Source organism: Megascapheus bottae, chromosome 5, assembly GCF_031878675.1.
Source record: "Megascapheus bottae isolate mThoBot1 chromosome 5, mThoBot2.hap1, whole genome shotgun sequence".
In the NCBI taxonomy this organism is placed as follows: Eukaryota; Metazoa; Chordata; class Mammalia; order Rodentia; family Geomyidae; genus Megascapheus; species Megascapheus bottae.
This window is the reverse complement of record NC_143513.1, coordinates 58330443-58402531: the sequence shown is the minus strand read 5'-3', so window position 1 is coordinate 58402531 and position 72089 is coordinate 58330443. Positions and strand designations below refer to the sequence as shown.

Genomic DNA, 72089 nt, shown 5'->3' with positions numbered 1-72089 from the left:
GTATGCACGAAGACCTGGGTTCGATTCCTCAGTACCACATAATTAGAAAAAAGCCAGAAGTGGTACTGAGACTCAAGTGGTAGAGTTCTAGCCTTGAGAAAGTCCTAGGACAGTGCTCAGGCCCTGAGCTCAAGCCCAGATTTTCAAAAAAAAAAAAAAAGGGGGGGGGAGTGGGCAGGAGTTTGACCTAGTGGTAGAGTGCTTGCCTAGCATGCAGGAAGACCCGAGTTCGATTCCTAGGTACCACATACATAGAAAAAAAGCCACAAGTAGTGCTGAGACCAAAGTGGTAGAGCTCTAGCCTTACAATGACTGTGCTCAGGCCCTGAGCTCAAGCCCAAGACTGGCAAAACAACAACCACAGTCACAAACTGTAGCTAGCCAGATGCAGGTGGCTCATGCCTATTACCCCAGCTACTCAGGAGGCTGAGATCTGAGGATCATGGTTCTGAGCCAGCCTGGGAAATAATGTCCATTAGACTCAACTCCAATTAACCACCAGAAGACCAGAAGTGGCGCTGTGGCTCAAATGGTAGAGTACTAGCTTTGGGATGAAGAGCTCAGGGACAGCTCCCAGGTCCAAACCTCATGACCAAAACAAACAAAACCCAAACAAACAAAAAACCAAAAAAAAAAAAAAAAACAACAAAAATCAAAATCAACTATAGCTAAATAATCAAATTTCATGTTGAAAGAAATTATTGCTGAAAACCATGATTTACTAGATGGAGGTTTTTAAAGCTATTTATTTTCAGCTGTGTACCTATCCTCAAAAATACACAAAGATGTAAGATCTATGAATGAAATTCTGAAATGCACATTAGAATACTATCACTAGAGTGCCGTCATGCATTATCACTATTCTGATTCCTATGGATTCTAAATTTTAATTAGATAAAAAGGATGCAAAAATTTAGTCTGAAAGAGATAAATAGAAGGGAGATAAGACAAATAATATTAAAAAATGATGAAGGAATAATAAGTAAAAAAAGATAGGATAAACAAACAGAGACACAAAAAGGTTTTCTGGAGTAGTAATACAAACCATACTACTCAGATTGAATTTGGCAAGATATATCTCTGGAGATGGACACGCCTCTTCCTCAAACTCAAAGCAAACATTCTGTTCCACACAGATGGCCTATTCTGATTACTGCTCCTTTGGAATTATTTTGAAAAAGTCCATGTTCAAAGTTCATTGAACCCGGAGTTAATCAAATCCCTAATATTAAAGTTCATAATTCCTAATTATTATAGGGTCTATAGAGCTAGGAAACCAATGGATCTTTTGAGAATATAGACATGAGGGAACACATAAAAAGAGGAATTGAAAAAAATGTAGTAATAAAATACTGTGGTAAAAAACAGGAAACTTATGAGGACACCAGAGATAATAATAAAGAATGAAATCACAAAGAATCCCACAAAGAAAAGTTCCATTTAGACAAAAGAACATGAATATAATCCAAAAAAGTTTACAATTTTAAAAGTCTTCTTTCTGAAAGATTGTTTATAGGCAGTTACATTGTTTTTAGACTGAATTCAAGTGTATTTTGATGATGATGATGATGATGGTAAAGATGTTGTTGCTGGTACTGGGATTTAAATTCAGGATACTCATCAAGCTCTAGCACAGCTTTTTCACTCAAGGCTAGCACTTTACCACTTGAGCAATACTTCCAGTTCTAACTTTACACTGGTTAATTGGAAATACAAGTCTTTTGGATTTAATTGCACACCTTGGCTTTGAACCTCAATAATCAGCTCTCAAAGCTCCTGAGTAGCTAGGATACAGGTATGAGCATATATATCTACTGCTCCAATTCAACAGCTGATTGAAATGTATTAACTGTTGAAACTACAAAAATGGAATTCACTTTTGTGTGTGTGTTTGTCAGTTATGGGGCTTGAACTCTGGGCCTGAGGGCTGTCCCTGAAGTCTTCAGTTCAGGTCTAGTGCCTTATCCCTTGAGCCACAGCACCACCTCCAGTTTTCTGGTGGTTAATTGGAGATAAATGTCACATGGACTTAGGTGCCTGGACTGGCTTTGTACTAGGATCCTCGGATCTCAGCTTCCTGAGTAGCTAGGATTACAGGAGTAAGCCACCGGCACCCAGCTTTGAATTCTCTTTTTTAAAAGGTAAAATGCTTTAGTTAAAGTGGTGTATTTGGGTCAAAACAAAACATAAAATCTAATGAAAATGTTTTGCTCCATCATGAACATGAGACAAGTTGTACTATAGTTAGTACTCTCAAATTTCTAATGGCAAAAAAAAAATGCATTCATACCTGGGTTTGCTGATAGTGTATATTTCTAATATGTGTTAGCTCCTGGGAATGATGCTTAGCACCATATCAAAAAGAAAAAAAATAAAACAACAAAAACATGTATTCAATGAACAATAATAGGATACTATTTTTTTCTGAGTATATTCTTCATGTACTATAAGTCACTCATTAGTCATCAGTTAGTGTTTATCAGAAGATTCAAAATATCCTGCACATCCTGTGTCCTCTACTCAAAAACTTCCTTCTTTGATTGTAGTATTATGTGGTGTCTAGTGACATTATGATACTTAGGAAGAGGTTTCCTGAAATAGTTCTGGGATGAATAAAATAATGTTATCAGAACATGGCTGATTTTTTCATAATGATATAAAATCACACACACACTACACCAATACACTTTTTTATAATGAATTTCAGCCCTCTCACCTCCCTAACTTCATCATGCTTCATTGCTTACATCTTTACTTGTTACCAACATCATGTGTTTGTTCATTCCATTTCTACATTATCCTTTTTCCACTGAGCCCCTTAAAAAAACTCTTTTATTGGGCTACCCTAGATAAGTAATCTTCAATTTTTCATATATATTTTTTTTGGAATTAATAGAAGGATTACATTATATTCACCAGATAGAGGGTGCATTACTTCTCATATGTTGATACCCTTTCTCATGTGTTGGTCCCATTTCCCTCCCCCTACCCCACCCCTCACCTTGTTTTCCCCCCTTCTCTATCTGATTTCAAATAACCAAATATGCATATATCCAATATATCAGATAACAAGGTAAAATACTGTAACAATATGAGGGCCAGCAAAAGAAATGAGAGATAAACATAGCACATTAAGTCATCTTCAATTTTTTCATCATTCCATCTAGAACATACTTGAATCACATCCTAGCCTTTCCCAGAACAAAAGTATGAATGTCACCAGTAACCTCCATATGTCCATTGGTTCATCAGTCACTTCTCAATTATCTTATCAGGCTCCTCAGTTGCACATGATACTTGACCACTTCCTCCATTTGAAGACACTTTCTGGCCCTCTTTTGGTTCCTTTTTGCTCATTTCCCTTAGTTCTTCTTTATTTGTGGATTTCCACGTAATTAACTGGCTCAATTTTTGGAATACACTCCATTTGATCTACTTTATAGATAGCAGTTCTTAACTCTGTATTCAGTCACATAAGAATTATATGGGGAACTTCCAAAGAATGCTGATTCCCTTGATACATTACATTCCAGATGAATCATAACCTCACAGTAAAGCCTCACAGTTACACTTTCATCCAAACTCCACTTTCACTGAAGCTATGACTTCAAGTACCCAGATACATGGGTAGAGAACCCCATAAAAAATAAAAGACCCCAGTCACTACATATTATTTAGCCTGACAGTATCATAAACGTATCTCAGAAGGTAGAATTCTCCTCTCAACCCTAGCCTCTCCTACTGTACCAGATATTTCAAATCATCATTTATACCAAATACCCAAACGTAATCTTCCCAGCCTTACCACTTCTGTCTTGATCCAATCTCATCAGTTCCCATCTGAATCATTTCAGTGCTGATGTATGTATCTATGATAGTAGAACTAAGGATACTTGCTTTGGTAGAATCACTAACGTTGAGCTGTTCTTGTTCTGATACACTCCTGTATCAGCAATGCTTCAGGGAGGAAAGGAGGCTTTTGCCTGGCCTTTGGGTACTGAGTTTATGATGTCACAAACATATCTGAAGATATACTGACAAAGGGCAAAATAAATAAATAAATAAATAAATAAACCAAGTTCATTGGTTAAAAAAAAAAAGCCAAGGAAAGACAAAAGGAGTGATGACATCTAGTAACAGGTATAATAAGTGCTTTAACATTATAGTTATGTAGTGGCTCAAATTTACCTTGGGAACATTGCTCCTTCTTGTTTTATCACCTGGAAAATTCTTATTGATACATCCTTTTATCAACTGTGCTCAGATACTACAAGATTGGCTCACTAATTTTTTTCTTTCTTTTTTATTGTGATTAATAGAAGGGTTACATTATATTCAACGGTTAGAAGGCACATTAGTTAACAATCATTGCTATCCCTTCTCATGTTTATGTCCCCATGGCTCACTAAATTTTAAGCATTGATGTCTTGATTTTCTTACAATCAAAAGATGGACTTTACTAAGTTCCTTTCAAAACATTTTCATTTTTGAGATGTATACATATTTGTGCCCAAAGAAGTCATTTACACAGGCCGGGAGTTTGGCCTAGTGGTTAAAGTGCTTGCCTAGCATGCATGAAGACCCGGGTTCGATTCCTCGGTACCACATACATAGAAAAAAGCCGGAAGTGGTGCTGAGGCTCAAGTGGTAGAGCTCTAGCCTTGAGAAAGTCCAAGGACAGTGCTCAGGCCCTGTGCTCAAGCCCAGGACTGGCAAAAAAAAAAAAAAAAAAAAAAAAAAAAGAAGTCATTTACACAAAATAAGTGTCCTTTGAAAAGACTTCCTTGTTTAGTCTCAGAGCATGCTAATGAGCTAGGCATGTAGGCAAGTCCAGAAGAAAACAATTCTATTCTTCTCCATTTTATTAAATGTTGCAACTCATGAGAGAATATAAGGCTTGAAACAAAAATAGTGTTGATGTAATTTTAATCGTTATTCATTAACACAGTGTTGGTCGCTGAATTCCTAGCAGCTGTTTGCCATGTCTTGTTTCCCCTCATCTATCCTGCCTTTCCTGTAGTCTACTCTCGGTGCAAAAAAACAAAAAACAAAAAAAACAAAAAAACAAAAAAAAACAGGTGATACTTTTAAATAAATTAGAAAATGTGATCTGTATACTACAAGTTTCAAGTTTCCTATCTTTTTTTGTGTGTGTGGGTCATGGAGCTTGAACTCTGTATGTGTGCTGTCCCTGAGCTCTTCAGCCCAATGCTACTTGCTCTACCCTTGAGCCAAGTCCTACTTCCCATTTTCTAGAGGTTAATTGGAGATAAGAGTGTCAGTTCCTTTTGTGTTCCAGCGGGCTTTGAATCTTGATCCTCAGATCTCAGCCTGTTGAGTGGCTAGGACTACAAGTGTGAGCCACCAACTGGCCCTGGTTTCCTATCTTAAAAGTTAAAAACTAATGGCTTATTAGGTCTTCTATTACCTGTTTAAGTCTCAGAAACGTTTAATTTTTAGAATAAGAATAAGAATATACTGTCCTGTTAGTTACTTCTAGTTAACAGAAGTAGTAACAGAATGTTGAGATATTGGTATCTTTCTTAATAAAAACTTCTTAGGAAAAAAATCTTTTACCAGATTCTCAAACAGCCCCATGAAACAAAAAATGACCAGAATCACTGTACATAGGACTATCCCAATTAATCACACTTCTACTTATTATAAGTTAGGTTTTGACCTTTTCAGATCTTCTATTATTAGTCAGCCATACAACAGAAACAAACCACAGCTATTGAGCTGAACAATTCCTCAAGTATATATTCAGTTCTCTTTAACAATGTGGGTACATTCTCTTAACTCATTCAGCATATTACACTCAAGATCTAAGTCTAAAGAAACTAGACTGGATTGTCAAAAACAAAACAAAACAAAAAAAACAGGTATCACAATTACTATCTTGTATTTCTAAACTTTTCTTTTTTCCCAGGACATTTTTCATTCAAACATGAACACACGCCAATATTTGCCATCTTGAAACAAAACATTCTAAACCAAACAAAAAAAGTTTAATTGACCTGCCTTTCTGTCCAGGAGTCCAACTTTCCTAGAAATGTTCTAGTAAATATGTTTGCTCACATTTGATAGTTAACATCTCTCTGGCTTTTCTAGAAAAATAAAAATGGCCTTAAAATAATATCACTAAATAATATCCCCACTCCACAGAATTATTTCAGAACTCATCTTACTTTGTAGTCAACAATATCTGCTGCATTTGTTTATTTTATTTTTTTATTGTCGGGATAATGTATAGAATGGTTACAATTACATTCAAGTAGTAGGTGTACTACTTCTCACACATTGATACCCCCCTCATGTTTTTGTCCCCGTTTCCCTTTCCCCACCCTTCAATCATCTTGTTCCCCCCACTTTCCCTTCACTATTTCAAAAAAACAAATAAATGAATACAATATATAGTGGTGCATTTTGTTATACTCTTCTTCCATTCCTGGCACCAGTGTTTCCAGTTCATTTCATCTTTCTTACTGTTTCGTCTCAGCAATATAATCTGCTTTTCTAGGCACTTCGAACTTTTGACTAGTGTACCTGGTCAGTGGCCTTTGTCTGACTTACTTCCTATCTGATATCATCTCTGGAAAAGTCTGAACTTTCCATGGGCTTCTCTCAGACATGCAAGTTGAGCCACACTCACATCTCACCAAATTGGCTGGCCTCCAGTGATTCCTGAGTCACTTGGTTCCTAGCTATTTGACCCTTTTTTCCTCTGAAATCTGTTTAAGAAAACCAGCTCCATTGTTTCAAATAGCTTCTCTATAAGAACAAGTTATCAATAAATATGGTGTGCTTCGTCCTAAACCTTTTCTCAGAACCTAACTGTTACTTCCAAGTGCACTTTGGATCTCTGTAATTGTGTACTATGATTTCAAATTGGCAGGCTGTTAAAACAAACATTAACAATTACTTGCCAGCTACAAATTTGGCTATTTCTCTTGGCATTCTAACTTCTAGTTAGAATAACTGAACTAAAAAATTAATGACAGTCCTTATGTACCTGTTATTCTAGTTCTTACCTAAAATAATTTCTGCGCCAGGACCTTTCTAGAACTCCTAAAGACAAGACAACCTTTAGAGTTTCCACTGCTCATGGCAAATCCCTTTGGGTTGAACACAAACTTTGCATCCTCACTACTGTGCCTACTACACACTGGTGTTTGATCTGGTGAAACAGAATCTCTACCATGAAAACCCTTTCAGTTTTCTGTTAGCAACTACAATAAAACTCTTAGTGTGTTTCAGAGTTGCAAGTTTTTCCAATTCTTTCCATTTCATTTGTTTCTTCACCTAAGCACCCAGCCCTACAATGCTTCCTTGCCAATTTCTCTGTATATTCATTGTTTTGTTTCCTCCCCACCCATCTACTAAGTGAATGATAAGTTACTTTAAATTACTAGCTCAGTGGCCTGAAACAACCTGGCTACAAAATCCCACACAAAAAATTCAAGAGTTGGAATATACACATATTGACAGTTTCTCTCTCTTCTTTCAAATGAACAAAGAACTAGGTGCTTGGGAGTGTATTTTGAATATTTCTGTGATTTCAATGTTAAATTATATACATTTCAGAACCTTGTACAGTCTTTTCTTGGTTCTTAATCAAATGGATAGGTATCAGAGAGAACATTACATAATTTATTTTCCCAAACTTGAGAAAGTGAACTTAAGTGCTCACTTATGGCCCTGCATAAATACTTGTAAATAATTCTGATCAATGCTTCAAATTTACAATAACTGATTATTGGATACAAAAATAAGCAATAACTTATGTGAAGAATATGTTATCTTTTATCTCCTTTGCTCATGTCAATTTCTTCTTTATTTCTTTTTTTTTGTGTGTGTGTGGGTCATGGGTCTTGAACTCCAAGCCTGGGCGCCGTCCCTGAGCTCTTCAGCTCTACCACTCTACCCCTGGGCCTGAGTGTTGTCCCTGAGCTCTTCACTTCAAGGTTCTGCCCTATCCCTGGAACCACAGCCCTACTTCCCATTTTCTAGTAATTAATTGGAGATAAGAGTCTCATAGTCTTTTGTGCCCTGGTTGGTTTTGAACCATGATCCTCAGATCTCAGCCTCCTGAGTAGATAGGATTATAGGCATGAGCCACTGTGCCTGGCTTCATGTCAATTTCTTTCAACACATACATATCTACATACATATAATCTGTTGCACTTCTATTTTTCCATTTGGTTGTTCTGCCTAAGAAGCAAAACTTGTTGAAATTCTATTTTCCAAAGACTGGCAAATATTGCATAAGGCACAATTTTAATTCATTCTCTCACAGAGAGACATTCTGACATAGACTTAAAGACACTGGGCCTAAAGAAACAGAACATAACAAAACAAACATTATCTAGGTAATTAAATATTTTGAGAACTGCAATGACAGAGTTTGCCAAAGTCATTGTTTCTGGAAGCTCCAATTACAACATGTGGTCATAATCATGAAGTCCTGTCATTATCCTTCCACTAAAATACTGCTGCTTCTACAGCTATAGGCAAAACTGGGGCTTTTTCTTGGGAACAAAAATAGACACAAGATTTTACATTAGTACTGAAGCTAAAAACAAAAAAACTCAACACTAAACTTCATATTAATTTTTCATAAAGCTCCATCAGGCATGAATTTCTTACTGTAGCCTCTACTCTCTAACCTGTCTCCCCCCACCTTATCTCTCAGGTCCTCATCTAGGCATTGTCTCTTCCAGGAAGTAAATTTCATTGACAATTCTTTAAGGATGATGACTATTACAGCAGTTAAACTCAATATTTCACCCGGGCCAGGCTGTGTCAATCACTAAGCAATATTCAATCTTTTTCCTAACAATTCTAAGTAGTGGAGACTAATAAAGTGGCCATTTTAAAGATAAGACATTGAGATATAAAAAGGTTAAGTGACCTGCTAAGGGAAACATCAGCATGGTCAGTAGTAATGCCAACATGTGAAATCATGTTGACGGTTCTCAAAGTCTTGTTCTTCACCGAGCCACTTTGCTGCTACGTGATGAAGAAGAGCAGACCCTTAGTGACCCAGTATTCTTCACTGATTGTGTTCTTCAGCAGTTAGGTTCATTGATATTCTAAAGCTGGATCTGTCCTCCATAAATACTAAATCCAGAAAATCAAATGTAGAGTAAGTGTAAGAAATGAATTATCAGATATTCCTGAAAAAGTAGAAAAATCTCATTAAACAGAGTTTTGTTGAAGCCTAATTTTTACAAAATATTATAGCTATATACTATATAGCTATAATTGGCACACCTAAAACACATTAGGAGTTACCATTCCTATGGTAAGAAGTGTCTCAGAGTGTAATGAAAACCCTTGGCAATTTGAATATTATATGACATGAAATTATACTATAATTATTTCAAAGGTCAAGAATCTTACAGATTTCATTTTAAAACTCTCCACCTGGGTGATGCAATCAGATATTTTAGGGATGTATGAAAATATTTAATTATACAAAACAAGTAGAAATCTACTAACTAAATAAGCTTTAAGTAAAATGCTCACTATTTTCTGATGAGTATTTTCTTTCTCTTCTGTAAAAAAAGAAGGAACTCTTTAAAAAATCCTTTTTTGAGTGAATATGAACATTTTATTTTTCAGTATTATTTTATTTTTCAATGTTAGGTTCAAGGAAAGGCAAGATAAAGTGGTCTGGAATAAAGTAATGAATCACTGGCTAACTCATGGGTCATTCTGTGGAACTATTATACTGGGCACTGCTAACAATTTCTCAACAAAAGAGAGGCTCAGACTCAGTTTAAGTATTTTCAAGAACTCACAGACTAGGGGCCGGGGGTTTGGCCTAGTGGTAGAGTGCTTGCCTAGGATGTATGAAGTCCTGGGTTGGATTCCTCAGTAGCACATATACAGAAAAAAGCTGTGGAAGGAAGTGGTGCTGTAGCTCAAGTAGTAGAGCACTAGCCTTTGATGGAAAAAAAAAAAAGTACCTAGACCCTGAGTTCAAGCCCCAGAAATGGGGCTCACATCCTAGTGGGAAGTATAGAACCAATGTGAAAGTATTAAAATCTCCAGAGGAAAAAAGCCTTAGGTCCACGGGAATAGATCCAAAATGTCTGCGTCTGCCTCTGAACATCAACTTTGCCTTATACCCATTGCTTTGAGTGGCTTCACTGAACCCCTTTGAGCTTTCACGAAGTATTGTTTGGCACATAAGTCCACATGAATGAAGCAAGTAGAATTGGTCCTGTTACAAAGAAGGCATGCTAGCTACACAAATAAACCCAGCTTTAAAATGTTATACTTAGCCCAGACACTGGTGGCTTACACCTGTAACCCTAACTACTCAGGAGACTGAGATATGAGGTTCATGGTTTAGAGTCAGACCAGGCACTAAAGTCTATGAGACTTATCCCCAATTAACCACCAGAAAATCTGAATTGGTACAGTGGCTCAAGTGGTAGAGCTTTAGCCTTGAGCTGAAGAGCTCAGTGAAATGACTAGCCCCAGAGTCCAAGCCGCATGACCAGCAACAATAACAACAACATCAACAGCAACAAAGTTGCACTTAGGCCCTAGGTCACTCATTGGAAAAGACATACTAAAATGTACTAAAATAGTTAACCAATGCATACACATAGTTCGGCATTCCTGAAGTGCATACAAACAATGGGCTCATGCTAACACTGTTTTCCACACCTGTTCAACACAGACCTGGAGTGCTTTAAAAGCACTGCCAACTATTGAAATATTCAATCCACCACCAGAAGCACAAAGATGCCCTTCAAGTTGTCAATATTATTCACCCAAAATAGAAAAAAAAATCCCCACAATTACAAGGGCCATAGAAAGGAAGGTAATACCTATTTGCCCAGCTGGTCATGGTTGGCTGCTTTTGAAGTTCTTAACTATTATTTTTGTAATTTGTTTCCTTATTTACTATAGTGACAAGAGAAAGAACAGAAAATTAAAACAAAAAATGTGAAATTTTTAAAAAATGAGAAAGTTTTAGCACAAAAGAATACTTCATTGTTGCTGCCTTTTTGAGGAGAAAAACAGAGACTGAAAAACATTTCTATCCATTTTTATTCAAGCAACAAATCAAGATCAGTCTAGTATCATTAAATTCACTTAAACTATTTCTGTCATTGCCCCATTCTTTTCAAAGTATTTTAAATCTCTGATCTCTGTGAAACAAGGGATCTAATATTCTGAACAGCAAGAAACCTATCTTGAGAGGAAAAAAAGCATTGCTTAAAAAAAAAGAGAATCACAAAATCTCCAGGTTAAAAGTAACTTCAAAAATCATCTAATCATGTCCAGGAGTTTGGCCTATTCGTAGAGTGCTTGCCTAGCATACATGAAGACCCAGGTTCGATTCCTGGGTACCACATACATAGAAAAAGCCAGAAAAAGCTCAAGTGGTAGAGCTCTACCCTTGAGAAAGCCCAAGGACAGTGCTCAGGCACAAAGTTCAAGCCCCAGGACTGGCAAAAAAAAAAATACCTAATCAACCACTTATAGAAAAATCAGTCATTATAGAAAAAACTAAGAAATCATGCATTCCCTCTTATTGGTAGTGTTTTTCCTTTTAATTTGTCATTTGTTGTTTCTACAAATTTTCTTTCTTTTGGTATAGAACGTTACCAGAGAATAAATGCAACTGTTAAACAAAAACCAGAGAAATACAAGCTTAAGCAATGTCAATAGTCATTAGAGACATCTAATTTTGTGAAAGTATGCAACTGGCCAATAGAAGTTTTGTCCAACACTTAGTAATTATAATAGAAACTTGCATTTGGCTAAGTTCTATAGACCAAAAGTAGAGATAACTATATGAGTTTAGGGAATTTATTTAGGCATTTTTTGTTTTCATTTTAAATTCCTCTTTCTCTCAACTTAATTTGAAATGTTACTTTGTAGTAAATTTGGAATACAAAGGACTCTACTTATTGTGCTCTCTATGATCAGATGGTAAGTAGAAATTGGGGGTGGAAATGAAAACAGGAGAAAGAAGTCAAAAGGAGAATGCGGGCTTCAAGGAGAGAGGGAAAGAAAGAATAGAGCTACATTTCATTTCCACAGTGTTGATTAGCCTCCTCTTTCAAATTACATATGAAGCGCCTACTTATATTAGAAATAAATTCAGGTATGATACTTTAAGCAAGGAATAATAAAGAATTCCATAAGTTATTTCAAGTCGGACGAGTATGCAAATGTTACCATTCTTAAACACTAAAATAAGTAAATATCAAAAGGAAAATAAGAGGTTAGGAACAGAATAACTAAATTCAAATGTATAAAACAAGGAGATTTCAATTGCATTCAATTATTTCACCTAATCACCTAGAAGTGAAGATCCTCCAAAGAAAATTGCATTGGCTTCTGAGCTCCTTGGAGAGCCAGTTTAGTTAACAGCCTACCTGTACTTCAGAGATGACCATGCAGCTTACATGTCAAACTCATTTTAAAATGTCAATCATGTCCTTTTCAATCTAATTAGTTTGGAAAGTAGTGTCACTGACCTCGAACTATGCAGACCATTTATTATCATATCTTTTGATCAACCTAACACTTCGCTTCAGTTGAATTTAAGACACCTGTAGCCAAAATGTATTATCCTTTCTCCTGGTTATTACTCCTAACTCTCAGTACAATTTCCTATTTACAACTCACTTTAGCACTATGAACAGACATGGCCAACTTCATAAAGAAACCCCATAGAATTTCCTTTATTTAATGTCTTAGGGCAATTAACATAGGAAGGTAGAGAAATAAGAAAGACACGTATATAGAGAGATGATGCCAAATGTATATAAATATTTATGGCACATACAGCAAATGCACATAAAATATTCAGAATTTCAGATAAGAATAGCAGAAAAGAGGAAAAGAATAGGACTATAGATATGCTGAAGGTAATTGAAACTTAAGGTAGGGATTTCTCTTCTTAATATGATATAGTGAACAATAGAGTCTATAAACTGAGTGCCAGTAGCTCACGTCTATAATCCTCATCCTCAGGAGTTGGCAAGACAAGAGTGGGCCTGGTGGAGTGACATTAACAGATGATGGCTAGGCAGCAATGGGAATCATCAACTCCATTTTCTAGATGGGTCAGGAAAATTACCCAATCTTTTTTCTCATTCCAATTTTACATATTAAGATTTGATTTATAAGATAAAAGTCTAATTAGGTAATTTTATCTCTTCCATATAGAACAACACATTACATAAAGGACAGAAAAACACACATCCTTAGACATGCTGCCAAAAATAGTATATTCATATCTTTAGCATGGCATTTTTTTAAGTGGGGAAGTTTATATATTTAAAGTAATGACTAGTCATTATAGAAGATGATAATCTAAAAGTAGGGTGTCAGCTGCCAAATCTTCATTTTCTGTCTTGTACTTTGCTTTAGAGAAGTAAAGAAGCATGGTAAAATTCTTTTAGTCAGAAAGAAAAAGCAAGAATGTTTAATGATGTTTACTTTATCAAATTATTACTAGTGGGTATGATTTAACATCAGGTTAGACAAAATATGCGTATTCTTCACACTTACCTTCAGGTGAAGAGCCTGTCTTTTGAGAAAAGACAGCATTTACTTTACTCTTCTTAGTGATATCATTGTTTACAGACAAGCTGGACTGAATTTTCCTGTGCATTTTTTGAGAAACAGGAGCTGAAAGTTTGCTATGATCTGTAGCTGAATGTTTGGTCCCATGGTGAATTCCATTTCCATTACTCAGATTTGTGTGGCCTCCATTCTTTATTTTGCCTGTTTCCTCCTCGCTGGATTCCTGTACTGAAGTCTGTGGCTGAGGCAGGCGCTGAGGTTGAGCTAAATTTAAAAACAAGAAAATTGTATCTAATTAAGAAGAAATTTGTACATGAAAATACATTCAATAGTAGAGATGTGCATTACCCATGACTCTAAAATGATGACACAAGAGACAGAAAAGAAAGACAAGCACAGATACAGAGAAAGAGAACAAATCTATAGGAAAATTTGGGGAAAGTACAAACCACTGCTATAATGAAAGAGATAAAAGAAGTCCAAATTAGTAGACTAGAGTATAATTAGGAGTAACTGGGGCAATTTTAAGGAAGAAAAAGTGCAGGGACTTGATTTAGTAGATCATCACAAAGCAGTATTTAATCTGGTAGACATAGACCTATAAATATTGCAATAGGACAGTAGATTCCTAAATACACAGTTCCATGCACAGACATGTAATGCATGTCTCACACAATTCCAGATACATTAAATGTCTCAAAGGAAAGTATAACCTTTTTAAAATAAAAATATATAATAAATAGGAACTAGTTACCTAGTATTTCCAAACATTTTCATAAATTTTGGTAAGTTCTTGCATCCCACAGCTAAAGTCCTCTGTAGGTTGTGATGGATTACAGGAGCTATTATGCAAAGAAATGTCCACTTTGTTTTCTGAAAGAGACCAGTCCAAGATGTCCACTGCACTAGAGAAGTGAAGCCACTCAGTACAGTCAGTAGGTAAGTGCCTGTTGGTCTTGGCAGTGGGGCACAGCTCTGATGTCTACTTCCCGACAGACAAATGGCCTAATAATTGTGTCTAATAAAGTAGAGAGTTTTAAGAAAGTCCTACTGACTGGATGGGTGTGACCCTTAGTTCTGGGACACCAGGAACCTCTACATGCTGCAAAGAAATTAAATTTCTATTTAAATTCACAAAAAGTAGATCCTGGGCTTACTAACTAGAAATGATGGTTCTAACCTCCATTACTCCACAAAAACAAAAACAAAAAGGAAACAATATAAAACAAAAAACCCTCTTTATATCAGTTAAGTAAAGAGACTATTAAAGCCAGTATTTTCTCCAAGTACATCTGAAGCAAAGCTTTCTACAACAACAACAACAAAAGACAATAACAAATATTCACTGTGAAAATTTTACAACTTTCTAATTTTTTAGAATGTCAAAAACATGGAAAGGTGTATCAATGTTCAAGAAGCAATGTACCCACTACCTGATGAATGTAACTGTGATGCTCCTGTACCTCACCCCAACAATAAAATTATTTTTGAAATAGCATGAAAAAAACCTAAAGCTGCTGTTTTAGTCTGTTTATAATTATCAACAACTATAAATTGTAAATTATATAAGAATTGTTAAGAATTCATTGACATTCTAAGTATTGCATGCAAAGCTGTCTCACTTGCACATGGTTCTAACAAATGTCTAAAGGGGGAGCAAGTAATTATCATCTGGGGACCAAGTAAGACTTGTAAGTAGCTTTGGTAAAAAAGACAGGCAATAATATTTGAGTGACTCTTAAGCACACTATTTTCTTCAGTTTTCATTCATTTACTCTATCATAATGAAAATCATCTTTCCATATCAAAATGTTCTACACATGCACATGTTTCAAGAGAGAACAGATTCCTTTTTGTTGTTTAACAAACAAAAGTATGCTTTCATGGAAGCATGCTAGTATTAATACCTGATTTATAAAACTAATCATTTTTATAGTTTTTCAAGTCTAAAGTGATAAACAAATGGGAATAATTGTCTAAAAAGTGAATATTTGGGAATGCCCAAAGTAATGCTATAAAATGTACCAAAACATTTTTCCTAGATGCAAATAAAAACAAGACGACTACCTCCCTATTTAGCAGTGATATATGTAATATATATTCTATATTCTTAAAATTTTTTATTGTTATTATAAAGGTGATGGACAGAGAGGTTGGAGTTACACAAGTCAAGTAAAGAAGACATTTCTTTTTGTACAATGTCACCTCTTCCCTCACTCACTCCATACCCTTTTCATGATGCAGTGCTTCAATGAAGACATTTAAAAGTAGAGAACTATTTCTTTTGGGTGTACAACATTTGATGTAGAGGTTAGTTATCTGCTACTTCTATAATTTCTTGTATCAACTAGAATTGACACTCAAAGGACTGCTACTTAAATTAGAGCTAGTTATGTATATGTACTTAAAATATGCCAAAGAAAATGGTTAAACTTATTATGGTGGTTATTTCAAAGGGATTCTAGTAGTCTCTTCAAATATTTTAGGGCCACAATTTTTCTCGACAAATAATCCAAGCAATCTGAGAATTTGGTTAAGTCATGTTATTGACCAATGCTGCAAAGACATTCTTATAAATCTAAAATGTCACAATCCAAGGTAAATTTAGATTTATTGTGAAATAGCTAAATATCATCAATAAATAAAATTAAAACACGAGTGTGTGTTGTCACAAAATTCTTAAAATGACAGGTTTGACCTTTCCCACTATCAAAACTGACTTATTGCAAATTACTGATCGTAGTTGGAGTTGTATTGTAACATCTTAATGGGACATTTACATTTTGGGCTTCAAAATTGTATCTATTTCTATGGGCAAATAAATAACACTACAATATATTTTTTGGTCCCCTGTCATTTTTATTGTTTTTTTTTATTATAGCTAGATAATCAAGTATGATCTCTAGGCTTAGTTCTTTTTCACATTAAAACAATTTTTAATGATCGTTTTGCCAGATGTGTTTAGTATATCAAACAAAACAGGATAAGACATAGATATATTAGTTATTTGAATTTGCTGATCATTTTTCCTACTTTAACCTTATGTCAAAGTTACAGTTAAAACCAAATAGAAAACATGATTTTATTTTCAAATACAGAACAAAAACTTCTTATAAACTGGACTACAATGACTTGGTCGAAACAGATTTATTTCACTTTATTTTATAGAAGTTGTGTATGGCTTTAAAAAGCACGTTAATATGGGAACAATACAATACTTCTTAAAACACAAGTGATGCCTAGGGACTTGTGCTATTCCTTTAATGATCCACTGCTCTCATTCAGCTGTCTTTCTTTTTTCAAATCTTTACATATGTGACAGCTCTCAAAAGTAGACCATAGACCATCTGGCATTTTCAGAGGTGTAACTTGTGCAAATTCAGCTCTATTGGGAGCACACTGCTATCTTCTGCCTGCATTATAAAGGGACAATAGAATGTAGAACTTATGAGTTGTTTTGAATTATTCATTTTTGCCTGTATATTCAAGAAATTTTACAAACTCTGCATTTTGTACTACATAATCACATGCGTTAAAGGTACAAAGAAACTTTTTGACACCTCTTTTCTACAGAAAGCTGGCATTTTGTTTGATATGTGAACATTCAGCATCTGTTATATCACTCTAAACAGAATGGGTGCTTCTACAAAAGACCCCATTTTAAATTTGCTCTATACCAGTGAAAAATGTATTCCTGATATTCAGTAACAAATGCAGTACAAACCAAAATTTCAAATACCAGTTAGAAGAGCACTCAACATTTTCAAGCTGAATAGTACTGGTCATCTGCTTACCATATGTGTAAAGATTAAAAAAAATCATTGTGCACACAATGCAGCATGATTTTAATTTTAATATCCATGATGAACAGTTACAAATGCCTTAAGAAATGCTGTGCTTCTGAGGCTCCTATTTTCAATCAGAAAAGAAACCAATAGAATTAGGCCTAGCAATTTTTCAATAATAATAATAATAATGATAAAATATGCAAGTAATTGAGTCCATAGCATGAACTTCTCTTGATAACCCTTTAGAAATAAGTAGGTGATATTGTAGCTAGTAATTGTACTTGGAACTTCAGTTCTGGAGAAGCAGTAGAAAGCAATATTTTCCTATAGCAGCCAATCTATGAACATGTCAAACCATCTTCAGTCACTGGTTTCTTTACATAAGTCAGGTCTAATAAAATTACAAATGAATTCTAAGGCTGCTTAGTGAATTTAAGTCATTAATGTTCACATTAAAATAAAATTGGTTAAATCTTAAAGACATTAATATTAAACCTAGGAAACAGAGTAAAAACTGAATTAGCTTTTCCATGGACAACTACAATGTTTCTATTAGTGAGATACTGCACTGTGGTCACTGTGGAACAAACAGATATGCACACACATGAACATACTTATACATACTCCAAAGCACACAATGCACACAGAAGAATGGTAGAGTTTGTATAAAGGCAGATTAAATATTACTTATTAAATATGCTTAAACCATTCAATATTAAATATGGCATATATTAAAATATGCATTTATAAAGAAAGAGTTTTTAAAAAGATGAAATATATCTCATATGATAAAACTATATTAGGGTTTGTTGCTATATAATGGGAATCTAGACTAAAATCATTTAAAATGCATGTGATAATATTCCCTTTTTCTTTTCATCATCTGGATTCAGAGCTTTCTTGATAGACCGATGGTGGTAAAAATCTGCATTCTAATGTGAAATAGCCTAGCACTTGGCATTTTCCATGTTGGTTTCTTATTTCCCTTCCAATGGTCTTCTGAAATAGTGTATTTATTTCTTGAATTTCTGAATGTTTTCACCTTCATTTTATGTATTGTAATGAGGAAATCTATCTTTTGAATTCCAAAACTTTAAGAAAAATACTGCCCATTTAAGAATCCCTATCAAAGACTCTAACTCAAAGGATGGAAACTGCCAGAATGAAGGGCCTTGGGTCATGATTAGATCATCCATTCAATTTCAATTAATTATTCAAATTAAGTCATGAGATGTCATTGGAAACTTTACTACCCAAAGTAAAAAGATAGAATCATGAGTTGTTTTGAAAGCTAATTGCTTTTTGTGTTTAGTCATAGTTGAGAAAAATTAGTCATATTTTAATAAAACCTATAGCAGAAAACTACTACCTTTCTCACTAAACTTATTCTCCCCATTGTTCAAGGCAGGTTCCATTTTCAGCCCTCCTTTGCAGATAGATTTGTGCCATGTGTCTGTGTGGTCTCTGAAGAAGGTAACAGAAGAGCTATTTCTGGCACTTCTGGCTGAGCCTTAGGACTTGGGTGTGCCCTTTTTTATACTATCCTCTAATTGTAATTGTCAGCAGCCAGCTTTGACCAGCAAGGAAAATATCTTACAGGATGTTGGAGAAATTGAAGAGAAGGGATCTGCATGCAGCAGAGTCGAGCCTCTCACTAACATGAGATGTTCATCTCATCTGTTACACAAGAAATTAGCTTTAATACGTTGAAGCCACAGAAATAATGTTAAGACTCAATCTGAAGCACTAATCACCTTTCTCAAGGCCTATCAACCACTATTCACAGAAGAAACAGGCATAATAAGATGTCAGCTACCAATGACCCAACTGACTCTGTGTCACCAAATTTTACTAGAAAAAATATTGCATGATGATGATATTAATAAACCATCTCTCAGTAGCAGTAGAAAAATGACTACCAAATATACATCCTATCCCCAGGCCTTAGAAAGCAAACAGTTTAAGATACAAAAGGTAAACTAGGCAAATTATGGCTCACACTTGCAATTCTAGTCATTCAGTAGGCTAAAAACCTACAGAATCATAGTTCGAAGTCAGCCCAGACAAAAAGTCCATGATATTCAGAAATCATAAAACAGCTGTATTAGATACATGACTCCAGTTAGAAGGGTGTCAGCTTCAGCCAAGCAACCAAGCTGAATGATTACAAGTGATTTTAAGTTCAAATTTTAAGACTGGCAAAAAAGGAAATAGTAAAAAATAATAATAATTCATCTGGTTGTTACAGAGGTAGAATAATGTTACAATTTCTTAGGGAAAAATAGGCATGTGTATGTGTATAATATATTAAATAAATATAAATATGCACAGATATATTATATATCTAAATAAGGTAAGACTGTGATGACTAGTTTTCCTAAGAAACTACCTGATACCATTATAGTACCTCTGTAATAAATATTTATTACATATAGAACAAAATATACATTATATTTCTTTTGCTTCTTAAAGAACCACATTACAGGAACTGGGAGTTTGGCCTAATGGTAGAGTGCTTGCCTAGCATGCATGAAGACCTGGGTTCGGTTCCTCGGTAACACATACATAGAAAAAAGCCAGAAGTGGTGCTTTGGCTCAAGTGGCAGAGCTTTAGCCTTGAGAAAGTCCAAGGACAGTGCTTATGACCTGAGCCCAAGCCCAGGACTGGCAAAAAAAAAAAAAAAATCACATTAGAAGTAGATGTTTGGAAGTCTGTTATTATTACTATATTATATTTTAACAGATAAATTTTTATCAGAATTCTCCAGGTAATAAGTATATAATAGTTACCAAGTCTAGATAGTCAGATAAGCAATATTTGCAATTATATTCATGTCTAATTATAAAATTTACAGCAAAAGTGTTAAATATTTCTTGGGTTTTTTTTTTTTTGTAAAGGTAATGTACTGAGCCATTACAGTTACATAGATCAGGTAGTGAATAAATAACTTTTTGAACAGTGTCACCTCTTCCCTAGTTTCCTCCCAGTTTTTCCCTCCTGATGCTCCTCCCCAAGAAGTCTTATAGTTCATTCTTTTCCAACAGGGTATCTAGTGAATATCACTGCTAAATTAGTTCAATTTTCATCTCACCATTTCTGTACTTTCCCTTCCCCTTCCCCTAACAGACAAACTTAGATAGGAGACAAAAAATACAAAAATCAAAAACAACAAAAAGGGAGGGGACTATCAAAAAGTACATTAAATATCTCTTGTTTCCATTTCTTAGAGGTCATTTTGATAAACATCATTTTATATGTTCATATGTCCATAGTTATTGAGCCTTTGTGAACCTCTTCTATGAATATCCTCCATTGGTTTCACTGTGTGAATGTTTAGTCTTGTTTAATAGATCATATCCAAGTGTAATTTTTGTCTTTTACCATCCATTCTGTTTATAAGCACATTCTAATTATTACAAATGCGGGAAACCATGCAACCTATGTTTTTTGGGGGGTCTGGCTTTCTTTGTTCAAGGTAATTTTTCCTGTATTTTCTTAGGAATAGGCCAATGCCATTCTTTCTGATGAAAGCATAGAAATCCATTAAGTATATATACTACATTTTCTTGATTCATTCATCCACTGAGGGGCATGTGGGTAAGGAGCATCTGGGTTTTGTTTCTTGTTGTGCATAGCTATATTTAAAAAGCACCTGATAGTCTATCTTTATTGAGATAGCGTGTACTCAAATACAACCCTTTAATAACATTTGAAAAGTATTTCACTTAAGTAACTTTAGTTCATACAAACATTAAACAATACATACTACAGTAAATTTAGAATGAATATTCACATTAATGAGAAGTAAAAAAAAAACATATCCCCAAATCCTCAATATTTTGAACTTCAGATTCACTAAAAGGGTTTTGACATGAAATAGAGAATTGAAGGACTATGAAGCATGAAAGAAGACAGCCCATTAGGAAGCAAGCAGAACTCTTACATTTCAACTTAAAAGACACATTGGCTTCTGGATCGATGATGAGTTAATATAGGTCTTAGAGCAAGCCCTGTGTTTGGGTCCCTTTATCCCTCTCTGTGTGACACAGACTTTTGGATAAGTCAAAGATGCAAGTCAAAAAGCTTGATTCTAAGCATTCTCATCCAGGATCAAACCTGCATGAGGAGCAGCTAGTTGAAATAAGAAGCTAGCTCCATAAAGAGAAGAATGAGAACAATGAGATGACTCTATCCTACTGCTTGCCAATAGCAATCCATATTAAATAATAGTGAAATAATTGTTCACATTCTAATCAGTTCTTGGAATGTAGACTATTTATATTTCATTAAGGATAGAACTTCACAATACTCTACACAAATTTGCTTACTGATTGTTACACTATAATTATGTCCATCAGTCTTTATAGCAACAAAATGATAACTCTATTTTTCCAAAGCAGAGGCAAATAAAAAAGGCAGGCATCTTTACTGAAAGATGTTTGAACATGCAGCCAACAATCTTTGATACCAAAATGAAAATAAATTGATTTATTCATGTTATTGTGAAAATTCAAAAGAGGGCACCTCTCTGTATAAATGAAATATAAAAGGTCACTCAAGCCAAGAACACAAACATCGTGAGTAGAGGCAAAGGTGGAATTCATTTCTCTAGTTGGTTACAAGTGTTGGGAGCCGAGTGCAGGGTCAGGCTGACCCATGAATCTGCATCACTGAGTAAGATAACCACCCAAAGAAATGAGATGTCATGTGTGATCGCCATGCCTAACTTTGAGCTATATCGTCGGCATTGTGAATCACCTTCTGGTGAGACTTGATTACCATTGGGTACGAATGTGTTATTGCTTTATCACTCTCTGCTGAGACCTATAGTGAGAGTAAACACGTGGACCTCCCCTGCCTATCCACCTTTGTACTGATAGGCTCCTGGACCCTACATTAGCTGAATGTACTTCCTCAATAAATGAGCTCCTGCCTTGACGGGTCTACCTGACGCGTCTGATTGTCCTCCAGCGCGGGAGGGCTAGATGTGAGCGGTCAGTCGGCCCTCTCCTTTCTTGGCTCGTCCTGGTTGGAGCGTGTTCTCTCTATCCCTCCTGCAGGTCAGGAGGGACCGAGGACTAAAAACCTGGACAACAAGGGCTTGCATTCCAAGGAAATAAGGCCATACTAGGAGCTCTTTACGCAAAGACAGTCATGATGGACACTGACAAGGGATATCTCACAAAAAGTCCTACAGTAAATGAGTCTGCTGGCCACAGAATACAGGCCAAGGTCAAGGAAGAAATGAAAAACCAATGCTTAGTTAGTATAGGGCTTAATCGTATTATCTTCCTTAGCGTCTAGTCAGGAGAAGACTAGTTACATCTTAGGCCAGTACTGTACTTTGGATTACACTGAGGCTGGTCCATTCCTCCTTCATCAGTCATTGAAATTTGATTTAGGGAAGATTATTTCAAAGAAATAATGCACCACTGCCTGGATGTCTGGGAGCAACATGACACAAGTTTTATAGGGAATCCTCTGATCTGAATTTGTATCTCATGAGAAAAGTTAAAGCACATGTATGTTTGATAGGAAGACATCTCATTGAGTATAAACAATATGAGATCATGTGCTTGGAATAATAATAATAATTAAAAGAGTATCTTCTTGAATACAACTACGTACAAGAGTGTAAGTCAGTCAAGATCAGGACCACAGCGGACATACATGCTGTGTCTCCACATCATCCCTTTCTCTTCATAACAAAATAGCTGTTAGTGAGAATAGGACATCACTGATACAAACTCTTTAAAAAGATAATAAAGTGCCTTGAATTACATACAGAAACCTTGGCAACTCTGGACATTTGCTGATTTTCTTTGATAGAAAGCTTCTTAAGAATAAAATTCCACATTCTTAGCATAAAGTCAATCTTATCAGGCACAAATGTACTGAAAAAGAGCCTTGTAGGATGTTGAGCACCCAGTGGACACCCACTAAAAATTAACTGCTGATGATGAATTATACTAGCTTTTAAGCTGTCATTTGATCCCAGCATATCACAACCATCCTGAATAAATCAAGCAACAGTTTGGTACTCAGCACCATTAGAAACTTCACCCATCACCTTCATGAGTCTAGGGAATTGCTGTAAAAGCATAATATGAGGATGGCAGAAATGTGGCTTGAATTCAAGAAATTCTATTATAACAAGGGAATTGGGGCTTCAGGTACAGATATCAAAAGATGTATAGCAAAATACATCCAAAATATGAGTTATGTTGCCTTTCTAAAAACAGAATGAGGGAAGTCAGTGCCAGACTGTGTGTCTAAAATGGTTTTGTTACTTTCCTAACATGAAAATAAACTCAACTGAATATAGTATAAAACTCGAATCTTCTTGAAATTAGAAGAATAGAAAAGCAATGAACTTTGAGTCAGGAAACAGGTAACAAACAAGCATGTCGGCATTGTGAGGTAACTTTCTTGTCCTTTTACTATTAAAAAGCAGTAAGTGCATCAAAAGAACTTTGGTTGTAATCTCTCTGCACAAAATTATTATAGTTGTTTGTTATTGAACACTATGGTTCCACATATTAATGATGAGAAACATCACAGGGAACAAGTTGACAATCGTTGTTCTCACAAGACAGCAAAAATAACCAGATATCCAAAGACAAGGCAGCTCTACTACAACTAATTTCATAGCTAAATCTCATTAAATGCAAGGTCTACAAAACACAGGAAAAACTGTATTTAAATCACATCACCCACTAAGACATCAGAGCAAGCACAAGGCCAGCAAACCCTGTTGCTCAAGACAAACATATCATTGCAGCACCATAAAGACCACTGGCACTCACAACCTTCCATATTTGGGGGAAGGGGATTTATTTTAAAATATAGCACACTAACCTTTATCTTGGACAGTGTGAAGAAACAACATTGTTACAAAAAAATATAGCCTACTAAAACTGATATACTAAACTTGTTCAAAAAAGTTGCTCTCACTTTTGAAATTCTGTAATTTTGTCAAATTTACGTATTGCCAAGAATCCTGAACTAATTTCATCAGTATTAGAAGAATGCTAATCTGTATTCTAACAGCAGACAAGAAACTATAAGTAATGAGAACTAATAAAACCATGAAACAGCAAAACACATTAGTACTAGAAGATAAAGAGCGAGTGGAAGTATGAACTATGTGCAGAACTGTATTTTCTTTATGCTGCAATCTTTTGCAAAATAGTGTGCATTGATGCAACAGTTCTAAGACTAGTTAAATAGTGGTTAAGAAAATTACATTAAGTTTAAAAATAAATTAAATTTACAATTATGTTTATGCCCAAAAGAAAGAGTACTACTATTAACAATACTTCCCCCAAAGAACTGAAAGTATTTTACCGTGGGCAACTACAAATGACATTTTGACAGAGATCTGAAGGGCAAAGCGTCACAAAGAGTAGAACTAAGAATTTCATGAGCTATTCACAACATGTCTAAGGATCTGGGGTATTGATAAGATGAAAAGCCAGTATGACTGGGAACTGAATTAGCCTGCCCCGTAGACCATGTATGCCTCATGGACTTTCCTGCTTAAGCTGATTTTGAACAACAATCCTCAGATCTCAGCCTCCTGAGAAGCCAGTATTACAGGCATAAACCACCAGCACCTCACACACATACACACACACATTTGCATACATATATGCACATATATGCCTACATATGTGTATATATATTCATTTTATTCAAAATAAAAGCATGAACAAATATAATAGAAAAAAATCACAGAATATGCTTCACGAATATTTTGTGGCAATATTCTTCCATAGATTGTGCTTCTTTATCATGTAGGCTATCTCATCATACTAAATTATGCACTTAAAAGACCACTCTCAGGATACATGATCAGAAGTTGGCTTTGATTTGATTTAAGACAGTTCCAAGAGGAGGCTTTCAGGAAGTGACATAACATGCTCAAGTCTATCTAACTACAGCACCAATTTGGACTATTAGGAAACATTTACAGAAATCTTATACTATAATTCCTTTCCAAGGAAGGGAAATATACATCTGTTCTCTGAAATAGATCAGTCTATATGTACTGAAATTCACGACGTTTATGCTAGAGAGAATAGCAGGAATGATTTGATATTCTTTAACAATGAAATGAAAGGTTGTTAAGAGAACTCAGATTCTGATCTTAAGAATCTGTTCAGATTTTACTTACATATTTATGAATTAGTTCTAGTTTCCACATACGAGAAAAACATGAATCCTTGGTCTTTCTAGGCCTGTTTTGCTTAACATAATTTCTCCCAAGTCCATCCATTTTTTTTTGCAAATGACGGAATATCATTCTTCCTAAGGGATGAGTAAAATTCCACTTATATGTGTATAAATGTCACCTTTTCTTGACTTTCTGTTTATTCATTGTGGGGGAATCTGGGCTCTGTCATACCTTGGGTATGGAAAAACAGTACAGCAATGAACATGGTAGTATGGCTGTAGAAATGCAAAAGCAAACACATACGGGTTGTATGCAAGTATTCACAAATGTATTACCAAAGTATGGTATTTGCAAGAATTCAAACAGTATAATTCCTTAGAAAAAATAGCATACAGTCTAACAAAATGAATACCAGAATACTGGTATTTGCAATGTGTTGATAGGAAAGTCAAGTGAAGTGAACTACATGAATGAAAAAAAGAAGGTGAGGAGAAAATGCGATTACAATATTCAAAGCATGTTCTATGAAATTAAAAAACTTGAGCAGGATTAGGGTTTGAGGGAGAGGAAAGATGATAAAAAGGGTTACATTGATCAAGACTCATTATATTTATATGCTGATCTGTTGAATGGAAACTCCTTTGTATAACAACTTAAAATAATACAAATATGAATTTAAAAACTTCAGATTTTAGAAATGAGGTTATTCCCCTGGATTGCATTTATCTTCATATTTCACACTAATTTCATATAATGAGTAATTTTCTAACAGTAGTTCTCAACTTTTCTCCACATTTGGTAATATCTTGTGCGATTTGAAAAACATATCCTTCTCTTGAGACTTTCGTATCTCTTTCCCTGGAGAGCCCTTATTCTTATAATGGACCACAAGTGACTAGAATGCTGACAAAGAATAATTTTTATCATAAAGTCAAACTCCCAGAGGAGAACAATTTGATAGTGAACTGAATAAGTTCTCTGTACCTAGGGCCTTAAAAATTCATATTAATTTCTAGTAATTATTTTCCATTAATATGGTGTTTCAAATCCCTTATTGTGGTTTACAAATTGTATGAGTCACTATATATTCTCAATGATAATTAAAGAACTGAAGTCCTCATTCTGCCAGGATGTCTAAGGATACCTGCTGTTCTCAGATAAATTTCTTATCTCTTTCAGTCTACATTTGCCAACAAAGAAAATGAAGTTGAGTACAGTTATTCAGAAGCACCTTCCTTTCTGCTATATACACACATATATATATATAAATATATACATATACATGTATATTTGCCAGTCCTGGGGCTTCAACTCTGCACTGAGCACTTCAACTGATCACTGTCCTTGGGCTTTCTCAAGGCTAGAGCTCTATCACTTGAGCCTAAGCACCACTTCCGGCTTTTTCTGTGTATGTGGGTATCGAGGAATCGAATCCAGAGCTGTGTGCATGCTAGGCAAGCACTCTATCATTAGGCCAAACTCCTGGCCCATTTCTGCAATATTTTAAGGGCACAGGTCTATTGTTCCCTGTCCACTTGCAAGTCAACAATGTGCAAATGATGCAGTTTTAAGAAAACAGTAGAAGAAGAATCAATGTAAAGACCCACTTCACTTAGGCCTTGTAATATAATCTATATCATTTAAAAAATACTTAGATGTTAATTTAATACCAACACTAAAAATTTCCTTTGTTTTCTAGAGAAACAAATAAGAAAAGTGGACAGCATAACAACTTAGGTAGAAATAGTCAGAGTAGGCAACTTGATCCTACAAGAATACTAGTAATTAGTAGTTTTCTATGTCCTGCCAAGAGATATTAGCCAAATAAGTACTATTCTTTCCATGATCACCCAGATGTCAGGAACTCAAGGCAGCTACTAGTGACGATGGCAAACAGCAAGAGGTGAGATTAAATCTCTCCCCTTTTTAAAATGTTCCAGTTGGAAAAATACTGCATAGAAGAGAATATGAAAATAAACACTTTATCTGGTTCACTGCACGTGGTTCATGACCAGCAAAGCCTACAAGGGGAAAGAGGTTAGAACTATGCACGTTGCAATGGAAGAGAAGGCAGGGTATCCTAATCCTTCAGCTAAATCCTTCACATAATGCTATGTGATGAACTGCTCGCCATGTATTGGTTCCTTACTGCCCAAAGGTGTAAGTGAAGATGGAAGAGGAGGCCTGGTCGTCTAAACCTTAGAACAAGTCCAAAATCTACTCCAGCTTCCAAGATCTCTGGGACCACCAAATGTTGAGTCTTTTGGGATCATATTGACACACATTCTGGTTTCTTAGTCCTAGGATATCAGTTATAATTTTTCTCTATCATCTTGCAGAAACTTCTTAATATATCTGATCCACCATTCTCTCTGACCTGTTTCTTCTGCCTTTAAGGGCATGTTTCAAAATATATCATAAATTTACTACCATTTAAATACATCTTTTGAAAAGAAAGAGATATGTAGGTTTGACCTACATGTTGAGAAACACAAAATTTGGCAAAATATTCATCTTTACAAAATTTTAGTGGTTGGTATGTATGTGCTTAGTTGTTGGTACATATGTGTTTATTTTTCTCTCTGATTGAACTATTTAAATACTTGATGACATTTTAAATGGGAAATTAATCTTAGCGAAGTTTTCATTCGGGGCAGAACTAATTTCTTAACACTTCACAGTATTTTTTCAGTACATTTATGTGAGTGTTTTAGGATCATATGAAACAGACTTTAGTATTCCTGTGGTGGATATTTGGTGAGAAGATTCAAGGCTAATGCTCCACTTTTCTCCCTGGATTTCTGCTTTAGCATATCCAGATATGTCTGGGAATGCACAAGACCTTCTGTCCTTGCCATTGCATAGCTCAATATGATCCTATATTTCTTCCCATAAACCAGTGATTGGTCACTCTTATCATTATTTACAATGAACAACCACTTAGATTTTGATGATTAAATATTTACACTTAGACATTCATGGCTGCCCCCTTACCATCTCCAAAAAGTAATAGTGGATGAGATTTACTTTCAAGGATATTTCAAAGATGCAGAAATTGAAGCTGGGAGACAATGTCTCTCATAACAAATGACCTTCATTCTGGATTCGACTAGAAATCCCAGGACTCCATACCCCTCAACTCTTATACACTCACTCTTTCTCTAGTTCATGGGATTACTTTCTGCATACCTCTCTATCAATACAGTCAAGTTTTCAGTCATTATTTCATGTTTACACTTCCTCCAGATGTTTGTGATTATTATTTTATCTATTTAGAATTGGCAATTTTGCCTATATAATTGTGTATCTTCCCTATATTACAGGATAGCATACTTAACTGGTATCTGTCTTCACTGATAGTTTCCCTCAGGACTCCATTCCTAATTACTAACAGTATGGAAGATTTCAGCAGATCATTCCCAAATCATGGTAGACTGTGGAAGTCAGGGATAGCTGAAAACTCTCTTGGGCAAGGCAGTCTTCAGGAAGCTTTAAAAGACAAAGTCTTGGCCGGGAGTTTGGCATAATGGCAGAGTGCTTGCCTAGCATGCACGAAGACCCAGGTTTGATTCCTTGGTATCATATACATAGAAAAGCTGTAAGTGTTACGTACTGTGGCTCAAGTGGTACAGCACTAGCTTTGAGGAAAGCCCAAGAGCAGTGATCAAGCCCTGAGTTCATGCCCCAGGTCTAGCCAAAAAAAAAAATAATGATTAAGTCTTCTGAATAAAGAATATTTTATGTGGCTTTTTCAAAAGGAATATATATGTGCCAAAGTTGTATGATAGGAATATGTTCTGACTTTACACAAATGCTGTCAAATTTGTGTTAACAGCAAGCTAGCAAACAAACTGTTACTGTTCCTTTCATTTTAAAATGATCTTTGTCCCCCCCCCCGCCCCTGAAAGAAATGCTATTCTAGGATTATAAACTAGCATTTTGCAACTCACCGTAATTTAGTGTTTCACATACTAAAACAGACACTATTTTGGGTCATTATTACTGACCAAGGTATAATTGTAGCTACTCTTTAACCAAAGCTACAAGTTCTAATTCTCAGAGCTTTGCTATCTGATTTTATTTTAAGGCCTAAAAGGTAGTAGTAGGACTTTTGTTTGCTTTTAGCTAAACAAAACAAAAAACCCTCTGGCAAATAAACACCCCCACAAGTGCACTGCTAGTGAACATTAAGTATGTTCTCTGTGAACTGTACCATGTAAATATATTTAACACTGTAGATGTCATCAGAAAAACAAAACAAAACAAAACAAAAAACCTAAATTGAAGACTACTTCCCATAGTGTAAGTCAATGAACCCTTCACTTTCTTCAGGCTTCATGAGGACAAGGAAATAATCACAAACCCAATGTGTATCAAATCTTGCAAACCTGAGAACAATGGTGGCTGATTCCTCAGGAAGGAAGAATATTCTTAAACTTAAAATTCTTAAATTCTTAGTTATCCTCATTATCTTAATGATAATGCAGACTTCAAAATGTAGACTTCAAAAGAGATATGTGACAAAGGATAAGGCCAAGGATTTAGTTTTGCATCTTAAATGAAAAGAAGAGACTGTGGACTAGTCCACTAGTTCACATATAGTCTGTGTTGCCTAACTCATTTCCATAGTAACACCAAGATCTTTTTCTTTTTCTTTTTAAAAAAGTCCTAAGGCTTGATCTCAGGCTCTAGAGCACTGTCCTTGAACTTTCTAAGGGCTAGTGATCTACCACTTGAGCCACATCACCACCTCCAATTTTTTCTGTGTACGTGGTATTGAGTAACCAAACCCAAGGCATCAAGCATGCAAGGCAAATCACTAGGCTACCCTTCCAACCCCCAAACTGAGATCTGGTAATAAAGCAGGTCCTTCTACAGAGGCCAATTTCTCACTTTTATCTAATAAAATAAACTTCTTATAATTTGAAGTCTTCCAACTCTCCCTCAATATATTTATTTCATAATTCTAAGTTTCTTACTTTGTGAATGCTGATTTTTTCTGCTAGGTCCACTATTTTGCAAAAGAATAAAACTTGATAACTAAATGTCCAAGCCCTATGTAATGCTTTAGTATTGTAATACAGATTATTCTTATACGAGCATATGATAATCATTGGCGTGCTGGTGACAAACAATGGTGCCAAGAGTTACATAGAAGCAATGTTTTCCCAATAGGCCTATAAATACTTGCTATTATCCTCATTTTTGTAACTATTCTAAATAAGCAAATTATGAACTTTTATGAAATAAGAATGGTTTAAAACTGCCCCTAATAAATCTTCAGTCTTATGCTATATTTCCATACCATTGAAAGAAATAGCTGATATTGCACAAAGTTTTGAAATACACTGTTCTCCAATGTATATGCTTCATCAGCAATTTATTTTAACATCCACATCCCCTTCTCAAAGGGAATTGAAACTAATTATGTATTGTCCCAAATGCTTCGATACCACTGATACCATATGAATTCATATATTTTTCAAAAAGCAGATCATTTTTTAACTTATTAATATCACTCAGGTAAACTGTATCTTTAGTACAAAAGTATTTGCTTTATGCCAAGAACACACTCTAGCTATAATAGTTAGGGTAATATTTCTTCCAATAGGACTACAAACACTTGGTTAAAAGGCTGCTTAGCCAGACAATTTTACTGAAAGAGAAATCTGACTCCAATTCAACACAAAGTATCAAAGGAAGATGAAAGAAGCAGGTATGTGTAGTTCTTCAGAAAAATAGATAAAATAATTTTCATCCTTAAAAATTTTACTTGTATATAAGATAAACTTTGATTATTTTTCTTTAATACATCAAGAGTATGCATAGTCAAACAATTCTTTATGATTAAATCAAAAAGATGCTGAAGTCTTTTGTTGTTCCATTTAACAAGGCTAGAAGAGTACAATTTAAATGGTTCTTTTCCAATATTATCAAACCATATATGAAATTGCTGCATCTCATGAGAAAATAACTCCCTCAGAGGGGTAATAGGATAACATCAGAAGCCAATAAATCCTTCCTAAGCAGGCAACCACACCTATTGACTCTTATGGGTAATTAAACCTAAGAAATCACTTTGCAAACAACAACAAATCCTCTAGCTATTCAAGTAAATGACTAGTGTTCAGATTTTTCTAGGGTAGCATATTCATTTGTAGTGGTCCTTAATCTGTTGCACATTGTAACTATCCAGGGAGTTTACAGAGGTCTAAATCCAACTCCTTCTGAAGATGACTGGATTGGAATGAGTCCTGAATATCAGTATTTTCTTTATATTTACATGAGGACTTTAGAGCCACTGCTTCCTGCAGAAGGGGAATTTTATTCCTGCCCCAACATGCATCTTCAGCTTTTCCTATCATGATTTCTTTTTGCTGCATATGGAAAATGCCTATCATCTCTGACCACAAAAAGAGAAGAAAATGCCAAGACTCTCTCATCTTGGAAAAAGACCAAACTCTAGAGGCAAGGGGTGAACAGTTCTAAGACAGAAGAATCTTTTCCTTTAATATAGCCAGTTTGAAGTTATCTCAAGAATGATGAAATTTTGAAGGGCTATGATACATTGCACTTTATCCAGCTTTCTGTGGTTCCCACACAATTGCAGGATGCAGCCTCATCAGTAAGAGTGGTAAAACTCACTAGAATGTATGATCAGGATGGGTTTAGTGATACATCACAGTAATCTCAGCTGCTCAGGATAGAAACAGGAAGATCAGAAGTTAAAGAACAGCCTGGATAAAAGATGAGAGGGAGAAGCTCAATCTCAAAAAAAAAAAAATACAAAACAAAATTGTTACAGACATGGCTGTAGTATGGGAAATTCACTCCTTAAGAGAATTAAATGGAATCAATCCACATTTTATGGCAAATTACTGCAGCTGTCAATCTCCTGCAGAGAAGAAATGTCTTGGGAAAGTAACGACTTTCATTATTCAACAAGTAATATGGATGTAGTGAGGCAAACTCCATGCATGACCATGAGCTAAAGGCTCAGAAATCATCTTACTGAATGAGATACCCAGCCTGATCTTAAAAAGCCCTCAGTTTACTGATGAAAAACGCCTGACAACAGTGGTCTGTAATTTTAATTCCATGACTCAATGCAGGTAAACATTTCTCTGATGAGAAGGAATTTGTACAGGCATTGCATACTGGCTGGAGATAAAGAAAGCTACACAAATGAAGCTGAAAAAAAAAGCAAGAGCAACTAAATAATTCACTGATGGCAAAATTACTGAAAGGAAATAGTCAAACACAAAACAAAGTTTATCTCATTCTTAAGGTTAATCATTCAAAATTATTCCCTGAAAGTTTGTGCTAATCCTGAAGTTATGCTAATTACTACAAATGCTTTTTAAAGCTTAGAGACATTAGACCTGTAGTAGAGACAATAGATGAGGAACTGCTAAAATAAATTACAAATGTGGTAATGGATAAGGAAAGAACTCCATGTGAAACAGGAAATGCCTTTTTTTTCCTCTGTCAGTCCTGACTTTAGAGTCTGGGAGCTGTCTCTGAGCTCTTGGTTCAAGGTTGCTTCTCTATCACTTTGAACAGTGGATACAGTTCTAGCTTTTAGATGGTTGGTTAACTAGAGGTAACAGTCACAAGGATTTTCCAGTTGGGGGCTGGCTTGAAACCATGCTCAGATTACAAGCATATGCTAAGAGCGCCCAACAGGAAATTTGCTCTCTATGGGTCCAATCCCAAAGGCTTGGGAACTAACAGGTCAGGAAAAGGCCTGATGCAGAAGCCTCCACTTAAAACAGAACCCAAATTTGTCAGAATGAAAGGAAAGAAGCCAGTGTACCTATTCAGTACCTAGAAAGGGGAAAAAAAATAGTAGAAGCAAGAGAAGAAATTTCTAGCCATAAGCATGTTATCCAATGCTACACAAAGAATTAAGGATAGAAATGAGTGTCCTTGGACTATTTGGGAAGAGGGCTTTATCAAGGCCAAGATTAGTTGAGCAGCAACCATTTAACACTTTCAGGATTTAGAACATGAAAGGTCAGGCATCAGCCAGGTAGATCAGAAGTGGAAGCTGTTGATGAAACCTCCAAGCAAAGAACTAGAATATAATCTAAGTCCCGATGAAAGAGAAAATATCATTGTATTACAAAAAAAGTTTAAAAATAGAAATCAATTAGAAGATTGCTTGCTGTTGAAAGCCAGTCCAGGTGGCATGTTCTTGAGACTGGAAATGGAGGTGTGGTGCAAAGTGATAGAATGCTAGCCTTGAGCAAAAGAGCTCAGGGACAGCACGCAGGCCTTGAATTCAATCCCTGTGAATTAATCCTTCATAAAAATTTCTTTCTTCCTTTCTGATCCTCAGTCCTGGAAACCTAGTGTGAGATCTGTTAGTGTAGAGTCAGGTTTAGATACACGCATATAGCATAGGGTCATGAAATTTAGAGGCAAGATGAGAAATCTTGGTAAATTCCAGCTAACCATGAACAAAAATCAAGAAACATTAAGGAAATGAGATGTTATGAAGCAAATGAATATAGCTAAGAGAATAGGTATCATTGTTTTATAGGTGAAAAGCAAAGAGAAACAAGAAAACAAATATCGGATTTTGAAATCTTAGATGGAGCACATTTGGTGAAAATAAAGAGCAAGGCATGATCATATTGTATTTGTACACAGTTCTAAAAAGAATGGAGGTTGCTAGACATAGTGGTACAGACCTTGTGATCCCAGATACTCAGGAGGTAGAAATAAGACTGATTTGAAGACAGTCTTAGAAAGATTCTATCACAAAATCAAAACATGTGTCTTGGTACATGAATGGAAATCCAGTTATTAGGGATCAAAAATAGAAAGCTCATAGACAAAGCACCTCATCATATCTTAAAAGCAAACTTATAGCCAAAAGTCTGGGCATGGCTCAGGCTTCTTCCATCTACAGCCCTGGACACCCCCCACCAAAGAAAACACAATATTCATTCAAAGAGATGAAGAGAAAACTGTGTAACAATCAAACACTGGGGAATTGTGAACTAAGAAATTAAAATAAGTTACTTGATAGGGACTACATTGGTCGAGTCCTAAGCAGAACAGAAGGCATGAACAGTCCTGGTCAGACTACATCCAATCACGGACTAAGCGTCTGCCATCTGTTCTATGGTAACGTGGGAATCCTTCACATCTCTTGTCCATGGAGCAGATGTCAGCTAGTCTCAGATTAAGTACATCGAAATAATAAGATTTTGTAGCCTGAAATTGTTCAATTAGTTTTTTTAGTTCTTATAGTAAAAGTATTATTCAAATCCTTTTTAAAAAAGATTTTGGTTTTAATGACTATACTTTTTATTTCATTGGCTCATAATCTCTGAAATTTAAAATGAGTCCTATAAATCAAAGAACTAAAGGGTAAGTTATGTACACTTAAGTAAAAATACTAGAGGCTTTGTTCTGTTTCTTTATAAAGGATAAAGACATTAAAAATGAACTACTTTAACTTGGCTAAAATAATGAAATAATATAAGCTTGCTTCTGTAGTTTCAATAGTAAACATATACATACAGAATAAGACCTTGAAAATGTACTGAATACAGAAGTGCAAACATACGAATTTGATGCACAGGAATAGTAAGAGAAAGGTAACTACTGCAGTCACACCTTCAGCTGACTGTGCTGTTGTTGCTCAACTTTGTGACTATGAGAGCAGCACTATAATTCTAAGGACAACCTACAAAGTCAGGTACTATTTTGGATACCCACAGCTTTTAAATAACTACAGGGAGATAATGATCCATCATATTATATCACACTGGCATGAATCAATTATTCATGACAATTTGAGATGTGGGAACCTTTATTTTTTTCCCCTGAAATTGTTTTTTCCAGTCCAAGTTCTCACAAGTTTTCAAGAGCCGTGGAAAATGTATTCAATTAAATAATGCTCCAGAGCAGAACAAATTTCTCTACCCACACTCTCTTCTTCTGGGTTTCACTTAATGTAGTTTTAACCCTCTAATATCATCATCTGCATGTTTTAAGTGATATTTCCCTTACTTTAGTGCATCTTGTTGCCAAATTCAAAGAACCTGGAAAGAATGTAGTCTGTTATGGAACACTGTGGAGTGTCGATTTACCTACCGCCCTCTCCCTCACTCTAATCCACCTTCACCCTGAGTCAGCAATGTAACTGTAAGCAGGTGACACTCGTGTTGGATGCAGGTTAAATTGTCTGCAACTCTCAGAAGGTTATTCTAAAGTTCAAGTGCAGACATCCTACCTGGATGGCTCATCACCCAACATAACACAGTACCTGTGAACTATATCAGCACTCCATCTTAATGAGCTTGATTTTTATTTGGCTTCTAAGTTATATTTTAATTTCCAATCCCTATAATTAAACATAACAATACATGCTTAAAAGATTACATGTGTAAGTTTGCAGTATTCAGGAAGTCTGAGGGTTTTAGAACTAAAATTATCTAGATCATAGAATCTGTGGTTTAGATCACCAACTGTTATTTATTTATTTTTTCAGTGATTAGAATGTTTTAGTGAATCTCTCAGCTCCTCCCAGAGGTTTGAATTCCTTAGTGAGAGAGAAATAAATTCAGTGCCCTTAGTCAGCCCTCCAAAATCACCATTTGCACTTTAATGCTATCATATCCTCCCTAAATGAAAGATCAAGTGGTTAGGAATATCAGAAGGAAATTGGAAACCTTTGACTTCCCACCCCCCCAAAAAAAACAACAAAATTAATACAGACAAAAAATAAAATCAAATTCCTTGCTTTATCATAAGGACAAAAAAGGGTAAGGAAGTCAGAATAACAATAGAGTAGCAGTGAAAATGAAGTAACGTAGGGTAGTGTCTTTTACATTAATCACAGCGCTTTGAAAGCAAAAGGATGAGTGGAAAGAAACATAAAGGAGGAACAAACAAACATGGGAAGGGGTAACACTGTTCAAGAAGTAATGGACTTCCTACCTTACAAATGTAACTGTAACCCCTCTGTACAGCACCCTGGCAATAAAATAGAAAAAAAAAAAAAGAACAAAAGCAACAACAAGATAATTTGTTTCAGGGAAAGAAAACGAAGTATACAGAAGTATATAGAAAAACTTAGTACACATAAAAACTTCTGCCTTCTGCTTCAGCCTGTGCCACTGGCTCATACCTGTAATCCTAGCTACCCAGGGAACTGAGATCTAAGGATCATGGTTCGATGCCAGCCCAGGCAGAAAAGTCCCCAGGAGACTCAAAGTGGTAGAGTACTCGCCTGCCCAGGGCCTGAGTTCAGTTCAAGCCCCACAACTGACAACGCACACACACACACACACACACACACACACACACACACTCACACACGTTTCTCTTTACCTTCTGCAAATTAGTCTATATACATCTTGTCATTTCACAACTCATTAATGTGCCATTTGGAGCCCAGGATATTGCAGGTGTGAATATCAATGGTCTCAGCAAAACTAGTCTGGTGAACCCCAGCCCTTCCTAACCATGAAACTCCATGAAACCATAGTGAGAAAGGGAAACAGTATCTTGATTCTTGGGCTCAAAGGTAGTAATAATGTAAAATTCACTCATTAAGTACTTACTCAATGAACTCTGGCCTAATTAAACATGCAGTATGCATGTTCTTATAGAGTCCTCAGATAAAACAAAGAGGTATGTAGTGTTAACACTTCCACTTCCAAAATAAAAAAAAATTACAATTCAGTGTTTAAAGTTGACACGAGTAGCAATGATAAGGCTTCAAACAAATGAATACTTTAAATAATCCCAACTTCTAAACCTTGATAGCTTGGTTCCATTGACTAACTGCCCTTAGACACCCCAACCTTAACCTTTAAATACCCAAAACAAAAAATGTTCTTTACAATCTCTAGGAAAGTATCAAGATGAACATGGATCAAAGAGCTCTGCAGAAAAACTACATTGGGAAACTTCATCTCCAGCCAAAATCACAACTTAATGGCTTGAGAGATATACAAAAATGACTAATGGCCAATGATGATCCAACCAAACTTGAAACAAAAGTGTTTCATTTTAAAGTAATTGATGGCTGAAGATTCTGTTCCAGAATATTAATCAAAGTGTTGAAACGAGAGCCTCAATGCCGTTAGGTCTATACATCAAAAATCAGGAAATTTTCCAAAGGCCAAAAATAGAAGGAAGAGACAACTAACAGTGTTTAAGTACTGGAATCAAATGATCCAAAAACTGTTATAAAACATCAGTGAGAATGAAATATTAGAAAAAGAAAATCCCAGATCACCTAAAACAAAAAGGATAACAAAACCTACATCAAACTTTTCACTGGATGGTATTGTCTGGGAGTCTGTTTATAGCCCCTTTTAGAAACAATGGGTGCTACAGGAACCAAATAATATTTACTAAAAAATGCATTCAAAATATTGAATCTAATCCCCTTGTATTCTTTTCTTACCATTAAAACTCTGAATATGTAGTGTACCTGAGTATATGTTTTTGTTTTAGTGTTTTATATAAAGGCAATATTCTTTGAAGTTGTAGAATGGTATATTCACTAAAGTGTAGTGTGATCAATGCTAAATTGACAATGACTAGGGAAACTAACAACAGAGTTTCTAATAACAGTCTGCTAATATTGAGAGGAAATTCATATGGTGCCGAAAAACAGCTTTCAAGTAATAATAAGACAAGCAAAAATCTAGGTACAGCAATAGGGGAAGAGGAAAAGTGGACAATTGTGAATGAGAAAGACAGAGACAAAGAGAATGCTTGCATTCTGTTGCCAATTAACTGCTTATTATTACGAGAGCTAAAAACTATTCATAATGAATAAATGGGTTAAATAGAATGAGGATTACCATTTAAGTAGAGCATTCTAACTTTGCTTAAGATCCTGGGAATTCTATAAAGGAGAAAACTCACAAAGGAGAGAATTAGATGAACAAAATAGTTTAATTTAATGGGAAATTTATTTCAGAAGAGAAGCTAAGAAAAACTTCTAGAGCTAAGTAGAATTAGGAGACATTTATGTAAAAGGAATGTCCAAGGATAAAGTTAAGTAATAAGAATTTTCAGAAAGACCTAGAAAAATCTGAGATAGAGACCTGAGGCACTTTACAAAGAGGAACAAAGAAAACTATAAGCTCTTTATAGGAAATAATTAGGATAGTAGAATTTGACCTAGATTAAAGCAAAATATTACATATTACTGAGTACAGGCACAGGAACACAGACACATACACACACACACACACACACACACACACACACACACACACACACACACACACAACACACACATACACACTCCTTTGCTACCTTTAGGCTCCTGAGACTGAGATCAAAACATTGCTTGTGTTCTTTTTCTAATCTAACTAAAACATGAAATGTTGCCTATTGTCCATTATCATTTTATATATATTAAGGATTAAATAGAAAAATCAATATTAAGGGTGGAGGTGGGGGGGAGGGAAATGAGGACCAAGACATGTGAAAGGGTATCAATGTATGGGAATTAATGCACCATCTATCTGGCAAATATCATGTAACCCTTCTATTAATTACAATAAAAAATATATTAAAAAAGAAAAATCAATATTAATTGGGGGTGTCACTTCATGGCAATATTTATTTTACTAAGTCATAGTAAAAATGATTATTAAAACAAAGCATTACAAAAGGTACCATTTAAAATTACAGTGCTACATAACACTAAAAGAAAAGCCCAATCCTTAGCTAGTAGCCTCAGAAAAAGTTTTATGAACTCTCAAATTCAATCTCTATTTCAGAAATTAAATTATATTCCAAAATATTTATTCAAAATATGAAAAGCTAATTAAATTGTAAATAGAATAAAAAATTATAATACAAACCAAAGAGAAACTGTCCAATTGTAAAATTTTCTCAGAAAATTTCTATTATGGTTTTATTGTGTTTTAAATTATTTATTAATTTGATTTGAATCTTTTGCCCAATCTAAGTGCCTACAATTTTCTTCTTTTAAATTTAAATTTCATAATGAAGAGAAGGGCAATGTACATTCCCTCACCAGATTGTGTGTGGCCTATTTCTTAGCAATGTTTCATTCCATATGGATTGCCTCTCTTTTATTTATTATTTCCAGAAAGGATTGTCTCTAATAACTTAGCAACTCTGGGATAACCAATTTGAAATGCAAACCTGAACATTCACAGTACCAAGGGTCTGCCACCTGCAATAGTTCTAGAAGAACAAGGAAAGACAGATTTTTGCAAGGAGCATGAACCAACAGTGATCCACAAATGGGTAATCCATTGAGGTTGGGGTTAAAGTTCATGGAATAATTTGGAAATTATTCTCAGCTTGGATCTCATTTATGAAACTTGAGAATACACCTTTTAATTAGAATTCAATTTCCAAAGCAGACACTCCCTTGAATTTCCAGAGCTCAGTTCTTCTCAGCAAAATAAAAACAGCCCTACCATACAGATAGCCATTAGGCTCTTATAAGTTACACCTTCAATGTTCAGCCAAGAAGGTAGCAGGCATCTGAGACCCAGTAGGCACTTCCACAAAAAAAAATAAAGGAGCCATATTTGACAGAGTTACTCTTTTACTTCTTGACTGTGCATCTGAGCTATCCCATGGAAGCTTGGGGAAAAAAAGAGTGCGTTGTACATTTGAAAATAGTCCCACACCCTAGCCAGCTTCCTTTTTTCTGATGACCTCTCAATCCAGCCAACCTCACATGACAGTGGGAACACTACCACAAAGTCTGTGAGAGCCAACTGTCTGCCTCTTCAGAGAGCCGCACAGGCATCCTGGCACAGGTGCCTGCCCTAGGCCTGACTCACCACAGATGATCCCCATCTCTTACACATAGCTCTGAGCCATGCTCTCTTGCCAAAGCCTGACTTTTGTTATTACTGAGGATTTACATACCCCCCACCCCCACACCTCAATGTGCTCAATGGTGAAACAAAAAGAGAACACACATCTCTCTTAACTTCAGAATTAAGAGAACCAGACATTGTATGAGGCAGAGATAGCCAAGGACTCTATAGGGAAGACCAAAAAAGGAAAATCAGGCAGCCACAGAGGTTAGTGTCAGGGAGCTGGACTAGAAGTCACTACCATAATTCCAAACTTCCAAATGTTATCCAGAATTGAGTCAGGTTTTATGATGATATAAAGTATTATACTTCTACTCAAATGTTTTATTTTTAATTTTTATTTTTCCAGCATATACAACCAAGTCACCACACCAGGTGTGGTCAGAAAAAGAAGAGTTTAAGAATTTGTAATCCAAATACAGTGTCGGATGTCACCCACAAATACATGGAAATGTTTCCCAGCTCATATTTCCTGCCTGAGAGGCATTACTGTCTTGGCCTATTATCTGTGGTATAGCCACTCATCAGTCTTATTCCCAGCAGTCCTCTCAGAGGGGGGGTGAGAAATCTTCCTATTTCTGCATTCTTTCAAGGCACATTAGCAGGAAACTAAATATTTGTTTCCAAATGATCCAGTGTCTCATGGTACAGACTGCACCATTATCTCAAAATGAAAATTATTTCCTGCAATATTTTTGATCAGTGTCCACTTAAGCAGTATAGACAACAGAGTGATTTGAAATCCATTCTCTTGAGCTTCATCAAACAGCACATACAGATTTAACACATTCTCCCAAATCTCCATACTTTTATGCAACAGGGATTGTACTTTGTTCTTTGTTGTAAGAAATTTTATGCACATTTTCCTAGCATAGGATTGTGGGATGGGGGAAGAGGTGAAGGGAGAGGGAAAGATTAGAGAAATAAATCAGTTAACTAAAAGACAACCTAAAAATTCTGTTATAATAAGGGGTAGGCTGAAGGGGAGAGACAGAGACAGAGACAGAGAGGGTCTGGGGAGGGGTGGGCAGAGAAGGAGCACATTCATGTTTCCCAACACTTGCAGTTAATATTGTTTTTCAGATCTCTTCTACTGCTCATAAATTCTGGTTGCCAAGACTCACAAATAATATGTCCCAGTATCTCCAAACCCTGTTTTACAACAGCAGAGTCAATATTTAGATTTTAAAAATTTACCAATTTATGTTTCAGAATAAATGTTTGGTTGAAAAGAAACTTATTTGATTCTTTAGGGAGGTGGGGACAAACTATATAACTCCTACTGTTTACTAATTTCTGAGTTTAATTTCCTTCTTTCCCGTTCCCTTCTCTAAGACAAAAGTATAGAAAAAAAATCAAAATGAGTCCAAAATTGAGTTGGAACGCATTCATTTATATGACTTTCGTTTAAAAACTGGAGTGTCCTTCAATACTATGTCGAATGCCATTCTTTGTTATCTGAGAAATCAGACACATCCTCTTTTTTTAGTTTCATTTTTAGCTAGATACACAAATTAAGCATCCTTGACAAGAAAGGAACATTCCAAGTTTCAAAGTAAATGTAACATATAGCACAAGAAAAGGTCTATATTATAAAGTCCTATGATATACTGAATTAATTTTAAATTAAAGAAAATGACACCTCATTCTCAGAATTTGAAGTTCCAGCTATAATCCCAGCTATTAGAAAGGTAGAGGTAGGAGGATCATAGTTTTAGGCCAGCTCAGAGGAGAGAATGGAGAGTATGAAAAATAACTAAAGTAAAAAAGACTGAGGGTGTGGCTTAAGTCAAAAGCGCTTGCCTGGCAAGGGCAAGGCTCTGAATTCAAACCCCACTATGAAAGATTTACTCATATGCTCTTCCACAAGTGTGGCATACTGCTGACTTTTATTTCTACCTTTAAGGTTTGGAACACCTCACTATTCCCGTGCATCTGGAATCTACCTCAGGGAATCCAGAGGGTCTCATCCAGAAAGTCACACAGACTCAGCATTGCAAACAACACATCCAAAGTACACAGAGCCATCTCAAAGCATAGAAAAACAATACTGATGCAATCTTAGGAGAAAGAAAGTACCAAAACAAATACAGAAATGGCCATAAGATAGTAATTGTAAGAACAGATTTAGAAGTTCTTAAATAGGAGAGCAGGAATGGTAAGAGCATTATCAAGTCACCATGTATTGTTCTGAAATTCCAAACCTCTTCTTTTTTTTCATATATTTTTTATTGTAATTAAGAGAAGGGTTACATTACATTCACCAGATGGAAGGTGCATTACTTCACATACATTGATACCCTTTCTCATGTCTTGGTCCCCATTTCCCTCCCCTACACCCCCACCCTCATCTTGTTTTCCCCCCTTTCCTATCCAATTTCAAATAACCAAATACGCATATATCCAACATATCAAATAACAAAGTGAAATACTGTAACAATATGAGATAACCAAGGGACAGCAAAAGAGATGAGAGATAACATAGTACATTAAGGACAACAATCACTCATTATATGGCTTTTGTTTCTATATCCTAGAAGTCCTTTCATTTAGCGTCATACTGTATGCCCTTCTTTATCTATGTTTGCTCTATTGCAAATCTCTGCTAGAAGAGTCCAAGGTTTCTACTGATTATGGCAAATGAGGGAAACCACTGAGCCTATGTTCCTTTGAGTCTGGCTTACTTCACTTAATATGATTTTTTCTAAGTCTTTCCATTTCCTTACAAATGGGGAGATGTCGTTCTTTCTGACAGCAGCATAGAATTCCATTGTGTACAAATATCACATCTTGTTGATCCACTCATCAACTGAGGGACATCTGGGTTGGTTCCATATCTTTGTTATGCAAACCTCTTCTTTAATTGTTAAAGTGCACACTTAGAAGTTGTCTTATTTCTACTGAGTGAATTTCCACTAGATTTGGACTGAATCTCCATGACAATCAAGTCCAAAATTTACAGGTTCAAAAAAAATAAAAAAGTAAAGACAATAGTAGTTATAGCTTACTTTTAGCAATGCAATTTAAAGTATCAATGAACATACTTTCCAGTAAGCTCTTAATTTATAGCAGAACTGTATGACGGACAATTGAGTAGGTATTATTATCACATGTACAGGGTGAGAACACATTATCATAATCACTTCCCCCAAACACTCAAAATTTCTCTGAAAAATACTTACTTCTGATGAGTTCACCACCTGAAGGATTTCCCCAAATGGATTGCTCTTGCATCTCTCCATGTGTGAAGTAGCTTTTGGTAGATTGATTGGAATCTTTCTCAGTATCTTCTTTGTTACATTTTTCTAAATATAAAAGAATATGCATTTATCGTCATTAAATGTTAGATGTTTTTCTCTATATTTAAGTTTAAAAATGTTCTTAATGCTTGTAAATCTGTCCAGACTTAAGGAACGAAAGAGAGAGAAGGAAGAAAGAAGGAAGGAAGGAAGGAAGGAAGGAAGGAAGGAAGGAAGGGAGAGAGGCAGGCAGGCAGGCTCTGAAAAATTGGAATATTGTGTGATTTCTAAAAATTTAGAAATATTTTGAAAAGTACAAAGTAGGAAAAAAGGTAAGAACATTATTTGAAGACTTCCAAAGCAGATACTTGGGCAAAGGTTCCATACTGTTTTTTCTTAGGGAAAACACTGGGAGATACAACTGTATACACTTGATTAACTACATAATGTGAAATATCTCAATGTCAAAGTGAGAAAAGTATGTACCTAATTAAAAAAAATCGATTAGAAAATAAAAGTAGGCATTGAACTTTTATGCAATAAATGCCTTAGCAAAGTCATGTTTCAGGAGGCGGAATAAACTTGTGTACACCATTTCATTGAACTTGTAAGGCTATTTCAAAATAACAGATGTCTGTGCTCCATTACCAATAATTTCACTTCAATTAAGGGAGCAGGGTCTACATTCAAATGATTCCACTGCACTCTGAATAACTGCAGGATAAACATTCAAGGGAGAGAATACAGAAGATGAATATAAAAGGGAGACTTAAAGTTCATTTACTAGTTGGGGTGAGTTTAATTAAATAACAAGATAGGAAAAGTGATAAACCAGATGTCTGCATAAGGAAGATGAAGTTAGAGATGACAGAATTCTTGGTATGAAGTAGACTGGGAGAAACTGGAGACCAGAAGAATAATTTATTTGTTATAAATAAGTACTTGCACACACATGTACACACACAGATGTTCAGGCACTGTACTAGGTGGTGAGGATCTACTGAATTATGAGACAGTAGACAGGCCCTCATGGAGCTTATCGTCTAACTGGTAAGTTGATTAGCTCAATATATTTGAATGTGCAATTCAGATTAAAAGGTTATCTTTATAAATCAAATTGCTAAAGCTTTCAAGTGAATGAGCTAAAAGAGTGACTATATTGAGAGAAAAGTACCAAAAAGTATCTGTCCAATTCAGAAGGAGTTGGAGAAGTATGGTTATGTCAAGCCATGGAAGCAAAGAAAGGAAAGACATTCAAACAGAAGTTGTTAGTCAACCGTGTTAACTTTTCCAGTGCAAGGAAAAATGTTCTGCACACACAAATATTTCTCATGAATCATGGGGATTTCACAATAATTGAAAAGTTCTGCCATGAAACACATTTCAATACATGAAAATAGAGGAAACGTGACCTGAGAACTAAATCCAGAACCCAAGATAAAAAAATACAGGATTTTGAATTCTAAGTCATTTTACAAAGCAAAAACCACATTTAAACACTAATCAAATATAAATTAAAAGCCTATATGTTCTAGATTTATGTAACATTTATACAAAATTTTCAAGGGGAAAATGTCATCTTTTTTACATATGTTAGCTTCACTTAAAATCTCTACTCTTTTAAACAACTCTAGAAATTTTTCCACTGTTACAGTCAACTCAAGGCCTTATTGAGACTACCAGCCAAAGATTTTCACACAAACTCACTAACACACTTGAACTAGCTCATCGGCTACTGTTATGTAGCTAACTGCCGCCAGGTGTCATGCTAGTAGTCTTGATTCAATTAGTAACTTTAATTGAAGCCGAATGAAATTAATTATATAATTTTGAGCTGTTCAAGTTTAATTCCATTAAAATTAATTCATGAAGCCAAGGCATTATAAAGCATTGCTGACTAAAAGAAACTGAGTATGAATAAAGTCTCTAGACACACTTGACTCATATTTGAATCATGTCCAATATTCAAGTGCTAAACACAGACCCTCTCAACTCTGTACTGAGTAAATGGAAATACCATATGGTCCATATACAAAATTTACAGTTACATAATCTGCTGTTAAGGGAAAAATAAAGTTCCTTAGCCACAAAAATTTTATTAAGAGACATAAGAATCATGATTTATTATGTTTCCTTATCTTGAAAAATCCTAGAATTGTTAGTGTCCTTCAGATGTCACAAAAGGAAAAGGAAAACTATTATTCTGTCTCATTCTATTCAGAAAATAATAAATTTTATGTGATTATTATGACATCACAAACACCAGTTTTTCCACCTTTGCTTTCCTTGCAAACTAAACATTTTGACTGGAAAGTTGATCACTGGTTCTTGCTGTGATCCAAAACCCCAGCCCAAACCAAGGCTCAGAAAAAGATGCCATAAAACAATAAAATAAAATAAATTGACTTTCCAGTTTGCTGTTTGTGTAAATTAAGCTGTGATCATTTGACTGCTGTATGAATTTCTAATATATGTATAATTATTTTATCAGTGTCTTTCTAGCATATGTTGTAATATCTCAGTTTAATGAAATACCCTTATGATTACCATAGAAATAGTGGGAATTTACTTCACTGAAGAAATGCACTGTTTTCTTCCTACAGTTCAGCTACTATGTGTGCTTAAAGAACTTAGTTCATGGGCACTCATTGTGGATTCAGTAATACATGAAACCATTTTGTATCTATCTACATGATTTCTACATATACAATCGATGGATTCTACTTGGGATTGTAACAATTTTCTCTTAAAGGTGACCCACCACATCTCAACACTGTTGTTCTTCTAACTCAATATTCTCCACTTAAGCTCTAACTCATAATCACCTGGCAAGCTCATTACATTTAAGGGAAACAGACCCAAATCTCAAGGAAAGCCTTTGCCTTCAGTTACTCACGGTGATGTCATCTAAATACGTGGCTACACTGGAAGGGCCCTATTGCATAACATCTCGTCTGTTATGTGTGCACACGTGCCTGCATACATGTGTGTGCCCAAGTACATGTGCATGCCCATCCTGGGGCTTGAACTTAGGGCCTGGGCTATGTCCCCAAGATTGTTTACTGAAGGATAGTATTTTATCACTTGAGCAACAGCTCCACTTCTGTCTTTTGTGGTGGTAAAATGGAGATAAGTGTAGCTTGGGCTTGCTTCCAACCATGATCCTCAGGTCTCAGCTTTCTGAGTTACAAAGATCATAAGTATGAGCCACTGGTGCCTCGATATATATACAAGTATATTTAAAACACACACACACAAACACACACACACACAAACACACACTTAGAAGAGCCTATAAGGACATATATCTTACTACTCATCTTCTTGTCATAGAATTCCAGGTAATCAGAAAATAAAACTTTATCTAGTCATCTAATTAATACAGAAGCATTTAGTTCTGTTTCCACATCAAGATAACCATGAGAATATAATCCCTGATTTATTTATAATACTAATTAGTTCTGCTAATTGATAGCATAAAAGTATGTTTTTGATATAAAAATTGAAATCACTTTGAAAACAGCATCATACCAAAGGATGGTAGTCATATCTGCACATTAAAGGCTAGCTCCCCAACAATCCAATATGCTTACAATGGACAGAAAAGTGAAGGAGAATGTTTGGATAAGAAAAATAAATTAGGTCCTGGGAACAAATGTTCCAGCTGGAGATGAGAAATTAACATACATGAAATAATCAAAGAACTCAAAAAAGAGGGTAATAAAATATGCCTTGAGATATACTTCTGGCTCAATGGCTAACCGGTTGTATGAGCAAGTCAGGCCCTCTTTCTCTTCAGTTTTGTGGGGAAGGAGGATTACTGAACTATGAGATTGCGGCAACATTTCTAAACTCAAATTCTTCAGCTATGATTTTCACAGAAACAAATAATGGAGCCCAAATCTCTTACATACTCTGAGTGGTGCTTGCTTAGAATGAAGTAGAATGAATAATAATACAAAAGCTTTTGTAAAGTATTGAATTTGAGATGATACTCAAAGGAAGTGACAAGTATGAATTAAGCTAGAGAAAAAGGTCAAAGAAAAAAATAAACGCTCTAAATGATCAATTTAAATATAATATGTCCCACTCAGAAGTGACTATCTTTATCTTACATGATCAATGACCTTTATTTTTATATTTATCTAGCTGGCATTGTTCAAATATAAAACCTTCAGAGTTGCACATTTCAAACTGTTGAAATCAAATAAAAGCATAGTTATTAATGAGAAAAAACCTAAGAACATGAAGTAAGTCAAATAATCACTTAAGTGAAATATTATATAAGTAATTTAATGGTCACTCAGTTGTTATATAGGTGTTAAGTACGTTTTAAATAAACAAAAGATAAAAATGCTTCCTTTGAATGGAAAAACCTCTCATGCTCCTGGATTGGAAGAATTATCATCATGAAAATGTCAATCATAAGGGCTATCTACAAATTCAAGGCAATATCCATCAATATACCAATGGCATTCTTTAAGGAAATAGAAGAGGCAATCCAAAATGTCATATGGAATAATAAAAAAGCCCTGTATAGAAAAACAATTCTTAGCAGAAAGAACAGCACAGGAGGAATATCAATACCAAACTTTACACTCTATTACAGGGCTATAGTAACTAAGTACTTTGGTACTGGCACAAGAACAGGCCACAGACCTATGGCCACCTAATCTTTGATAAGGGAGCCAAAAAAAAAAAAAGAGTGGAAGAAAGGCAGCCTCTTCAACAAGTGGTGCTGGCAGAACTGGTTAGGCACCTGCAAAAAACTAAAGTTGGATCCTTCTATGTCACCCTGCACTTGGATTAACTCCAAATGGATCAAAGACCTTGAGGTAAAACCAGATACCCTGACAATGTTACAAGAAGGAATAGGAGATACACTGGGTATCCTTCACACAGGTGGAACTTTATTAATAAAGACCCAGAAAAAACAAATTAAAGAAAGTTTGGACAAATGGGGCTGCATTAAACTGCAGAGTTTTGGTATGGCAAAGGACATAGCTAGCAAGTTAAGTACAAAGCCCACAGAGTGGGAGAAGATCTTCACTAACCATAAAACAGATAAAGGCCTCATATCTAAAATATATCTACACCTAAAAAAAATTGAATCTCTCCAAAATAAATCTTCAAAGAAACAACCATCCCATTAAAAGATGGGCCAAAGACTTAAAGAGAGTCTTCTCTGAAGAAGAAATAAGAATGACCTATAGACACATAAAGAAATTGGTGGGAGTGCAAACTCGTTCAACCAGTATGGAAAGCAGTGTGGCAGTGCCTCAAAAGGCTAAACATAGAGCTCCCCTATGACCCAGCAATTCCACTACTTGGCATTTACCCAACCATCCAGAAACAAGGGCATACTAAATCCACGAGCACAACAATGTTCATTGCAGCACTATTCACCATAGCAAAGATATGGAACCTACCTAGATGTCCCTCAGTTGATGAGTGGATCAACAAGTTGTGGTATTTGTACACAATGGAATTCTATGCTGCTGTCAGAAAGAATGACATTGCCCCATTTGTTAGGAAATGGAAAGACTTAGAAAAAATCATATTAAGTGAAGTAAGCCAGACTCAAGGGAACTTAGGCTCAATGGTTTCCCTCATTCGTCATAATCATTAGAAACCTTGGGCTCTACTAGCAGAGATCTGCAATAGAGCAAAATCTTGATACATAAAGCCCTATAGTATGAAGCTAATTGAAAGGACCTCCAGGATATTGAAACAAAAGCCATATAACGAATGATTGTTGTCCTTAATGTACTATGTTGTCTCTCATCTCCTTTGCTGTCCCTTGGTTATCTCATATTGTTACAGTATCTCACTTTGTTATCTGATATATTGAATTTATTTGTATTTGGTTATTTGAAATTTGATAGGGAAGGGGGGAAAACCAAGACGGATGGGGGGTGTGGGGGGGAGGGTAATGGGTACCAAGACATGTGAAAGGGTATCAATGTATGTGAATTAATGCACCTTCTATCTGGCAAATATCATATAACCCTTTTACTAATTACAATTAAAAAAAAACAGAAATGCTCCACATCTCTGGTCTTAAAAGAAATACAAATCAAAACAACTCTAAGATTCCACCTCATTCCAGTTAGAATGGCAATAATCAAGAAATCTAATAACAACAGATGCTGGCAGAGATGTGGCCAGGAGGGATCACTACTACACTGTTGGTGGGAGTATAAACTCCTTCAACTACTATGGAAAGCAGTATGGTGTTTCCTCAAAAGACTAAACATAGAGCTCCCCTATGACCCAGCAATTCCACTACTTGGCATTTACCCCAATGTCCAGAAACAAGAACATACTAAAGCCACTAGCACAATGATATTCATTGCCATATTTATCATGGCAAAAATATGGAACCAGCCCAGATGTCCCTCAGTAGATGATTCGATCACTAAGATGTGGTATTTATACACAATGGACTTCTATGCTGCCTGCCATCAGAAAGAATGACATCGCCCCATTTGTAAGGAAATGGAAAGACTTGGAAAAAAACATATTAAGTAAAGTAAGCCAGACCCAAAAGAACATAGGCTGAATTTGTAATAAGTAGTATAAACCTAGGACTCTCCTAGCAGAGGACTATAATAGCTAAAAACCTAAATACACAAGGCCATATAGGATGAGGCTAAACAAAAGGATCTTCAGGATATGGAAATAAGAGCTTTGTATTATGTGATTGTTGTTCTTAATGTACTATGTTATTTCTCTTCTCTTTTATTTACCCTTTGGTTAATCTCATATTTTTACTATATCTGACTCTGTTACCTGGTATATTGTATAAACGTTTACTTGTCTATTTGAAATAGAAAAGGGAAGGGGGGAAAACAAGATAATTGGGAGGGGATGAGGGAGGGAAATGGGGACAATAACATGAGAAGAGGTGTCAATGTGTGAGAAGTGATGTACCCTCTGTCTGCAAATGTAACTGTTATCCCTCTATACATTACATTTTTTTCTTGCATTAAGTAACAAAACAAACAAACAAAAACAAAAAAACGTGTCCTTTGGATAAAAGAAAAATTGATGAACTTCTTTTAGTTAGAGTCCTGTCTGGGCAGTCATACAGTTCAGAGAGTTAACTGCTTTCTGATGGATGTATATATTCCTTTAAGGTCTATTAAGGCAGAAATATGACTCCAAAAGTGTACTTGGCATTACAAAAGTGCCTTTAAATGGGTATGTGTAGGACTACCACTAATGATATAGATTCTGGGTAAGTTAATCCTTGTCTGAGTCTTCATTTTTCAAATGGGACATCAACTATACTCATCTCATGTGGATTTGGTGGATGGAGAAATAAATGAAATCATAACAAGAAGGAGGTTTCCTGCTGTAAGCACTTCCTGCCTCATGCAAGGTCCCATTTATACTATGACACTGCTATTAATATAAACATCTTCAAAAACTGGCCATAAGTATATGACAAGGAGACAATGGTAGTATCCATTTTGCAATCTCTATATGAAAAACCACATCAGAATTCTCTTTCAGATTGAATAAGGAAAAGCACTGATTTCTCTGTCCAGCTGTACTATTTTGCTTATGCTCCTGTGAAGAACAGAATTCTAGTAGAGAAGTTGTTTTCTTTTTCACTCACTTCTGTAATTGAATAACGGGGTATAACACAACAATCTATAGTGTACATTCTGATATTACCCCATACTCGTATCTCCCAGACTATCTATAATTTCCATTATTCTGTCTTAATCTTTTATTTAAATGTACTCTCAATAAGCCACCTCAAATATCTATCGAAGAAGGCAAACATGTGAGTAAATTCCCAAACCAATCATCAATATATTTTCTACTTGTAATTCCTGTTTTATTTGGTTACTTAGTGAAAGATGATATAATGAAGACCCTTGACAGAAATCTTTATGAGACCTCATAAAAATCATTGTAAAATTCATTAAGTTAGTAAGCAGTAAGCATCCCTCCTGCTACTTCAATTTTGGGACTTTTTCAGGTTAAACCTCATACATTTAAATTAAATATTTGTTGATAACATATGATAGTTATTACCTATAATATGTATATATAGCTACTACTCAAAAATATTAATTCATAACTCATTTTATGAATAAGTACAGTTACATTAAATAACTCTACTCTTCCTTTCAAAAAAATCAACATTTTTTAAAGTATTCTACTTTATAATCCTTTGAGTAATCTGAGTCTAAAATCTCTAGGAAAAGTTAAAAAAAAGTCTGAATTTTCCCAGAGGTTCAGAACAATGTGGAAATTCTACAAATGCTCCCCAAATGTAACCTTTAAAAAATGAAAGATAAGGCAGCTTTCAGGAAGACCTAAGGCTCTGGAATTTTACTTCTTCACTGATCCAAGGCAAAAAAAAAAAAAGAAGGAAAAAAGAAAAAAACAAACCTTCAAGCCTAATGACCTTTACGAACAATTCAAAGCTAAAGTACTTTGCCTAGCATTCTAAAATGGATTGAAATCTTATTATCTAAACATCATATCAAGATAACAGAAGTATTTTAGCAGATGATTGAGCAAATGCATAAACTTTTATAATTTTGTAAACAGGGGAATCTTATTGTGTAATCATAGATAAAAATGTCAACTGAATGAATTAAATGCTTAAATCAACTTTTTAATCAATTCACTGTTCTCCGTATTCTGAAAAATGCTAAGACTTATAAGCAAGACTAAAATTTATTTCTTCAAATGAGTTTTAAATTTAGAAGATTGCCTTAATCAGCAGTCAGAGTTTTGGTGGGTTTGGAAGAGGATTTGTACACAGAAAATTAGAAAAGAGAATCAAAGTGACAGAATATTCAATTAAAATTTGCAAGTGTAAAGAACAGGCACAGAATGTTGCAATAGTTTTAGTAAACCAGCCTAATAAATAAGCAAAGACAGAATCAGAAATTCTGAACTTTCCATGTTAAGAAAGATAGAGGAAACAAGAACATATTTTCTTATCCATCTCAATCAGTAGTACCTTTTCACTGAAAGCTGTAGTTTGCTACTCTGCAAACGTATTTTCAGAATGGCTGCATGTGAGGCACTGAAATTCTTTCCTCTTTACCTTTCTTTCTTTTTTTTTTTTTTTGGTGGGTCAAGAGGCTTGAACTCAGTCTGGGCGCTGTCCCTGAGCTCTTCAGCTCAAGGTTACTGCCCTACCATTGGGCCAAGCCTCACTTCCCGTTTTCTAGAAGTTAATTGGAGGTAAGAGTCTCAGGTCCTTTTGTGCCCTGGCTGGCTTTGAACCTGGATCCTCAGATCTCAGCCTCCTGAGTAACAGGATTACAGATGTGAGCCTCCGTGCCTGGCTAATTCTTTTTTTTTTATTGTGATTAATAGAAGGGTTACATTATATTCATCAGATAGAAGTTGCATAACTTCACAAACATTGACATGGTCCCCATTTCCCTCCCACCCTCTTCCCACTTATCTTGATTTCCTCCCTTTCCCTATCCAATTTCAAATAACCAATTAAACACATACAAAATATATCAGATAACAAGGTGAAATATTGTAACAATATGAGATAACCAAGGGATGGCAAAAGAGATGAGAGATAACATAGTACATTAAGAACAACAGTCATTCATAATATGGCGTTTGTTTCTGTATCCTGGAGGTCCTTACATTTAGTGTCATATTATTTGGCCTAATGTCTCTAGATTTTGTTCTATTGTAAATCTCTGCTAGGAGAGCCCAAGGTTTCTAGTGATTATGACAAATGAGGGAGACTATTGGGCCTATGTTCCTTTGAGTATGGTTATTTCACCTAATATGATTTTTTCTAAGTCTTTCCATTTCCTTACAAATGGGGTGATGTCATTCTTTCTTACAGCAGCATAGAATTCCATTGTGAATAAATGCCACATCTTGTTGATCCACTCATCAACTGAGGGACATCTAGGTTGGTTCCATAGCTTTGCTATGGTAAATAGTGCTGCAATGAACATGGTTGTGTTAGTGGATTTAGTATGTCCTTGTTTCTGGATGATTGGGTAAATTCCAAGTAGTGGAATTGCTGGGTCATAAGGGGAGCTCTATGTTTAGTCTTCTGAGGAACTGCCATACTGCTTTCCATAGTGGTTGAACGAGTTTGCACTCCATCAACAGTGTAGTAGTGATCCCTCTTGGCCACATCCCCTCCAGCATCTGTTGATATTAGTTTTCTTGATCCTGGCCATTCTAACTGGAGTGAGATGGAATCTTAGAGTTGTTTTGATTTGCATTTCTTTTATGATCACAGATGTCGAGCATTTCTTCATGTGTCTATAGGCCATTTTTATTTCTTCTTCAGAGAAGACTCTCTCTTTAAGTCTTTGGCCCATCTTTTAATGGGATGGTTGTTTCTTTGGAGATTAGTTTTGGAGTGATTCAACTTTTTGAGCTGTTGATATAGTTTAGATATGAAGCCTTTGTTCGTTGTATGGTTAGTGAAGATCTTCTCCCATTCTGTAGGCTTCCTAATTAATTTACTAGCTTTGTCCTTTGCCTTACAGAAGCTCTGCAGTTTAATGCAGTCCCACTTATCTAGCCTTTCTGTGATTTGTTGTGTTTCTTGGTCCTTATCGAGAAAGTTTCGACCTGTGCCAAGTAGGCCTAATGTATCTCCTACTCCTTGTTGTAAAGTTTTCAGTGTGTCACGTGCCTGGCTAATTCTTGTTTCTTTAAATTCAAGAGCAATTCTGTTCACTCAACCAATAGAAATACTCTGATATATGTAACCATATACTCTACTCATAGGTACATAGAATTTGGAGTGAGGATCTTAGAGGTTCTGTGGATAATCAGGTAACAAAAATTGGATAAGAATATTCAACACTGAATAGGGGAAAGTGAGAGACAAAAGATACAATTATTTCACAAGTAATAAATAGCCTTAGAAGAAATAGCTTACCCAAGTTAAGAATTAGTTGAATTTTTCGAGAATCATCCTCACATTTAACTACCATTTGCTTCTGTGAAATTTTCACTCATTTTATCATAGTTTGCTCTTTGTAAAAACCAAAGAAACCAAGTTAATAAATCAAACTTTTCTTCTCCTTCTACATGATGAAGCTGCATTAAAAAGTATCTCATGATCTTGTATCTTCCTTATGCCACATACCTTCAGTTTATTCAATGGCTTTTCAAACACTTTACATTCTACTCATTCTTATAGGCATAATAGTCTTATCTAAAGTGGTATCCATTATGGAAGAGTTTGTTTAACTGACTGCTGAAATCCAGAGACTCTAAGTTCATAGTAGTTCTCTCAATCAGTAGTAAAATCTCCACTTAAAATTGGAAAACTCTGCCAATATCCTTTCCTCACTAGCATGACAAAGGTCTTCACTTTCAGTGGGATCATCCATTTGGGTTGATTATCAATACATATTACTTGTACAAAATGGAAGGCCTCATTGTGATATTTTCATATATGCATATGACAAACAAAATCTCCCGTGGAAATGCCCAGTTTAAAACATGCTTTTGTTAACTCTCAGACAATGTTTTGCTCAAGGACACTTTCTGCTTCTGGCTTTCTGGTTAAGCAGTGAACCCTTATTTGGCATTATTACAAGAATGTGGACCAGTGGAAGTCAAGAATGAGCCTAAGGAGGTTGTTTAATCTGTAGTGTCATTTCAAAACTATGACCGTGAAGTAAGTACATGAGTGAAGAAAAGGGATCATTTCAAATAGTGGCAAAGGCAGTATTTGATAAGGTACACCAGGTTGAGTGAATTAGAAGTATATTGTAATTTTGTTTTTCACTTCAGAATGATAGAAAAAGATTTAATTTGAAGTCATAAGGTACATCCTCTTAATTTTCACAAATGTCTAAACAAGGAGCCTCTCATATAACTTACTACATCAGCCTTGCATTTTCTCAACTTTCTCCTGTGGAATGCTGGTTGCATCCATCAGATTCTCCTTCAAGCAAGCCCATCAGCTCTGCTATCTTTGTCATTTCTTTAACTTCCATTTTCATTTGCTGAGGGGAGATGAACTTGTAGATGTATTACCCTGGGCATCTGTGTGGACATGACACTTCAAACAACTCGAATGCAATCTTTGCCCAAACGTATTCCTACTTTTCTTCTTTTCCCTCTTGTTCCTCTAACTCTAGTCTGTGTCTTGGTCAACAGTAGTGACAGAATCAACTTATCATATTCTCCTTATTTCATCTTGCTCAACATTCATTAATGACCAGATCATACTAGCTGTCATGTCCTAACTTCTCACAAAAATCCATGCATTATTTTTGCCTCTTTACTCATTACCACTCCCAGAACCTCTTTCCTTTCCAAACAGAAATGTTGAAAACTATTACTCCTTAAGTCAGGAATCACAAACTACTTTACAATTGGTCAAGAATTTTATAGTGACTTTTACACTGTACACACGTTATTGTGGTTATCTACTATCCTTTTCCCATGACTAATAATTTTAACTCACTGAGAAAGAGCCAGTAAAGCCATTGTAAAAAATAAATAAATAAACCATGCATATTTTGTAAGTGAAAAAATAAAGAACATAATCTATTATGACACCTAAGATCAAATACTGATCTCCCATTAAGAGAGCAGAAAGACCATAGCCTTGTACTCTCCCACATAGCCACAGAGAACTTGTCACCAGCCCCACCACCAGTGCCCTTATTTTTAGTGCTCAAGTCTACACACACACACACACACACACACACACACACACACATAATTACTTTTTACCTATATTACTAGTCACTATTAAATTAATGCCGGCTCCATCTAAGTTTTGCTTGACATCCTTGATTCTATCTCATCTTCTAAACATGTGTCTGTCACATTTTCTTACTGGGATCTGTTATTTAAGTAAGGGACTGTATTCTGTTTGAGTAGACATTAACTTATCTTAAGTAGTGTGCAAATCCCTGTTAGCACAACTATGTACTACTATCCATTAATCTTCACAGGAACTTGTACATAAGTGGCTCCCAAAATGTATTTTCAGACAGGGCTTATCTCTTTCAAATGTCAATAGCGAAATAGATGTGTTAGCATTAAAGTTAGTTTCAAGTTTTATTCCTTAGATCACTAAAAATACTAGCAGAAAAGCACACGTATATGAATCATCTCTGTTCAGATCATGTGGGTACAAAGCAGAAAACAGAAGTAGACTGAAAGCAGAAACCACAAACAAAATTAAATTTGTGTTAAAATAACTTCTCAGAGTTCTTGCTTAGTGAACCCTATGTGATTAGAAGTAGAATCTATAAAACAGAAATCGTAACTCAATTTCAAAAACTTAAGGTTAAAATAGCTTTCTTCTTCCAGAATGTGTGTATGTTAAAAGAAGATAATAGTGTGTGATAATGTAAAAAGATATTCAATGTTTAAGTAATTTTAGAAAGGTATTACTGACAAGACAGAGAGTAGAAAGAAGGAGAGGGGAAAAAAGACTGCAAAGAGGGGGAGACAGAGAAAGAGAGAGAGAGATCTGAAACACTATTTCGAATACATGGCTCTACTAAAGATAAAAGACTATACTGTCTTCACACTACTCTGAAATCTAAAATACAGTCACAAATAGTTACTTTTTAATTAATAAAAACTAGAAACATTTTAACAACAAAAAACATTAAAAACACTCAAATTTATCCTCTGCCTTTGTATAAGAATACATTATCTCACAAACATGGTTAGATTAAATTGAGAGATGGTCTGCCATTTGTTTGTTATTGTTCTAGGTAATTTTCCATTTACAAATAGCATAACATTAGACTATCTCAATCTTTATTTTCCTTAGTCTTTTATTACTATAAAAATATAACGATAATTGCACTCTGTTATTAGGTTTTCTTTCCATGAAATCATCTCAACCAGATGCAGGAAATACGGTTCAAAGAAACAGGAATAGCCCCACACACCCAAAATTCCACAGCTTTCCTTGCAGTCTCATGAAGGTCAGTGGATCATATATATTAAATCCTTGTACATGGACTGACCAAGCAAAGCAAACAAGCACAAGCTTTGCTCAGCAAAAGACTGAGACTGCCAATTGTATTTCTGGTTTCTTTGGCTGTCCTACCAGCCTGGAAACATGGTCAACTAATACAAACAGTCTCCCACACATGAGTGATACTAGTCCCTTGCTTTCCCATTGCTTTAATCCTGCCAACTTCCAATCCTACAATAATTCCCAAATCCACTTTCTCAGCTTCTCTTCCCAAGGCCCCACATGTTTCTTTCTGAGCAAGACAATCAATTGTGCTGACCCTTGCCCAACAGACGTCATGCCATTCGTTTTTCACTAAGTCCTTGGTGGCGCACAGCAGCTCTTTTGTTTACACCAGATTGCCTCCCTCTTGAACTCTTCTCTCTTCCAAAACTTTCTACACGTCTCCAATTTCTCCCAACCTTCCTTGTTCTTAGCCATTACCACTGTTCTATTGACAAAATCTATGCCTTCAATAGTCTCTTTTGTTTTTCTTTTTGACATCTTTTCTTTTCTCTAAGATTATCATCTACCCTTTTATCTTTCCTTTTCCTCTGATTGGAAACTTTCCCAGGACCAGCAAGAATTTTTCCCCCAGAATGTTCTTCTTTTTGTCACAAATACATACTATAGCACTACTCTACTCTGGCTCCTGTCATCTTCGATCTCTTTTACCTCTTGCTTCCTTCCCATTAATGTGGGGTGAAAATGCTCAATCTACTAATCAAAGGGAAGCCTTCCATTTACCTGTGTTTCCTTTAATAAATGCTCTTCCTATCTGCCATAACCACCCAATATCCAACACCTCTATGAGGAAACATTTTGCACTTGTTTTCTGGATTCTTTGGCTACTTCTCCATAAAGGGTACACATTCTTTAAGATTTGATCCCCAGTCCTCTCTCACACCTTTGTGCCCATCTATCCATTCACTCCCTCGTGATGAATTCTTGGTCTGTGATCCCTTCTTAGTTACAGATTCTTGTTTCCAGTTGCTGTCTATCAAGGCTAGGGATAAGTTACCCAGACACAAGGTAATTGAAGAGGACTTAATAGTTTCTGCTATATTTTTCCCTTGGCTACAATGTAAGCCCATGAGGAAACCTTCCATTCCTATGTTTCCACCATCTCCCATATTAAATATTTTACCCAGTAATAAAAACTAGATTCATTCAGATGAAAACCATGTGTTTGATTTCATGAGATGCAAAGATGATTGAGTAAAAATTGATGTCATCAGTGGCTCTTATGACTACCTCTGCTATCGAATTATATTTCCCTCCTACTGGTACGACTCATGGCCTATGACTCTTTTCCAGGCTACTTGTAATCACTTTCAGAACAACTGTCACCTTTTCTTGTTGCTTTCTCCACCATCCTGCCACTAGATTTAATCTAAAACCATCAAATCCTGTACTTCCCTTTCTCAAGTATCTTCTACAAATCTGAGCAGTGATGGTTCACCTCTGTACCCTTGCTACTTAGCAGGATGTAATCAAAAGATCACCAAGGCCAAACTGGGTGAGGTCCTATAGACTCTGATATCCAAAATAATCAGCAAAAAGCTAGAGTGGAGTCATGACTCAAGTAGTAGAGGACCCCCAATGAGAAAACTAAGCAATTGATAGTGTAAGGGATCAAATTTAAGCCCTACTTGAACATACATAGAGATGAATAGAGAGGGAGAACTTCAAAGGACTACTATCTATTAAAAAGGAAAATATACATGCTGTATAGTAGGAGAATCAGGGGTATGGTGGAACTGACTTTGATGAGGTGAGATGCCTTCCCTCTCCATGTTTCTGCCATCACAGGATCTATATCCTCAATATGCCAGCTACCAGCTCAGCTCACACCATGTTAAACCTTAGATATTTTCTCAATTTACTCGTTAAGACTCCTCAAATGCATCTTTCTCTTATTTTTCTGTATTCTTCTTTAGTAATGCATTAGGCATTCTTCTTATTCTTACCAATCTTCTTTTATACCTTCCTTTTCTTCATTTTCCCCTTCCTTGCTCTCTTTTTCCCCTTCTAATTTTTTCAGTGTTTCATCTTTCTCTTACTCATCTGATTCTTTTTCTCAGGAAAGGGGAAGTGTGTACATCCAGTTAATAAGCCCTCCACTACTAAAACTAAACTGATCAGATGAACTAATAGTCACTTATCATTTCACTCTTAAAATTATAAGTTTTTGAAGTGTTTAAAAATGTTCCCAGGACTGGGAGTTTGGCCTAGTGGTAGAGTACTTGCTTAGCATGCACAGAGTTCAATTCCTTGATACCACATGCATAGAAAAAGCCAGAAGTGGGGCTGTACTTCAAGTGGTAGAGCGCTAGCCTTGAGAAAACCCAAGGACAGTGCTCAGGCACTGAGTTCAAGTTCACACACACACACACACACACACACACACACACACACACAAATGTTCCCAAATCTCCTTCCATTGTCACCCAGCTCTCCTATATTCAAAAAGTATTTTAAGTCAGCTGTTATTCAGTGTAATTTCATTCTTGACTTATATGTAGCTGACAGCACTGGAATACTATGCTCTCTGGGGTTTATCATTATAAGCATAAAATTTTTAATAAAATTTAATTTCAAACAACCTTTTGAGATTTATTACAGAACTAAATGTAGTTTATCACTGTTTCTAGGAGAAACTGTAATCTAGTCTAAAAATCCAACTTACAGATGAACACAATACATGTAGAAATTGAGAGCCATTCTCTTTGTTCTGCCCTGAGTTTCCATACAAAAAGTTCAAGTGACTGTTATTCTTTATGTATTATGTTTTTCTCTCTTCTTTTTGTCTCTTCTTTTAATCTCATATTGTTACAGTATCCCTTTGTTACCTGGTACATTATATAGATGTTTATTTGCTTATTTGAAATAGAAGGGGAAAAATGAGGGGAGAGGATGGGGAGGGAAATGGGGACAAAAACATAAGAAGGGATATCAATGTATGAGAAGTAATGCACTGTCTATCTGGCGAATATAACTGTAACCCCTCTGTACATTGAAATAAAAAAAATATAAATAAAAAAAGTTCAAGATAGCAGGACCACATTGTCCACTGAGTTGATGAAAGAAATGATGAGAAATCCTATTTATTTAAAATTTCATGCTCTTTTGCTTTTACTTTTGTATTTCTGTTACAGTGCTCAAAACACATTTTATTGAAGTCCATAATAGATTGAAAAGAAATTTTAGTTAGAATTCTCAGAAGGACATTCAGGATAAGATGGAGTATGTGATAAAAACATTTGGAGAGCACCAGTAGAGAGTTTATATGGACCAATATAATCTACATTTTAGAAGTTGTAAAGAGAATTGTTTTATACCTTTTGGAAATTTTTCCCTTCCCATTATCTTTGCCCCACCCTAAAGAGTTGTACTAACCTGTAAATCAATATAATAAATCTTTATACACATAATAGCTAATGAGAATTCAAGAGCACCTCATATTCAGGTATTTTTTGGTATTATACCCAGAAAATCCGATTCTATAAGGCTGAAGTAAAGCCTGAATTATCAGTGGTTTGGGAGACATAATAATGACAGGGTTTTTCTAGCTGGGCATTGGGGATATTTTGGGACAGATCATTCTTGGTTGTAGGGCTGTGCGAGCTAGCTGTATACATTCTAGAATGCTCTGGAATATCAAGGGCCTCTTTAACTACATATTGAGAAAACCACCTACACCTGTTAGGCTCTCTTCACAAAGTTCCAGACATGACCCTGGGAAAGACCAAGGAGAAAAGCTGCCCCAAGAAGGCCTGTTTTGAGAAACATTATCTTTAAAAAGCTAAAGCAATATGATAAGATGAGTCCAGATAGGCACAAGCTCCTATTCTATAAACTGAAATAAACAGGCCTCCCAGAAAAGAAATCTGATTAGCTCCTATAAACTCTCAATGACTCCTCTAAGCTTCTAAGTTAAAGCTCTTCTTATGTAATTTCAACTTGAAGATCCTCTCCCTCGCTTCTATTTTAGATTATTTTTAATTAACTTCACTGGCATTTTGCATCCTGCTATGAAAAGTCCGCCTAATAGTCTCAGAGGACTCTCCCAAGAGAGAAGAGTGCATTAAATCACACATTATCACATTAAAGTAGATTCCAGCACTCGGAGTCCAACGTTCTACATCTTTGGCAAACGAAACAGCGTGGGGGTTGGGATGGAAAGAGGCTCAAGTGGTTCACAATATCCCAAGCTTATTAACTTCAATGCTTCTGGTCTATATGAAAAACTTGTATTGATTTTCTGCTTCAACATCATTTATCACAATGACACACATTTTACAGTTTGTACTTCCATCTGGTTTCTTGCTTCTGACTGTGTGTATGTAGGACCTTGGACAAGTCACTTAAATTCTTTGGATGCCCTTTTGCTCATCTCAAAAACGAACAGGTTGAACTCCATTATTTTCATGAACGCTGTTAGTTACAAATGACAAAGTTATGAAGGAAGCACTTAATTAAAAAAGGCTTTTCCACAAAAAGACTCTTCCAATTACATGGATTCATGGAACTGATAAATGTGTAATCAAACAGTAAAAGGGAAAAATGACAACTAGAGATCACAGATTTTATATATATATATATATACATATATATAAGTACTATATAGTATATATAGTAGTGTATATGATATGGATATATATGTGAATCCCATTCTCTCCTAAAGAGAAAGAAATATAAAAATAATTACGTTCCAAAATGGCCTTCATCTATCTAGGTATTATACAGGAACTTCCTGGGAGAAGTTATATATAAATAGAGAAATGCTTTCAAATCCCTTCTTTAGCCTATTTTCAATAGAAGTGATAACAAATCAGCTTCTGAGAGCCAGATCAAGCCTATAGGTGTGGTTGTTTTGTTTGGCTCAGAGAAATATGGTATGTAATTACTTGACAACTTTTAAAATTGGAGATGACACATCCAACTTCTAGATTTCCAGTAGCTCCTGAAATATCAGAAGACATTTATGCAGATGCCACTAATCAGGTAAAAATGAGCCCAGCCTCCTGGCCTGTGAGCATTCCAGGTCCTTGAAATCTCATCGTTCTTATTGTCTTATCCTGGACCTGTTCACTCTTACATCCTGGAGCTTGGTAACTATGTTCCTGCTCTGTAACAATTTTCAGGACACAGAGAATAAACATCTAACACCTCAGTCTTTCAAAACTAGAGTGAAGCTTGTAGAGTCATACCAGAAAGGTAACAGATTTAGGAAAAAGAACTAAGCTCTTCATGCCTTATTAACTTTTCATGCTGAAAATTAGAATGGGCTGCATTGTAGATTTCCAAATGCTTCCTAAAAGCCTATGAAGTATTATTCCATGTTTGATAGTGAGTTCAAGTGGCAAAGAACTGCTAAAATTATTTCTAATTTAGCTGGGCACAAAGTCTCACGTCTGTAATCCTAGCTACACAGGAGGCTGAGATCTGAGGACCACAGTTCAAAGCCAGCCTGGGCATTAAAGAACCCAAGACTCTTATCTTCAAATAATCACTAGGAAACAGGAAGTGGGGCAGTGGCTCAAGTGGTAGAGTGGTAGCCTTGAGCTGAAGAGCTCAGGGATAGGGCCTAGGCCCAGAGTTCAAGCCCGATGACCTACAGATAGATAGATAGATAGATAGATAGATAGATAGATAGATAGATAGATAGATAGATAGATAGATCGATCGATCTATATATACCCATGTTTCTAATTTTTAAATCTTATACCTTGGATAATGTATAGATGATATTTCCCTGCCATGTATTAATATATGTGCAGGTTATAGTCTTCTCTGTACATAGTGTACATATATGTTTAATTTTGCAAGGGAAGACTTGTTCCTACCCTTGTTTTTCATGAAATGGTATTTTCTGTTAACTTACATAAACATCAGCTTTTCTCACTGGCTTTTAATATACAGATTTTGAACTCAGAGCCTAGAGCTTCCTAGGCAAGAACTCTTACCACTTGAACCATGCACCTAGCCCTTTTTTATTTCAGGAATGGGTGTAGTGTTTTTACCTGAGTCAGCCTCAGTCTGCAATTCTCCTACCTATGCCTCCTGTGTAGTTGAGATAATGATGCACACCACCATGCTTTGCTTGTCTTGCCTAGACTGACTTTATGTTAAAGTTTCAATTAACAAACAACCAATATCCTACTGGAAAAGTACATCCTTTAGAAAGGACAGAACCAAGAGTAGAACAAGAGCACAAAAGAACTTGAGGAAGGGTTTAACAGTAGATGGCTTTCAAGAAAAGCTTCTTCACAAATGTGTTTACCAATAAATCTAATCCAATGCTTAAAACCTATACCTTGAAGCTGTTTCCTTATCTCCTTACTATAATTTTTTATTTAAATACATTTCATGAAATCTACCCATTTGAAGAACAATATTCTAACAAGATACTAGGGATTTTCTTTGTTTAAAAAATTAACCTCATATTACATCTAGAATTTAATACATCTCTCTTTAGAAAAAGGTTTGAATACAAATTAAAGTAAGCCAGACCCAAAGAAACATAGTCTCCATGGTTTCCCTCATTTGTAACAACTAGGGTTCTCCTAGCAGAGGATAGCAATAGCTCAAAAGCTATGTACATAAGGTCAAGTAAAATGAGGCTAAGCAAAATGAACTCCAGGATATGGAAGCAAGAGGTTTATCTTTGTGATTGTTGTTCTTAATATTCTATGTGAAGTTATTTCTTTTCTCTTTTTCCCCTCTAATGGTTTACCTCAAGCTGCTACTGTATCTGACTTTGTTACCAGGCATATTGTGTATATGTTTGTTTATTTGAAAAAGGGAAGGGAAGGGAAAAACAAGATGATTGGGAGGGGGTGGGGAAAGGGAAAGTGGGATAAAAACATGGGAAGGAGTATCAGTGCTCAAGAAGTAATGTATCACTACCTGGTGAATGTAACTATAATCCCTCTATCCATCACCCTAAAAATAATTTTTTTAAAAATCCAAATTTAACTAATTATGATTATTTTTGAAAGCAAAGCTAATGTTTAGGTGTGATACATTCCAATAATTTTTTTTTTACTTTTAACGTGTGTGTGTGTGTGTGTGTGTGTATGTGTGTGTGTGTGTAGCATACAACAAGTGTTCTACTTCAGGTCCTGTCAGATACCCTAATCTTAAATTTGATCACAAGACATCAGGCAGTTCTGCCGTAAACAGGTGTAGTAACCACTACAAATTCTTCCTGTTGGTTTTAAAAGTGAATATATCTATTAATGCCTGAGATTGTACATAGTAACTATTTTGAAATCAACATGTTTTCCTTGGGTATCTGATGTTGATGTTTGACATAAGCATTGTCAACCCAACAACAGTGATTAACAGCTCAAGTGGGAGCATAAACAGTGCATGGACATGTTGCTGTGTTGCTATGTCTGCTGTTGGCATGCCTGATGACAAGCAAATGATTGTGTTGACAATACAATGTGTAGAACATAGGCTGCTTCTGGGAAAACATATGTTTATCATTCCAGTTCTCAGCTTTTCTGCAACGAATCATTTTTATTTTCTCTGTTTAGACAGAAAAAAAATGAGTCACTCTTTCCAAGCTAAATGATAAACGTAATTCAATTTAACAGCCCGGACTGCCAGAACATTTTAATTTAACCATGGATGTTTCTGCTTTTATCTACTGTGACTTAAACATTAACGGCTTTTCCTTTTTTTTTTTTTTCCTGCCTAAATAAACGGAGAGAGAGGGAGAGAGAGAGAGAGAGCTCCCAAGAAGCTCATTACATTGTGAGGAATAGCTATCAGATATGCATAAAAATCAAGAGTATACGGTAGGATCTTAAGCTTTGCAAAATTATTTGAGGCCTATTAGTGTAAGAACTCTTTACATCAGAACCACTGTCCCACTGTCCCAAGAAGGAAATGAATGATATGAATGACAGGTGGTAAGTGCCTGTCTGGGTCACCAATGGCAACCTGAGATACATCACCTTTAAGGAGAAGAAAAAAAGGGGGGGGGGCATTTTAACTTTGCTAAAAAAGCTTGTTAGAGAAAGTTTCCCAGAAACCAAATCATTCTTTGGGAAGAACTCAAAGCAATTTCCTAGCTGGAAAGCGTTTCTTTTAAAACACTTGACTTCAAAGCAGTCATGGAAAGCTCAGGACATGAACCATCCCCCAGAAGTTAGTCCGTAGAAATCTAGTTTATCAAGGAGGGTCACCGGGTACCCACAACAACGACAGAAGAGGTGAAAAGGAGAAGGCTCTCCCTATTCAGAAAAGGCGCCCCAGCCCATGACCCGCCATCCCAACCGCACGCACATGCTCCAGGAAGGCGCGGCCTCCGGGCCTGTCCCGCTCCTCCAGAAGCAAAGGAAGGGGAAGGTGCCGGGACCCGCCGACCCCGCCCTCCTATCCGGTTGTTGATCTGGGTGGGACAGGGATCCCGGGCTAACGTCCTGGGCCAAAGTGCTCACAGACCCCCGGGGCGGGGATCTGGGACCCCAGCCCCCACCCCCTCCACCCCCACCCTCACCCCTCCAGCGCGCAGTACCGCGGGAGGCGAGCGGGACAACCGTGGAAGTGCTTTGGCCAATGCCAAGCGCGCAACTCACCCAGGGCTGGGGAGCCCAACCGGCCGCCGCCGCCGCCTCCCGCCCCGGCCGGGGCAGCGAGCTCTTCGCCCGCGCTGGACATGGGCCGCTCCGCCGAGCCCGCGCCGCCCCGCCGGGCGCACCTAGGGCGGCCTTCTTCCTAGGTCTCCTAGGTCTCGGGTGCTGGGAACTCGCTGCTTCTCACGGAGAGGTAGTGGCGGGGGCGGGAGGGGGGGAAGGAAAGAGAAAAAAAAGAAAACAAAATAAATAACTGCTTCTCGCCGGGAACCCGCCACCCCTGCGGGACCTTCCCGCCCTCAAACCCCACCCCGGGCAAGTTCTGATTTGAAACCAGCCAGGAAAACCCAGCAGAGTTGCGAGTTGACGAGGACAAGTTCCCGGAGTGGGTGGGAGGGAGGAGTCCCCAGCGGGACGGGGTGCGAGGGGAGAAGGGGGGAGAGGGGAGAGGGGGTGTGAGGGGGGGGACCACCACCTACCTCGGCATCCCCTCCGTCCCCAAGTGCTCTTAGCCCTCTCCTCCTCCTCGTCCTCCTCCTCTTCTGCCCCCTCTCCCCAGAAAGTTAGCGAGGCTGGGGCCGGGGCCGCATGGCGCTCCGGGGGCCTGACGACAGCGGCGGCCGCCCCTGCGCGTCCTCCCGCCTCCCCTGGGGCTCCGCGCAGACGTCCCCGCGGCGGCGGCTCTGCCTGCGCGCACTCCACGCGTCTGGCTGGGGCAGTACGGCTCCCGCGGACCAGGACACCGCTGGGCCCCTCGCCCCTGCCTCTCCCTGCCCCTTCCACCACTCCGTCCAGGCTCACACACTTCTCCCTCTGTTCCTCTTTTTCATCACATCCGGATGGGGAGGTCTCGAACTTTTGGCAGGCGGCCGCGAGGCTGGAGGCGGCGCGACCTGGGCTGTCTGGGTCAGGAGGCCAAAGCTGGATGGAGTTGGCCTGGGCTCCCTGAGTCCACAGCTGGGCCTACTGCCCTGTAGCTGGAAAAAGTCCTGGTTCCTGGCTGATCAGATGTCCTCTCCATGAGGAGAAAGTCCCAGACTCCTGTTTAAATCCTGTCCCCAAATCCACAAGAGGAATAGCCCCAGAGAAGTATGAACTTTCAGGGTGTCCAAAGAAAAAATGAAATAATAATAATAATAATTGATCATTGTAATTAGTCATATAGTATCTAAACATTTTTGTCCTCCAGGAATATATGCATTTAAAACCTTGACCCTGATTAGGTGCTTAAGTTCTTCATCACTTGTCTTATTTTTCAGTTCTTTGTTTATTTCAGACCAACAGGATCAGGTAAAACCAGTTGCAGGATTCCACTGGAGGCATCAGCTGAGCCAGGTTCACACCCATGCCCATGCCTGTGCAGTGCCCTACCACAAGGCTGACCTGTTGCTGGCTCAGTGCCACATTAGATCACTGGTCTCTTTAGGGAGAGAAACAGGTGTCCTTGTGTAGGAACTAAGGCACTGATGAGCTATCTGCTTATAAAGGAGACTCTGATGGAGGCTTACTCTAATGAGGAAGTATAAAGTAATATTTAGATAGAAAACTATTTAATATACCCTCATTACTTTTTGACATTTTCTTGTCAATAAGATGCAGAATTCAGTTGAAATAATCTTTTTGATATATTTTTATTGTAATTAATAGAAGGGTTACATTATATTCACCAGATAGAAGGTGCATTACTTCACAAACAATGATATCCTTTCTCATGTCTTGTTCCCCATTTCCCTCCCCCCGCCCCCGCCCCTCATCTTGTTTTCCCCTCTTCCCTATCTGATTTCAAATAACCAAATAAGCATATATCCAATATATCAGATAACAAGGTAAAATACTGTAACAATATGAGATAACCAAGAGACAGAAAAGAGATGAGAGATAACATAGTACATTAAGGATAACAATCACTCATTATATGGCTTTTGTTTCTATACCCTGGAGGTCCTTTCATTTAGTGTCATACTATATGGCTAGGTTTTGCTCTATTGTAAATCTGCTAGGAGAGCCCAGGGTTTCTATTGATTATGACAAATGAGGGAAACCATTGAGCCTAGGTTCCTTTGAGTCTGGCTTACTTCACTTACTATGATTTTTTAAAGGAACTTATCTGTGGATGCTAGAACAATGTAAGAGTCACAGATAAATTATCAAGTCAATGCTGCTCATTGACTTTGTCCTCAAACATTCTAGATGTATCAGTAAGAGTATCCCAGGAATGGCATTCCTTCAAAAAGACCACTGGTATTAATTCCAGTTGGCTGAAAAGCTCTTTTCTTTACTTTAGAAACTCAATACATTCAAGGCCAGCCTGGGTCATGAACATAAGATCTCATCTCAATGAACAGGCAAGTATACTAACACATTTCTTTTATCATAACTACATGGTAAACATGCATAAGCCCCAACTAGGTTAGGTGCTGCTTGACAATTAAACAAAAGGAAACGGGCAGTGGCTCATGCCTGTAATCCTAGCTACTCAGGAGGCTGAGATCTGAAGATCTATGTTCAAAGCCATCCCGGGCACAAAAGATTGTGAGACTCTTATCTCCAATTAATCACTGGAAAACGGGAAATGGGGCTGGGAATCATGGGGTAGGGCAGTAGGCTTGAGCTGAAGAGCCCAGAGACAGCACCCAGGCTCAGAGTTCAAGCCCCATGACTGACAAAAAAAAGGAGCTGGAGGCATGACTCCAGTGGTAGAGCACCTGCCAAGTACTAGTATTATTAACATCAAAAAAGAGGGCAGAGAGTAGTAGTAGGCTCACCTAGCGTTGATGAAGCCCTCGGTTCAATTCCTCAGTACCACATAAACAGAAAAAGCCAGAAGTTGTGCTGTGGCTCAAGTGGTAGAGTATTATCCTTGAGCCAAAGAGCCAAAGAGCTCAGGGTTAGTGTCCAGGCCCTGAGTTAAAGACTTAGGACTGGGGATAAAAAAGAACATATATATTTTAAAAAATATAATACAATCAAACTTGTATCTATTGTCATGAATAAAACCATCCTTTCCAAGAATACGAAGACAGGTATCTAGACCAAGATAAATTGCTCACTTACTTTTAAATAAGGAATGTCCTACACATAATAAATAAACAAATAAATAATATTTAGGGATTCCAGAAATGATAAAAGTGACATTATTAACCTAAAAGTTTGTGGCAGGGTTTGGACTGTTTGGAATACTTGTTGGAGGTAGATGAAGTGTAAGGATGACTGCTTGTTAACATTAGCCAAAGCACAGGAAGTGCTCCTGACTACAGTAGCTTAGGCTCTCCTCAAAATAGCTGATTAGAAAATAGCTGTTGTGGGAAATTGTTTCATAAATTTCCTATATATCTCCTGGCTTTGTTTTGTTTACTTTTTCACACATCAAGAAGATGTTTTTTCAATATCAGGAAGTTGTAGCATCAACTTCCTTCTATGAATTTATGGAAATATGGTACACAGAGAGTACAGTGCCTAACTTACCTGGTAAGATAGCAAGGATGGCATTTAAAGTCTTGGCTTCAAGATTTCATGTTCAATAGTCCTTGAATTGAATGGAAACCTCTTTCTTTAATGGAGGGGTAATAAAATTCAAGTAAAAATGGAACAAAGCCAGTCATGGTAGTTCACACCTGTAATCCTAGCTATTCAAGAGGCTGAGATCTGAGAATCTAGGCTGAAAGCCAACTGGGTCACAAAATGACCTGAGACTCTTATGTCCAATTAACCTCTAGAAAATGGGAAATGGGGCTTGGTTCAAGTGTAGGGTGGTATCCTTGAGCTGAAGAGCTCAGGGATGAGGCCCAGGCCAAGGGGGGAGGGCAGTAGCCTTGAGCTGAAGAACTCAGGGACAGTACAAGCCCCATGACCCCGCCCCCCCAAATAATAATATGACACAAAGGAAAGGATGCGTTGTAGAAGCAACAAGTTGGTCCAACGCTGCATTTGGTGACTTGTGTGATTTGGGCAACTAAACATTTCTATACCTGGGCTATGGTTACCTGTCGCTGCCCACTGCAATGACATGTCACTTCGGAGGCAGACTGGGAATGATCACAGACTCAAATCGCTGCAAGCAGAGGTCTTTTATTTCTCTCTCCTTTCTTCTCTCTCTGCCTTTCTCCTTCTCTCTTATCTCTTCTCCATCTTTTCTCCTTTCTCTTCCTCTCTCCATCTTTTCTCCTTTCTCCTCCCTTTCCCGGAAATCCCACACTATTTATATCCTTAAGCAGCGAATCACAGTAAAGGTCATCTGCAAAGCAGCAAACAAACCTGGAAGAAATCTAGCGATCCACTCTATCCACAAGCATGGAAGAAACAAATCAACAAATGCAAAGAAACTTCCTGGTCAGCAAGTACTGACTCATTAGCGAGCTGCCAGGTGCCATCTTATAATCTTACTTCCTCAGGAGACTGAAAGCAATGGTCTCCAACAGTTACCTCATAAAATAAAAAGGGTAAGAGAATTTTTTCTGTTTCTTTTTTTTGTAAAGATTTAGCAAGTTCATTCACCTACAGCATTTGGAAGAATAACAGTGTAGAAAGTCCTCAGTTATCATTTATTAATCTTATGAGAATAGTGCTTATTGGATGATAAGCAGAGTAGGAAAAAGGAAAGGTGGAGAGATAACGGTTAATGAGTGCAAAGGTACAACTACATAGGAGGAATGATTTCTAAGGACTTTATCACCATAAAGTAACTTTGGTTAATGACAATTAATTATACATTATAACTGTTAATTAAGGAGATTTTGAATGTTCCCAACACAAAGAAGTTATCAATGATTGAGAAGATGGATATATCCATTTGAGTTTGAGACCTTGCAAGCCTATCACACTCTACCCCATAAAAATGTACAATAACTGTATATTAATTGAAAATAAAGCTATATTTTAAAATGGTAACTTTTACTTATATGATATAGTAGAAACACTTTCATGGATAGAGTATGGTATAATGAGTCACATCAAAATACTCAATAAGCATGCCATTTTCTTCACACAAACTATAGCTTGTGAATTCTTACATCAATACTGTAAGTAAATTGCTAATCAGAATTCAGGTTTGTCTTATACCAACACTACTCTGCTTTTGTAGTTAAACTCAGGTCTTCTTGTTCTAGAGATCTGGATGAAAATTCAGCACCAGGGGCCTGCATGCCATCACATGTGACTTCATGTCAACTTCCCACACTGCTCTTTTCTCCATCCCTAATGGCTTTCACTCATTTTCATTGATCATCCAGTTTGGTTAGCAGTGCAGAGGACACATCTCATTCTTTCATTCAATGTGAACTGAATGCTTACCTGAAATCTGTTAAAATCCTAAGCCCCATTAGGTTTAGGAAGTTTGGTTTAAGTGTTAGGAAGTATGGGTGTTTAGGTTATGTGATTAGTGCCCTTTCAAAAGTAAGAGAGCTTCCCTGTTAGTTCTAGGGAAAGAAAAAATACCTCCTCAAGTACCCACTTTAATTAGTTAATTAATTAATCAGTTAATTAATTATTGGCACTCTGGGGGACTAAAGTCAGGGTTTCACACTTGCTAGGAAGACTCTCTGCTACTTGAGCCATACCTTCAGCCCTTTTTAGCATTAGATATTTTATTGTAAGGGTGATATACAGAGGGCTTATAGTTACATAAATAAAGTAATGAGACTCTTATCTCGAATTAATCACTAGGAAACAGGAAGTGGGGCTGTGGCTCAAGGGTAGGGTGGTAGGTGTGAGCTGAAGAGCTCTAGGACAGCACCCAGGCCAGAGTTCAAGCCCCATGACCCTAAATAAATAAATAAATAGAGTTGGGGGAGGGAAACAGGGACAAAAACATGAGAAGGGGTATCAATGTGTGAGAAGTAATGCACCTACTATCTGGCAAATATAACTGTAACCCCACTATACATTACCATAAAAAAATTCTTGCTCTTGTTGCTGTGGTTT

At 36.4% G+C, this 72089-nt stretch overlaps 1 protein-coding gene across 1 annotated transcript; it reads right to left on the bottom strand.

Annotated features, from left to right (window-relative positions):
* Positions 1-13650: 13650 nt before the first annotated feature.
* Mdfic (MyoD family inhibitor domain containing) lies at positions 13651-67523 on the bottom strand. Its single transcript, XM_090332233.1, has 5 exons — positions 67449-67523; positions 66650-67115; positions 66174-66349; positions 43557-43679; positions 13651-13824 (listed from the first exon to the last, which is right to left on the bottom strand). The coding sequence occupies exons 1-5, from the start codon at positions 67521-67523 to the stop codon at positions 13753-13755; spliced, it is 912 nt and encodes a 303-aa protein (XP_090188359.1). The 3' UTR covers positions 13651-13752.
* Between the last annotated feature and the right edge of the window lie 4566 nt (positions 67524-72089).

Coding starts and splice junctions, on each gene's coding strand:
- Mdfic (XM_090332233.1), bottom strand. CDS start 67,523: ATGGGCATGGGTGTGAACCTGGCTCAGCTGATGCCTCCAGTGGAATCC. Junction 67,116..67,448: donor GGTTTTACCTGATCCTGTTG/GTCTGAAATAAA, acceptor CTGTGGACTCAG/GGAGCCCAGGCCAACTCCAT. Junction 43,680..66,173: donor GTTGGGCTCCCCAGCCCTGG/GTGAGTTGCGCG, acceptor TTTTATATTTAG/AAAAATGTAACAAAGAAGAT.